This window comes from Triticum urartu, chromosome 2A (assembly GCF_056163025.1).
Source record: "Triticum urartu cultivar PI428250 chromosome 2A, HENAU_Tu73, whole genome shotgun sequence".
Classification (NCBI taxonomy): domain Eukaryota; kingdom Viridiplantae; phylum Streptophyta; class Magnoliopsida; order Poales; family Poaceae; genus Triticum; species Triticum urartu.
In genome coordinates, this window is record NC_141874.1 from 146,576,661 (window position 1) to 146,648,749 (window position 72,089).

Below are 72,089 nucleotides of genomic sequence, written 5' to 3' on the forward strand. Positions count from 1 at the left end.
GATGCTCTTGTCTGGGCCTTCGCTTCAGACAACGACGGTGTGATCGTGGCTGCCGACGAGGGCGGTGTGGTGAACGGCCCTGACGCTGCTGGCGGCGACGCAGACAGCGATGGCGAGTTTAGCGACGCCAGCAACGGTTCGGGTGGTGCTCCTGAGGACGCATTGGGGGATTTATCCGACTGATCATGCATCGTTCCTATTTCCTTACCCTGCATGAATAGAACTCAGGTTTTGGCCTGATGGCTATGAGAGCATTTTGGAGGGGGAGCCCCTCATGTAAAACTTGTGTTCTTCGTACTAGTAGACGTTACATTGCCCATGCGCCCGCGCCAAGTGGTTGGCCTAAGCGACGCGCTGGTCGGCTAGTTTACCTTTGTCCCGTGCGGGCCCTGAGGTAGCCTGTGGGACGCTGTGGTGTCCCGAGTGTTCCCTGATCGAATCTGTAGGATCTGCAGTAAAAAAACCTCCTGAGAGGACGCGGCAGTCTGGGCTGCGCGCAAGCTAGGCCTGACCCGGCTCGCGAGGGGCTCACGAGGGGAGGCAGCTGAGGCGAAGTGGTAACCAAAACGCGAGAAATTGCTCGAACGAGACTAAGCACCCCTTCCCCGAACACATGCAAATCTCAAATTCGAATCCAACTTAAATCCAGCGGGGGAAAGCGACAACCAAAGGGAAAAGCAACGAAAGCAGACAAAAGGCCGCGTCCGGCACCTAATCTAGTCTTGGACGTCTTCTCACCAGCGCGGAGCTAAGTGCTGCCACTAGGGGTGGGAGGGAGCCCCAGGGCCTGAGGCCGGCACCCCTGAGACTTCGGGGCGTGTACAGCCCCACTCATTATTACGTGAGAGTGTCACGGGACGGCGAGCTTCACAGGCACTGGGCCTTCTTCACAGGTACTAGCCTTAATTCATATCGCCAGACGAGGGCCCCACCTTGCGCCACACTCTAGTGCCATCAACAACGACCGGAAACCAGGACGCCGCCGATGGGGTAGAGCGGTCGATAGCGGTTCCCCCGACGACCACGGGTCCTCTGCCAGGGGCAGGCCCTGAGGCACCTCCCCAGCAGAGGGCCTACCTCCTGAGAACACCTTGCTCCGAATGCCGCGGTGGTGATGTCGGATCTCGGCCCCTCTCCTGCAGCCCCCTGCGCCGTCCTCCCGAGGGGTAGGAGACTGTGGGAGCGGGGCAGCTGCTCGCTGTGGCGACCTGCACCTCCTGCGATTCATGATTAACGTATGCCTGCTCCTGAGGAATTAGCGGTACCCGATAATTGTTGCCTCCAGCATGGCCAGTGGGACCGTCCCGGGGCTCCTGGAAGGGCTCAGCTTCTGGCGCCTCGTCCCCCTAGCTTGGGCTGAGGAGTGAGCCTTGTTCGCCCTCGTGAGGGTGTCCTTGGTCCATCATGAGGGGCACGTATTCTTCTAGCGCCGTCATCCCGAAGGCCATGCCGTAGTGCTCCGCGTGCCACGCAGCTCTGCTTGACGCGCCCACCATGGGGTGGTAGCGCGGCTGTCCACTGGGACCGTGGGTCGCGTCGAGTCCTTCTTCTTCACGGACCGGGAGCGGGGGCAGCACCGCCGCCGGTCCGGTGCCGACAGCTTTGCTAGCGTTGGAGTAGCCTTGGAGCCCGCGGACGCACGCGGAGCCCCCGCGCGGGCCGCCCTGGGCTTGAGATGGGAGCTGGGTGAAGAAGGGGTGAGCCCTCGAGGCGGCGAAGCCCAGGAGCTCTGCCACCCGCTCAAGCAGCACGTCGCGGCCGCCCTCCAGCAGCCTGCACTACAGCAGCTCTCGGGCCACCGTGAGCACAGCCCTCGAGTTCGCCTGCTCCCGGCGGGTGTACGGTGTCGTGGTCGCGGCGTGATTGGAGGCCCTTGCTGCCGACCGCGCCTGCCGCGGTGTGACAGCTGTCGAAGCATGTCCGCGTCGCCCGCGGCCCGCAGCGCCCTGCGGACAGCAAGCTGCCTGGGGCATGGGGTCGCCCGAGGCGAGCGGCTCTGCACGGGCGGGCCACGCCGCCCATGGATCTGGGTTCCCCGCCTGGTCGCCGGACATGGTCATGATGACGTGACGGGACACGAAGCGGTAGAAGGTGGATTCCGGCGCACCCCTACCTAGCGTGCCAAATGTCATATTTCGGGTTCCAGCAGACCCTTGAGGTTCGAACACTGGGGTGCGCACGGAGATTTCGCCTTCTACCTACCTGCACCCCTCCGCCTCGCTAAGATCTAAGCTATGGAAAGAACAACACAAGAGACACAGGGTTTATACTGGTTCGGGCCACCGTTGTGGTGTAATACCCTACTCCAGTGTGTGGTGTGGTGGATTGCCTCTTGGGCTGATGATGATGAGCAATACAAGGAAGAACAGCCTCGTGAGGGTCTGTTCTTGGCTGAGGGGATGAACTGCTAGGAGGAGTTCAGTCACCCCTCTCTCTCTCTCTTCTCGATTCTCTCTCTCTCTGATTTCGATTTCGATCCCAGCTTGTTTCTGGGTTGGCCGATTCTCGATCTCCCATCCCCTGGGGGTGGCTAGTCCTATTTATAGGCAAAGGCCCTGGGCCTCTTCCCAAATATTGAGCGGGAAGGGCGCCAACAATTGGCCATTTTAAAGGGGAACATCTGGTACACTTATCCTGACTAAAGTTGGTCCTCGCCTGCCAAAGGCTCTGGTGGTGACGCTGGCTTGGGCTCCACAATGACTTCCTCCCTACTGTTGGACTGGTCTTGGTCTCGTTGCACCGAAACGGGTGCCTTTGCTTGATGCTCTCGCCTGCGCTTGCTCGCTTTGCACCAAAGAGGAAAGAAGGACACTGCGCGGGCTGGCGCCCACCTGGCACCCTTGGTCGTCATGGCTTGCGTCACGGGCACCTCGTGAGGTACCCCGCCTTGATCTCTCCGCCTCCTCGCGAGCCAGCCTGATGAGGCCGTGCCTGAGGAAGCTCCGTGTCGTCCACCCCGCAAGGCTTGGCCCCTCATGAGGGTCTTGGGTCTGTGTTGATGAAGATGGGCCGTGCTGGGCCCCTCTTTGAGCCACGCCGCAGGCCGCAGGCAGGCAAGTCTGGGGACCCCCGTTCCCAGAATGCCGACACCCCTACTTACACTATATTCTATGAATATTTGTATCAAATATTCCTTGAAAAACTGAATTCGAAGATGAATGTTTACTTAGTGCAATGCTTACACTACATTCCCTGAATATTTCAAGCATTCGCTGTACAAACTAAATTCATTGATGAATGTTTACTTAGTGCAACGTTTAAACTGTATTCCTGTACAAATTCTGTTTATTCCTTGACCAACCGAACAACAATGAAGTGGACAGGGATTAGGAGGGATAGGGGACAAACCCCAACAGGGATTAGAGTAACAGAAAGAGGTTTCACTCAAACCCCATGTTGATCAATTCCCTCTTGGGAACAAATCCCAAACAACTGAACAGAGCCTAGGTGGCACATTACATCTCTGAAATTGTAACAAGCCCGAAGCTCCTCTCTCTCAGATGATTTGATCGCAGAGACAGGGGAATGGATCCATCTCTCATACCTGATGGTCCATCCGCTTAATCATCTACCAAATCCCCCTACAACCCATGGTCATGTCCTGAGGTGGCTATGAATAAGGTGACTGGATGAGAGGAGACAGGAAGGAGGATACCTCGGAGGCCAATATCGATGTCGTACACGGTGAGGGAGAAGAAGGGCAACCAGTGGGCAGGTTGGATGGGCAGCCAGAGGAGCAGAGGCCATTAGCACACGACTTGCATCTTTCCTACCACTGCCTTGCTGCTTCTCCCTTCGCTGCCCACAAAGCCAGCGCTGCCCTGTCCGTCGCCGCCTTCCCGTCGCTCCCCAGACCGTCATCGCTTTCCCGCCACTCCCCAGTCCGTCGCCACCTTCCCGCCGCTCCCCTGTCCGTCGCTGCCTTCCCGCCGCTTCCCAGACGGCCAGGCCGTCGCCGCCCCCCCCCCCCCTGCCCAGCCGCCTTCTTTCCTTCCCGCTCGGTGAGAGAAAATTGGATGATTGATTTGTTTCGTAGTAGACCTAGATCGATCCGGACTTGAAGGTGAATATCAATCTGGATCAGAGAAAAAAAATGGTGGACTTCGCGCGATTTGGTTTTGCTCGGACGGTTAGCACATATTTCTGCGCCACGTGTCCCTAAAAAAAATTTTGCACCACATTCATAATGTCTACCGGCGTGACTAATTAATTTTTTTGTGCTGAATTAAATTTCTATTTTTAATTATGTATATTTGCAGTCTTTTAATAGATACAATTTGCAACCAATACATGGAAACATATAAGATGTGTTGCACCACGACAGAGTCACGAGCTGCAATCTGCAACACATATGCTACACCATTTATATGTGTATCTACTATGAATTTTGCAACAAATAGTCAAAATGATGTAAAATATGTGTTGCTTTATAGAGGGTATCCTTGTAGTGTAACAAGAAGGATTTCTGTCGCCGTTGCCGAGGATATCTATGCCAAGCCGAGACATACCAAGTACCCATCATAAACTCTCATCTCTTGCATTACATTATTTTCCATTCGCCTCTTGTTTTCCTCTTCCCCACTTCTAAAACGATTTCCAAAAAGATTTGCCTTTTTTCGCCCTTCTTCCGTTCGATCTTGTGTTACCATGTGCCTTCTTCTTTCTTGCATCTTTGCTTGCTAAGAGTTTATGGATCCTCATCCGCTTGCTAATCTTTTTAAGAGATCCAATTACGGTGAACCAATTGCTAGTGAGTTTTGTGCACTAGATTATCTTTATGAAGTTTTGCTTGAAATTCGTGAATCTGAAAATTGTGATGAAGTACTTTATGAAGTGATTCACAATAGATCTTTGAATAAAAAGCATGATTGCAATGATGTTATTATAAATTATATTTAATGTCAATTGTGCTAATAATATGCAAAACCCTAAGCTTGGGGATGCTAGTTTTGCTATGTCCACTACTTGTTGCAATGATCATGATTGGGGTGATTCTTCTTATGATCTTGAAAATTTATTTAAGCCCCATGATGAATATGAGAATGATAATAGTGTTTGCAATAATATTGAAAGTGGTTTTAGAAGAGTGTCAACTTTAGATCCCACATATCTGGTGAATGTTCAATCTTATGAAATTTTTGATAAAAGTGGGTTTGGAGAGGTCATGACTTTAGCTAATGTTAATCCCACAATTTTGGAAGAGTGTCAACTTTGCATGCATGTGGACCGTGTTGAAAATATTTTATGTGATAGCTATTTTTTTGAATTTTCTTATGACCCCACATGTAATTATTATGACAGAGGAAAATATGATTGTAGAAATTTTCATGTTACTAAATCACCTCTCGTTATCTTGAGATTGCTATTGTTTCTTTCCGCTTCCTTGCATATGCTAGTTTTTGCTTGCTATGATAATTTGTCTGCCTATAAGATGCCTATGCATAGGAAGTATGTTAGATTTAGATGTGTTTGTCACGTGTTTTATGATGCTCTCTTTGTGCTTCAATTCTTGTATTTCATGTGAGCATCATTGAAATCATTATGCCTAGCTAGGAGCGTTAAACGATAGCGCTTGTTCGGAGGCAACCCAATTTTATTTTTGTTTCTTGCTTTTTGTTCCTGTTTAGTAATAAATAATTCATCTAGCTTATGTTTATATGTGGTTTTATGTTTTTAATTAGTGTTTTTTCCAAGTAGAACCTTTGGGAAGACTTGGGGGAAGTCTTTGTGATCTTTCTGTAAAAAACAGAAACTTTAGCGCTCACGAGATTAGCTGCCATTTTTTACTGGAGAGTGCGATTAGGTTGATTCTTTTTGCAGATGATTAACAGACAAATTCCTCACGTCCGCCAATTTATTTCAGAATTTTTGGGGTTTCAGAAGTATTCTAAACCTACATATTACTACAGACTGTTCTGTTTTTGACAGATTCTGTTTTTCGTGTGTTGTTTGCTTATTTTGATGAATCTATGGCTAGTATCGGGGGGTATGAACCATAGAGAAGTTGTAATACAGTAGGTATAACACCAATATAAATAAAGAATGAGTTCATTACAGTACCTTGAAGTGGTGGTTTGTTTCCATCATATAAGTGTCCGATCTACAATTCTAGTTTCCTATTTACTTTCTTTTGCAATCTTTTACTTTATGTTCCATAAAGCAAAAAATACCAAGAATATTACTTTACCGTTTATCCATCTCTATCAGAACTTACTTTGCGAATAACCATGAAGGGATTGACAACCCCTTTGTCGCGTTGGTTGCAAGTTAGTGTTTGTTTGTGCAGGTATTAGGTGGCTTGTCGCGTTGTCTCCTACTGGATTGATACCTTGGTTCTCAAAACTGAGGGAAATACTTATGCTACTTTGTTGCATCACCCTTCCCTCTTCAAGGGAAAAACCAACGCATGCTCAAGAGGTAGCATCAGGCACCCGCCTCTCGTCCTCCTGGCGAGAGGAGGACCATGACCCTATGCCTTCTGGGCTGGGCTGACTACATGGGTCGGCTACATGTAAGTTTCTTTATGTCTTTTGTCTCTTTTGTTCCCGTTTACTTTTATTTTTTAACCAAGGGGTAAAAATGTCCACATGACGTCTCGATGATAGTCAAATCCCTTTGGTCAGACAGAAACAACGTGGAGGGGTATTTTCATAACGCCATCTAACGGAAGAGGGGTATAGTGAGCACTATTTTTATTTAGGCGTAAACATGAGGCCGGCCCAAAGTTAGGGGAAAATGTTAATGTACCAAATATATATGATGGATTTTCTCAAAATTTGCATTCTCAATTTCCCATACAACATTTATTTAATCCAACATACTTTTTTCCTTTGTGCAAAATTGGTTTTCCTTATAGCAGCATGATATGGCTGAAGGAACTGCTCCTGGGAAGAGGAATTATGTCACATGGGGTGATGAGATGGACGCTGCAATGGTTGAGGTACTTGTTCATCATTACAACATGGGTGATCATTCACAAAATGGATGGAAAGCACATGTGTACACTACAGCTATCAAGAATTTGAAGGAGACGTGTAATGGGGATATCGCGAAGGTGAACATATTAGGAAGGTTTAGGACTTTCGACAAGTAATATGAAGTCATTAAAAAGATCCTTTCTCAAAGTAGTTTTGGTTGGGATTGGGTCAATCATAAGCTAACCATTGATAGCGACGATGTGTGGACTAAATATGTGGAGGTAACTTCCATATATTTGCATTGCTTTATTTATTTTTTTCATATGTAACAAAATGGGGCAACAACTTTACTCTTCTTTGTTGCCTAATAAGAAAGAGAAATCATTAGCTTCTTACAAGGCCAAAGTAGTGAAGCATTGGGAAGCCATACTCACCATATATTCAAAAGATCATGCGGATGGAGAAGGTGCTAAGGCTGCTATAGATCTATAAGAACCAATTGAAATCTCTCCAGAAATGATACCAAAGAGACAACGAACAGGTGATGCCTGCTACCTCTTGAGCATCCGTTGGTTTTCCCTTGAAGAGGAAAGGGTGATGCAGCAAAGTAGCGTAAGTATTTCCCTTAGTTCTTGAGAACCAAGGTATCAATCCAGTAGGAGATTACACGCAAGTCCCTCGTACCTGCACAAACAAACAAGAACCTCGCAACCAACGTGATAAAGGGGTTGTCAATCCCATCACGGTCACTTACGAAAGTGAGATCTGATAGATATAATAAGATAAATATTTTTGATATTTTTGTTGTGTAGATTGGAAAATAAAGATTGCAAAATAAATGGCGACAGAAATGGCTAGTTGACGGGAGATTAATATGATGGATAATAGACCCGGGGGCATAGGTTTCACTAGTGGCTTCTCTCAAGATAGCAAATTCTACGCTGGGTGAACAAATTACTATCGAGCAATTGATAGAAAAGCACATAGTTATGAGAATATCTAGGCATGATCATGTATATAGGCATCACGTCCGCGACAACTAGACCAAAACAATTCTGCATCTACTACTATTATTCCACACATCGACAGCTATCCAGCATGCATCTAGAGTATTAAGTTCATAAGAACAGAGCAACGCATTAGGCAAGATGACATGATGTAGAGGGATAAACTCAAGCAATATGATATAATCCTGTAGGATCGGAAGTATGTCTAGAGGGGGCTGATTAGACTACTTGACCAAATAAAAATCTAGCCTTTTCCCAATTTTAAGTCTTGGCAGATTTTAGCAACTTAGCACAAACAAGTAATCAACCTACACATGCAATTCTAAGAGTATAGCAACGGAATGTAAAAAAATTGCATATGAAGGTAAAGGGAGGAGTTTGGAGGGAGCAAATGCAATGTAGACACGGAGATTTTTCGCGTGGTTCCGATAGGTGGTACTATCGTACATCCACGTTGATGGAGACTTCAACCCACGAAGGGTAACGGTTGCACGAGTCCACGGAGGGCTCCACCCATGAAGGGTCCACGAAGAAGCAACCTTGTCTATCCCGCCATGGCCATCGCCCACGAAGGACTTGCCTCACTAGTGTAGATCTTCACGAACTAGGCGATCTCCTTGTCCGTACAAACTCCTTGGTTCAACTCCACAATCTTGACGGAGGCTCCCAAGTGACACCTAACTAATCTAGGAGACACCACTCTCCAAAAGGTAATAGATGGTGTTTTGATGATGAACTCCTTGCTCTTGTGCTTCAAATGATAGTCTCCTCAACACTCAACTCTCTCTCATAGGATTTGATTTGGTAGAAGGATGATTTGAGTGGAAAGCAACTTGAGGAAGGCTAGAGATCAAGATTTATGTGGTTGGATTGGAATGTCTTGACCTCAACACAAGTGTAAGTGGTTCTCTCTCAGAAAATGTATGTTGGAAGTGTAGGCATGTTCTAATGGCTCTCTCCACGAATGAATAGTGGGTGGAGGGGTATATATAGCCTCCACACAAAATCTAACCGTTACACACAAATCACCAAACTCGGTGGGACCGAATCATATAACTCGGTCAGACCGATTTAGTTCAAAATGTGAACATTAGGATTTTCAGTGGGACCGATATGTTAACTCGGTGGGACCGATTCCATTAGGGTTAGGCATAACGTAATCTCGGTGAGACCGATTACACAAACTCAGTGGGATCGATTTTGGTAATAGGTGATAACCCACAAGTATAGGGGATCGCAACAGTTTTCAAGGGTAGAGTATTCAACCCAAATATATTGATTCAACACAAGGGGAGCCAAAGAATATTCTCAAGTATTAGTAGCTGAGTTGTCAATTCAACCACACCTGGAAACTTAATATCTGCAGCAAAGTGTTTAGTAGCAAAGTAATATGATAGTAGTGATAAAGGTAGCAAAAGGTAATACTAGTAAAAGTAATGTTTTTGGTATTTTGTAGTGATGATAGCAATAGAAACGGAAAAGTAAATAAGCGGAGAACAATATATGAACAGCTCATAGGCAATGGATCTGTGATGGAGAATTATGCCGGATGCGGTTCATCATGTAACGGTCATAACCTAGGGTGACACAGAACTAGCTCCAGTTCGTTGATATAATGTAGGCATGTATTCCGAATATAGTCATACGTGCTTATGGAAAAGAACTTGCATGACATCTTTTGTCCTACCCTCCCGTGGCAGCGGGGTCCTTACGGAAACTAAGGGATATTAAGGCCTCCTTTTAATAGAGAACTGGAACAAAGCATTAACACATAGTGACTACATGAACTCCTCAAACTACGGTCATCACCGGTAAGTATCCCGATTATTGTCACTTCGGGGTTAATGGATCATAACACATAATAGGTGACTATATACTTGCAAGATAGGATCAAGAACTCTCATATATTGATGAAAACATAATAGGTTCAGATCTGAAATCATGGCACTCGGGCCCTAGTGACAAGCATTAAGCATAGCAAAGTCATAGCAACATCAATCTCAGAACATAGTGGACACTAGGGATCAAACCCTAACAAAACTAACTCGATTACATGATAGATCCCATCCAACCCATCACCGTCCAGCAAGCCTACGATAGAATTACTCACGCACAGCGGTGAGCATCATGAAATTGGCGATGGAGGATGGCTGATGATGACGATGGTGACGGATTCCCCTCTCCGGAGCCCCGAATGGACTCCAGATCAGCCCTCTCGAGAGGTTTTAGGGCTTGGCGGCGGCTCCGTATCATAAAACGTGATGATTTCTTCTCTCTGATTTTTTTTCTCCCCGAAACTCAATATATGGAGGTGGAGTTGGAGTCGGAGAGGCAACAGGGGGCCCACGAGGTAGGGGCGGAGCACCCTAGGGGGGCAGGCGCGCCCCCCACCCTCGTGGAGAGACGATGGGCCCCCTGGCCTTCATCTTTGGCAGGTATTTTTCTTATTTCCTGAAAAGTGTCTCCGTGAAGTTTCAGGTCATTCCGAGAACGTTTGCTCCTGCACATAAATAACACCATGGTAATTCTGCTGAAAACAGCATCAGTCCGGGTTAGTTCCATTCAAATCATGCAAGTTAGAGTCCAAAACAAGGGCAAAAGTGTTTGGAAAAGTAGATACGTTGGAGACGTATCAACTCCCCCAAGCTTAAACCTTTGCTTGTCCTCAAGCAATTCAGTTGACAAACTGAAAGTGATAAAGAAAAACTTTTACAAACTTTGTTTGCTCTTGTTGTTGTAAATATGTAAAGCCAGCATTCAAGTTTTTAGCAAAGATTGTAACTAACCACATTCACAATAACGCATAGATCTCGAGTTTACTCATATCAACGGCATAATCAACTAGCGAGCAATAATAACAAATCTCGGATGACAACACTTTCTCAAAACAATCATAATATGACATAACAAGATGGTATCTCGCTAGCCCTTTCTGAGACCGCAAAACATAAATGCAGAGCACCTTTAAAGACCAAGGACTGACTAGACATTGTAATTCATGGTAAAAGAGATCTAGTCAAGTCATACTCAATGTAAACTAACAGTAATGAATGCAAATGACAGCGGTGCTCTCCAACTGGTGCTTTTTAATAAGAGGATGATGATTCAGCATAAAATTAAATAGATAGGCCCTTCGCAGAGGGAAGCAGGGATTTGTAGAGGTGCCAGAGCTCGGTTTTGAAACAGAGGTGAGTAATATTTTGAGCGGTATACTTTCATTGTCAACATAACAACCAAGAGATGGCGATATCTTCCATGCTACACACATTATAGGCGGTTCCCAAACAGAATGGTAAAGTTTATACTCCCCCTTCCACCAGCAAGCATCAATCCATGGCTTGCTCGAAACAACGAGTGCCTCCAACTAACAAGAGTCCCAGGGGGAGTTTTGTTTGCAATTATTTTGATTTAGTTTGCATAAAGCATGTGACTGGGCATCCCGGTGACCAGCCATTTATCTCGTGAGTGAGGAGCAGAGTCCACTCCTCTTGAGAATAACCCGCCTAACATGGAAGATACGGACAGCCCTAGTTGATACTTGAGCTATTCGAGCATACAAAACAAGATATTTATTTGAAGATTTAGAGTTTCGCACATAAAAATTTACTTGGAACGGCAGGTAGATACCGTATATAGGTAGGTATAGTGGACTCATGTGGAATAACTTTGGGGTTTAAGGGATTTGGATGCACAAGCAGTATTCCCGCTTAGTACAGGTGAAGGCTAGCAAAAGACTGGGAAGCGACCAACTAGAGAGCGACAACGGTCATGAACATGCATTAAAATTAATCAACACCGAATGCAAGCATGAGTAGGATATAATCCACCATGAACATAAATATCGTGAAGGCTATGTTGATTTTGTTTCAACTACATGCGTGAACATGTGCCAAGTCCAGTCACTTAAATCATTCAGAGGAGGATACCACCCTATCATACCACATCATAACCATTTTAATAGCATGTTGGCACGCAAGGTAAACCACTATAACTCATAGCTAATCAAGCATGGCATAAGAAACTATGATCTCTAGTTGTCACTGCAAACATGTTTATTCATAATAAGCTGAATCAGGAACAATGAACTAATCATATTTACAAAAACAAAAGAGGTTGAGTTCATACCATCTTTTCTCATCTCAATAAGTTCATCATATAATCATCATTATTGCCTTTCACTTGCACGACCGAACGATGTGAATAATAATAGTGCACGTGTATTGGACTAAGCTGGAATCTGCAAGCATTCAATAAACAAGAGAAGACAAGGCAATATGGGCTCTTTTGTCAGATCAACAATAATGCATATAAGAGCCACTTCAATAATTTAATTATGGTCTTCTCCTATTGACCCCCAAAGGAAAGAAAAGAAATAAAACTATTTACACGGGAAAGCTCCCAACAAGCAAAAGAAGAACATGAAATATTTTTGGGTTTTCTTTTTAATTACTACTACAAGCATGGAAATTAAACTGATTAAAAGCTACAACTATTTTTTTTGGTTTTTCTTAAGGTTTATTAAACACACAAGAAGAAAGCATAAAAAGGAAAATAAACTAGCATGGATGATACAATGAAAAAGTATGAGCACCGACATCTAGCAATGAGTGTGTGAACATAATGTAATGCCAGTGGGAAATGCGTACTCCCCCAAGCTTAGGCTTTTGGCCTAAGTTGATCTATGGCCACGGCTGGCCTGGCGGATATCCATAATAGTAGTTGGGGTCATACTGAGAAGAAGAAGAGGAAGACTCCGATTGCCACTGGCTGACAATCATCTCCGGATCCCACTGGTAATTAGACTGTCGTGAAGGATCAATTCGTGGTTCTAGCTCTGGATCCTTAGCTGGTGCAGGGTTCCGGTAGGCGTGAATAGCCTTCAACGGAACAAGGTACGTGCCTACAGACAAATCAAACAAAGAAGGAGCGGGCAGGGTAATAGTCTTAGGATGATGTTTGTTAAAGAACAATTGATATTTAAGTTCTCCTTCCCTTTTCTTAACAATAAAATCATGTGCCACCATGCTTTTATAATCTAGATAAACACGAGGCAGCACTTTTTCTTCCTTCTCAGAATGCCTAATAGGTATGTTAAAATGTGCAGCTAGGCGTGAGGCATAGATGCCTCCAAAGATGGGGCCCTTGGTACGGTTTAGACTTAACCGTTTGGCAATAATGTCGCCCATACTAAAAGTGTTATCACCGTATAAACCTTGGAGCAAAATAATAATATCATGGATACTAAGGTTTCCATAGTTTCCGCGACCAATTAAGCAACGACTAGCAAATAATGCAAAGTAACGTAAAACAGGAAAATGTATGCTAGTGATTCGTGCATTGGAAACCTTCCTTGTTTCCCCTATAGTGATAGTATCAATAAACCCCTCCACATCATCACGATGTGGTTCTTCTGTCTTGCCCTCAAAAGGGACTAAACAAATCCGACAAAAATCATAAAGTGACATCTCCTTATGCTCATCATATAAATGAAACTCCACCGTAGGTGATGAGTTCCTAGAATGAAAATGAAAGTTTTGCACAAAGGTATTCCTGAGTAAGAGATACTGATCGCATTGGTTGTGGAGGAAAGTGGTGAGGCCTGCATTATGAGCCAATTCATGAAAATCTTCATAAATCCCGCCTGCTCTTAAGAAATCCTCGGAAGGCCATTCACACGCCCGAACCTCCGCGGTGCGAGGCAGATTATACTTAGGCTTTGGTGCCTTTTCCTTCGAGCTTTGGCTCGATGAGCCCCTCAAAAGTCTCCTCATCATTTTCTGAAAAATTCTGAAATTTTTAGTAACTTCAAAATAGAAGTAAACCAAACTCAATAATATTGATAGCAACTACTCCTACAAGTGCCTAGAGCCTATATCATGTATCAAAACTACTTGGAACCATATAAATTTGACATGCAAGCTCAAGAACAGGGTCACCTAAGCAGCAAAATTTTGCAATGAATAAAGCACTAGAACAAAAACTAATTGGACCAATGGAGGAGTCACATACCAAGGAACAATCTCCCCAAGCAGTTTTGTGAGAGGTGCTTTGAGCAAGGAGATCGAAAATGGCAGCAAGATGAGCTAGAACTCGTGCTTCAGCTGGATATTCGTGTTTGTGGGAGGAAGATGAAGTGTGTGGGTGCAGGAATAAGTGGAGGAGGGCCACCATGGGCCCACGAGGCAGGGGGCGTGCCCTAGAGGGGTGGTCGTGCCCTCCACCCTCGTGGGCAGGTGGTTGACCCCCCTGGTGTGTTCTCAGTTCCATAAATCCTCAAATATTCTAGAAAATTTATATTTAAATTTCAGGGCATTTGGAAAAAATTTATTTTTGAGGTATTTCTATATTGCACGGATAATCAGATAACAGGCAGAAAAATATTTATTTTCATTTTATTTAATATAAATAACAGAAAGTAAAAGTGGGGTACAGAAGGTTGTGCCTTCTAGTTTCATCCATCTCATGATCATCAAAAGGAATCCACTAACAAGGTTGATCAAGTCTTGTTAACGAACTCATTCCGAATAACATGGAACCAGAGAAATTTCGAATAACACTATGTTACCTCAACGGGGATATGCACATCCCCAATAATAAGAATATCATATCTCTTCTTGACATTAGGAAGAGGAAATTCAAAACCTCCAAATAATCGATGGCATTTCCCAATAGAGTTGATACTATGAACTTGAGGTTGTTTCCTCGAAAAGTGTACCATATGCTCGTTACCATTAACATGAAAAGTGACATTGCCTTTAGTGCAATCAATAACAGCCCCTGTAGTATTCAAAAAGGGTCTTCCAAGAATAATAGACATACTATCGTCCTCGGGAATATCAAGAATAACAAAGTCCATTAAAATAGTAACGTTTGCAACTACAACAGGCACATCCTCACAAATACTGACAGGTATAGCAGTTGATTTATCAGCCATTTGCAAAGATATTTCAGTAGGTTTCAACTTATTCAAATCAAGTCTACGATATAAAGAGAGAGGCATAACACTAATACCGGCTCCAAGATCACATAAAGCAGTATTAACATAGTTTCTTTTAATGGAGCATGGTATAGTTGGTACACCGGGATCTCCAAGTTTCTTTGGTATTCCACCCTTAAAAGTATAATTAGCAAGCATGGTGGAAATTTCAGCTTCTGGTATCTTTCTTTTATTTGTAATAATATCTTTCATGTACTTAGCATAAGGATTGATTTTGAGCATATCAGTTAATCGCATACGCAAAAAGATAGGTCCAATCATTTCAGCAAAGCGCTCAAAATCCTCATCATCCTTTTTCTTGGATGGTTTGGGAGGAAAAGGCATGGGTTTCTGAACCCAAGGTTCTCTTTCTTTACCATGTTTTCTAGCAACAAAGTCTTTTTTATCATAATGTTGATTCTTTGATTGTGGGTTATCAAGATCAACAGCAGGTTCAATTTCTATATCATTATCATTACTAGGTTGGAAATCATCATGAGCATTATCATTAACATTATTACTAGTTTCAGGTTCATTACCAGATTGAGTTTCAGCATCAGAAATAGAAATATCATTTGGATTCTCAGGTGTTTCAACAATAGGATCACTAGAAGCATGCAAAGTCCTATCATTTTTCTTTTTCTTCTTTTTAGAAGAACTAGGTACATCTATGTTATTTCTCTGAGAATCTTGCTCAATTCTCTTAGGATGGCCTTCAGGATACAAAGGTTCCTGAGTCATTCTACTAGTTCTAGTAGCCACTCTAACAGCATTATCATTATTCTTATTGTTCATTTCATTGAGCAAATCATTTTGAGCTTTAAGTACTTGTTCTACTTGAATGGTAACCATAGAAGCATGTTTATTAATAAGTTTAAGTTCACCTTTAACATTAGCCATATAATCACCCAAGTGTTCAAGCATATTTGAATTGTTTTCAATTGTCTACCAAAATAAGCATTACAGTCTTCTTGCTTAGCCATAAATTTATCAAACTCATCTAAGCATGGGCTAGCAAACTTAGTAAATGGGATTAAAGCTTTATCATATCTATAGAGAGAATTTACCTTTACTACCTGTGTCGGGTTATCAAGACCATGAGTTTCTTAAATAGGTAAAGGATTAAGATTATATGTTTCTTCAACAGGTGGTAAATTAAGACCATGTATTTCTTCAATAAGAGGTAAATTCATAACATCTTCAGCTTGAATACCTTTTTCTTTCATAGATTTCTCTGCCTCTTGCATATCTTCAGGACTGAGAAATAGAATACCCCTCTTCTTCGGAATTGGTTTAGGAATAGGCTCAGGAATTGGCTCCGGAGGTTTCCAATTATTTTCATTTGTCAACATATTATTCAATAGAATTTCAGCTTCATTCAGTGTTCTTTCCCTGAAAACAGAACCAGCACAACTATACAGGTAATCTCTGGAGGCATCAGTTAGTCCATTATAAAAGGTATCAAGTATTTCATTTTTCTTAAGAGGATGATCAGGCAAAGCATTAAGTAATTGGAGAAGCCTCCCCCAAGCTTGTGGGAGACTCTCTTCTTCAATTTGCACAAAATTATATATATCCCTTAAAGCAGCTTGTTTCTTATGAGCAGGGAAATATTTAGCAGAGAAGTAATAAATCATATCATGGGGACTACGCACACAACAAGGATCAAGAGAATTAAACCATATCTTAGCATCACACTTTAATGAGAACGGAAATATTTTAAGGATATAAAAGTAACGAGTTCTCTCATCTTTAGTGAACAGGGTGGCTATATCATTTAATTTAGTAAGATGTGCCACAACAGTTTCACATTCAAAACCATGAAAAGGATCAGATTCAACCAGAGTAATTATATCAGGATCAACAGAGAATTCATAATCCTTATCAGTAACAAAGATAGGTGAAGTAGCAAAAGCAGGGTCAGGTTTCATTCTAGCATTTAGATATTGCTTACTCCATTTACCTAATAATCTTTTGAGTTCATTTCTATTTTGGCAAGCTAAAATAGCTAAAGAAGCTTCTTGATCAAAGACATAACCCTTAGGAATAACAAGTGATTCTTCATCATCACTTTCATCAGTATCATCAGATTCAATATTTTCAATTTCTCTAGCCCTAGCAAGTTGCTCATCAAGAAAATCACTAAGTGGCATAGTAGTATCAGGCATAGAGGTAGTTTCATCATAAGTATCATGCATAGCAGAAGTGGCATCATCAATAACATGCGACATATCAGAACGAATAGCAGAAGCAGGTGTAGGTGTCGCAAACTTACTCATAATAGAAGGTGAATCAAGTGCAGAGCTAGATGGCAGTTCCTTACCTACCCTCGTAGTTGAGGGGTAGATCTTGGTTTTTGGATCTCTCAAGTTCTTCATAATGATAAGCAGATATATATCCCAAGTGACTCAAAGAATAGAGCTATGCTCCCCGGCAACGGCGCCAGAAAATAGTCTTGATAACCCACAAGTATAGGGGATCGCAACAGTTTTCGAGGGTAGGGTATTCAACCCAAATTTATTGATCCGACACAAGGGGAGCCAAAGAATATTCTCAAGTATTAGCAGCTGAGTTGTCAATTCAACCACACCTGGAAACTTAATATCTGCAGCAAAGTGTTTAGTAGCAAAGTAATATGATAGTAGTGATAACGGTAGCAAAAGGTAACAGTAGTAAAAGTAATGTTTTTGGTATTTTGTAGTGATGATAGCAATAGCAACGGAAAAGTAAATAAGCGGAGAACAATATATGAAAAGCTCGTAGGCAATGGATCGGTGATGGAGAATTATGCCGGATGCGGTTCATCATGTAACAGTCATAACCTAGGGTGACACAGAACTAGCTCCAATTTGTTGATATAATGTAGGCATGTATTCCGAATATAGTCATATGTGCTTATGGAAAAGAACTTGCATGACATCTTTTGTCCTACCCTCCCGTGGCAGCAGGGTCCTTACGGAAACTAAGGGATATTAAGGCCTCCTTTTAATAGAGAACCGGAACAAAGCATTAACACATAGTGAATACATGAACTCCTCAAACTACGGTCATCACCGGTAAGTATCCCGATTATTGTCACTTCAGGGTTAACGGATCATAACACATAATAGGTGACTATAGACTTGCAAGATAGGATCAAGAACTCTCATATATTGATGAAAACATAATAGGTTCAGATCTGAAATCATGGCACTCCGGCCCTAGTGACAAGCATTAAGCATAGCAAAGTCATAGCAACATCAATCTTAGAACATAGTGGACACTAGGGATCAAACCCTAACAAAACTAACTCGATTACATGATAGATCCCATCCAACCCATCACCGTCCAGCAAGCCTATGATGGAATTACTCACGCACGACGATGAGCATCATGAAATTGGTGATGGAGGATGGTTGATGATGACGATGGCGACGGATTCCCCTCTCCGGAGCCCCGAACGGACTCCAGGTCAGCCCTCCCAAGAGGTTTTAGGGCTTGGTGGTGGCTCCGTATCGTAAAACGCGATGATTTCTTCTCTCTGATTTTTTTCTCCCCAAAACTCAATATATGGAGGTGGAGTTGGAGTCGGAGAGGCAACAGGGGGCCCACGAGGTAGGGGGGCGTGCCCCCACCCTCGTGGAGAGACGGTGGGCCCCTGGCCTTCATCTTTGGCAGGTATTTTTCTTATTTTCTGAAAAGTGGCTCCGTGAAGTTTATGGTCATTCCAAGAACGTTTGCTCCTGCACATAAATAACACCATGGTAATTCTGCTGAAAACAGCGTCAGTCCGGGTTAGTTCCATTCAAATCATGCAAGTTAGAGTCCAAAACAAGGGCAAAAGTGTTTGGAAAAGTCGATACGTTGGAGACGTATCAATAGGCAAATAGAGAGTTGGTCAGGCAAACTCGGTGGGACCGATTCGCTCATCTTGGCTAGACCGAAATGTTACGAAGGGGAAACAGAGAGTTTGCATTGCAATATCAGTGGGACCGGTCGCTCATCTCGGTTGGATTGAAACGTTATGAAGGGAAACAGAGAGTTTGCAATCCCATCTCGGTGACACCGAGATCCCTATCGGTGAGACCGAAGTTACTAGGGTTTCTGGCAGTAGCTATGTCAAGTGAACTCGGTGGCGCCGTATAGAAGATTTCGGTGGGGCCGAGTTTGACTTTTGGTTTGGGACATATGTGGATATGAGAAAGTAGTTGAGTGTTTTTGGAGCATATCACTAAGCATTTTGAGCAAGCAACTCATTAAGCGACACCTCACCCCCTTTTAATAGTATTGGCTTTTCCTATGGACTCAATGTGATCTTGGATCACTAAAAGTAAAATGTAGAGTCTTGTGCTTTGAGCTTGAGCCAATCTTTTGTCCTTAGCATTTTGAGGGGTCCACTTTCTAATCCATGCCATGCCAATTGTTGAGCTTTTCCTGAAATATTTATCTTCAAGTAGCATTAGCTCAATGAGCTATATGTTGTTAGGAATTACCAAAACCACCCAGGGATAGTTGCACTTTCAATCTCCCCCTTTTTGGTAATTGATGACAACATATAGATCAAAGCTTCGACAAATGATTATAAGATTGAAAAACATCGTCGCTTTGAGAAGTATGTGATAAGCAAGAGATCCCCCTAAATTTGTGCATTATTTAAAATTTGATTTTGAATGCAAATGCACAATCGATTAGGATCATGGGTTACTCTTCCATGTCACATACATCTTGGTGGAGCGCTCAAAATGATATAAATTAGAAGCATGCACTCACCACCTAGCAAGTGAATGATCATATATGGAATATAAAGGATAGCATCATTCAACCAAACATTAATGTAGCATATGATAAACCACATGATCACATAAGTATCTCACAAGGACATAAGGACATAAAGTATCTCACACAAGCACACAAAAAGTTCAACCAAAAGCAAGAGAGATAAAAAGCAGACACTCTCTCTTGAAGCCTATGATCTATACATATTTCTCCCCCTTTGGCAAGAAGTTACCAAAAATTTTGAAAAAGCATAGTGCTCTACGTCTCTCAGGCTTGGTCTTCGGGAGGTGGTGTAGATAGAACTCCGAGGACGAAGGCTTCCAATGATGTAGTTGGAGCTGATGGAGTGGGTGCTGGAGGTGGCACTGGAGCTGTAGCTGCTGGTGCTGACACTAAAGCTCTGGCATCTGAGCCTGGCACTCCAGCAGACCTTGGACCTTGTGGCACACGCTGAAAAGCATCAGTGGTTGCTTTTCCTCTCCTCCCCTCTGCTTCCTCCTGAAGCTGCTCAATTGCAGTTTGAATCTCAGTCACCTTTAGATCAAGATCATAGAATTTTGTTTCCACAATCCTCTCCAGGCTCTCCTGATTCTGAGTCAGGGTGGCCAAGCCCTTCTCAATCCTTAGTGTAGCTTGAATCAGATAGCCTAACTGGTCTTGCTTGCTCTTCAGGAAGACTCGAGATGCCTCTTCAACACTTGGCATCTGGGCAGCTTTCTCAGCCTTTTCCTTGGCTCTCTTCTCCTATACTTGAGCTGATGACGGTTCCTCCTCATTCATCACAACAGTGTTGTATTCAAATTCAGGATATAGAGGTAGATGCTCCCAGTCCAGCAAATAAGTCCCTGTGCCCATCTTAGAGTTGAGGATCCCCTGAATATGTGGAGCATATCCACAACTGCTCTTTTGATCAGCAACAGTCCTCTTGATCCTCCTCTTCTTCTGAATATCTCATAATGGAGGATCTACCTAGTACTCTGGCAGTGGTCTTCTTGACCCTTTCTTTTCTCTTCTTTCCTTCTCCAGCAGCTTCTCCAGTTGGCTTGGAGGTTTCAGGAGTTGAGGCTCTAACTTTTAAGGTTGGCACCCTCTTGGCAGGGGCCTTCTTGTGCAAGCCAGGCTTAGTTGATGCAACTGTGTCATACTCCTTCTTCAGCACCTTCTTCTTGGAGCTGACTTCCTCCTCAACAGCCACATAATCCTCATCTTCGGAATCTGAGGTCTTCTTCTTCCTTGTTCTGGTGGCTGCCTTGGGCAAGTTGCTTGGTGTGCTCCTGCTTCCCTCATCAGAAGTGCTAGAGGGACTAGTGCCCTCACTCAATTGTACCTGTTACTCTGACTTGTTCTGGCTGTCGCTCTGGTCAGATATTTCTGCAAACTTACTAACAGCAGACCCTATGAATAGATATGGATGAGGTAGAGTGGATGAGCATCACAAAGTGCAGAGTTTTTGCAAAAAGAATGACTTAAAAACTTAGTTTTACTTCTTCACCGAAAGCATTTCGGAGCTACCGATTTGTAAACTCGGTGATACCGAAGCAGCTTTTGGAACCTAAACTAGTGAACTCGGTCAGACCGAGTCACAGTTTGGTGGCACCGAGACTGCTAGGGTTTCACAAAGAATCGAACTTGGTCACACCAATTTGCAGTTTTCGGTCAAACCAAAAGTGCAACTGCAATGGCCTAAGCCAAATCGGTGAGACCAATTTCTACAATTCGGTCGGTCCAAGATGAGTCCGGCGGAGCCTAACCCTAAATTTTCAAATCAAACCTAACCTAAGGGATGTTTTCAGTGGATTGATTGACTGTATACGTGGTCATGATCATGGCAAAGTAATGTGCTACGAATCAGAGTTAAAGGAATAGCATAAAAGATCGAACTCATACCCTAATTCAGCGGAGTTCGCTACGGCGGCAATAGAGGGGCAGAAATCCGTTGACGACGACAGAAACCAGCGGCGGGAGGTCGCTGGCGGCAAGAGAACAATCCGGAGACCCAAGGCGGCAGAGCAGGACACGCGCGGGCTGAGAGGTTTTAAAGGAATTTCCAAAATCTCACCCGTGGGTATATATATCCCGACCCTGTCGGTGTGACCGAGTGGAACAACTCGGTGGCACCAAGATGTAGAATCACAAGCGGTTGGTGCAACTCGGTGTGGCCGAGAAGTTCTAATCGGTTGCACCGAGATTGAAAACCTAGATCAACTTAGTGATCTCGGTGTGATCGAAATGGATGACTCGGTCATACCGAAATGCACAAAGAGGTTTTGGAAGTTTAAGTCCATGACGAATCAGGGACTCCAAGTGCTTCTCACACAGAGTGGTTCGAATCTGACTTGATCAAACTTTGTGATGTAGCATGAATAGAGTTTGAGACGAGAAAAGCATAGATAGCTAGAGGGAGTTCTTAGGCATTCTTGTCCATCCATTTGGCAAAAGAGAAAAAGACAAACAATCAAAGCAACAAATGGATGTCCTCGAATGAGTAAAATATGCAACCAACATGCTCACACAATAAGATGGCAAGTGAAATATGTGACAAAGCACGCACAATCACTCTAGCATCTATCAAGCAATTTGGCGATTACTAGGTCATCTATATATGAGTATATTGACTTAGGAGTCAAATGAGAACATTTGATTGTAGGTCATACTCATCGTTTAAGCACAAGTGGGGTTACCACTTTTACATAAAGCATTGGTGTGTTCACACCATTAGAGTTGCTTTAGCTCAATTGATTAGAGTAAAGCTCCCCCGAGATGTGATATCCCCCCTAAGAGGGATGAACTAACCTTGGGTTTTGTCGATGATGACTTCATGTAGGTGTTGAAGATGTAGATGCTCAATGTTGATGTAGATCTTTTGGAGCAATCCTTTGGAGTGATTTGCACTTTCAATACCTACATGGGTTAGTCCCACAAGGAACAAACAAGGATATCCATAGACATAGAGTGATGTTCACATAGGATGATGTCCATGAATGCATTAGGTTACCTTGTCCCTTGTCTTACCAACAAGAGGGTTTGTGACTCCTTGAACTAGTGCAAGATATGGAAGTTGTTTGCACTTGTCCTCGCCAAAATGATATGAGTGAGGTATGTTGGCGGAGTCACCCTCAAGAACTCTCTAGTTCTTCTTCTTCGGGATCCACACCATCTTGATGGGAATCCTTGGAATTGTAGTCGTACTTGATGAAGTAGAACTTGATGTAGTCTTGGGAACCCACTTTACCAAGGCTTTGGGAGCTTCCTCAAATGCATCAATCTCCTCTTGAAGCTTGTCCTTGCATTTTTGCTTGTGGTCTTGTGGTGGAAGATCATCTTGAGCTTGTGTTCCTTGGAAAGAAGTAGGATCATACTTCTCTTGTTGAGGAACAAATTTCGTCTTGGGGTATTGATCTTCTTCCCACTCAACTCCATTGGCATTGAACTTTCGTTCAAAACCAAACCTTGATTCTTCCGGTGTCTTCCTTGCTTGCGTACAATTTCCTCAAATTGCTTACTTCCGGCAAGGCTCTTGTAAACACCTTTCTCTATAATTCCCTTCAATAAGCTATTTTCTTGCTCATGTGTAACTTGGCCAAGAGAATCATTAGTGGAATCAAGAGAACTACTAGAAGCAACATCATTGGGTTTAGCATGATTATTGTTACTACTAGAAGAAGAATCTTTCTTACTCTTGTTGCTAGATTTAACTTGTGGCATGTAAATAGACAAGAGTAAACGCTTGGCAATGTAAGAAGAACTTTTCTTGCGAAGATCATCATTGATCGCTTTTAAGAACCCATGCTCTTGCTCAAGGTTGAGCTTTTCGAAGCGTAACTTCTCATGAGTCTTTAAAAGTTCTCGATGATTTTCCAAGGTAGTTTCATGAGCTAACTTAAGAGGGTTTAGCTCTTTAGTTAGACGCTCAATCTCCTTCTTATCAACATCATTCGTTTTGTCTTGATTAGCATGATTAATTGCAAGTTCATCATAGTTTTCATCACTAGAATTGTCAACAAGTAAATCATCATCACCTAGCAAGTCATCTTCATCACTATTGAAATCAACATACTCGGGGTGTGATACCTTTGGGCCTTTAGCCATGAAGCATCTTCCAATTCCTTCATTTGGTGACTCAAATATGTCGTAGGAGTTGGTTGACACAAGTGCTATACCGGCAACACCTTCATCTTGAGTATATTCGGAGTCGGAGTGATAACTTCTCTCGGAGTGACCGTCGGAGTCGGAGCCGGATACCCATTCACCAATGTGAGCTTGATGTCTTCGTTTTGTGTAGCCCCTTGATGATTTGCCCTTCCTTTCCGAATCCTTACTTCTCTGTGATGTTCTTCATTCATAACGGTCATCTCTACTCCTTCTCTCTCTTGGTGGTGATTCTTCTCTCCTACTCCTTCTTTTGGGAGAATCTTCTCTTCTTTTGTAGGGAGTCGTACATTCATTGGAATAGTGTCCGGATCTTCCACAATTATAGCAATTGCGCTCGTGACTAGAAGATCTTTTGTCATTATAGGATCTTGACTTAGAACTTATTTCCTTGCTTCTATTCTTGTAGAACTTGTTGAACGTCTTCACCATTAGACTCAATTCTTCATTGAAGTTTTGTTTCTCACTTGATGATGTGGGAGCATCACATGAGGCTTTGTAAGCACCACTTGACTTGTTGTGAAGCTCTTCCTTATCCTTGAGTGACATCTCATGAGCAACAATCCTTCCAATGACTTCCATTAGCTTGAGATCTTTGTAATTGGGCATCATTTGGATCAATGTGCACATGGTATCATATTTTCCATCCAAGGCTCTTAGGATCTTCTTGATGATGAATCTATCGGTCATCTCTTCACTTCCTAAGCCGGCAATCTCATTTGTGATGAGAGCAAGCCTAGAGTACATCTCGGCGACACCTTCGCCATCCTTCATTTTGAACTTGTCAAGTTGACTTTTAAGCACATCCAATTTGGATTCCTTGACGGAGTCGGTACCTTCGTGCATATCAATCAAAGTATCCCAAATTTCCTTTGCATTCTCAAGATGGTTGATTTTGTTGAATTCTTCAGGGCACAATCGGTTGAAGAGAATATCACAAGCTTGAGCATTGTATTGCAGCATCTTCAACTCTTCTGCGCTAGCCTCATAGTTCGGTTCTCTCCCATCAAATAATTCACCTTGCAAGCCAATACACAAAATAGCCCAAACAGCGGGGTTATGTCCAAGAATATGCATTTTCATCTTATGCTTCCAACTAGCAAAATTAGTACCATCAAAGTAAGGACCTCTACGGTGCTAATTTCCCTCACTAGACGCCATACTCTCCTAGGTTGTGAAACCAAGGCTATGATCACCAAAGCTATGGAAATAAAGGCAAATGGAGACCAAAGCTCTGATACCACTTGTAGGATCGAAAGTATGTCTAGAGGGGGGTGATTAGACTACTTGACCAAATAAAAATCTAGCATTTTCCCAATTTTAAGTCTTGGCAGATTTTAGCAACTTAGCACAAACAAGTAATCAACCTACACATGCAATTCTAAGAGTATAGCAGTGGAATGTAAAACAATTGCATATGAAGGTAAAGGGAGGAGTTTGGAGGGAGCAAACGCAATGTAGGCATGGAGATTTTTGGCATGGTTCCGATAGGTGGTGCTATCGTACATCCATGTTGATGGAGACTTCAACCCACGAAGGGTAACGGTTGCGCGAGTCCACGGAGGGCTCCACCCACGAAGGGTCCATGAATAAGCAACCTTGTCTATCCCACCATGGCCATCGCCCACGAAGGACTTGCCTCACTAGGGTAGATCTTCACGAAGTAGGCAATCTCCTTGCCCGTACAAACTCCTTGGTTCAACTCCACAATCTTGACGGAGGCTCCCAAGTGACACCTAACCAATCTAGGAGACACCACTCTCCAAAAGGTAATAGATGGTGTGTTGATGATAAACTCCTTGCTCTTGTGCTTCAAATGATAGTCTCCTCAACACTCAACTCTCTCTCATAGGATTTGATTTGGTAGAAGGATGATTTGAGTGGAAAGCAACTTGAGGAAGGCTAGAGATCAAGATTTATGTGGTTGGATTGGAATGTCTTGACCTCAACACAAGTGTAAGTGGTTCTCTCTCAGAAAATGTATGTTGGAAGTGTAGGCATGTTCTGATGGCTCTCTCCACAAATGAAGAGTGGGTGGAGGGGTATATATAGCCTCCACGCAAAATCTAACCATTACACACAAATCACCAAACTCGGTGGGACCGAATCATATAACTCGGTCAGACCGATTTAGTTCAAAATGTGAATGTTAGGATTTTCAGTGGGACCGATATGTCAACTCGGTGGGACCGATTCCATTAGGGTTAGGGCATAATGTAATCTCGGTGAGACCGATTACACAAACTCGGTGGAACCGATTTTGGTAATAGGAAAATAGAGAGTTGGTCAGGCAAACACGGTGGGACCGATTCGCTCATCTCGGTTAGACCGAAACGTTACGAAGGGGAAACAGAGAGTTTGCATTGCAGTCTCGGTGGGACTGATCGCTCATCTCGGTTGGACCAAAACGTTACGAAGGGAAACAAAGAGATTGCAATCCCATCTCGGTGAGACCGAGATCCCTATCGGTGAGACTGAAGTGACTAGGGTTTCTGGCAGTAGCTATGTCAAGTGAACTCGATGGCCCCGGATAGAAGATTTCGGTGGGGCCGAGTTTGACTTTTGGTTTGGGACATATGTGGATATGAGAAAGTAGTTGATGGTTTTTGGAGCATATCACTAAGCATTTTGAGCAAGCAACTCATTACGCAACACCTCACCCCCTTTTAATAGTATTGGCTTTTCCTATGGACTTAATGTGATCTTGGATCACTAAAAGTAAAATGTAGAGTCTTGTGCTTTGAGCTTGAGCCAATCTTTTATCCTTAGAATTTTGAGGGGCCCACTTTCTAATCCATGCCATGCCAATCATTGAGCTTTTCCTGAAATATTTATCTTCAAGTAGCAATAGCTCAATGAGTTATATGTTGTTAGGAATTACCAAAACCACCCAGGGATAGTTTCACTTTCAAAACCCCATCTTTTTATCCTCGATGGCAACAGTACAATACGTGCCTTGCTGCCCCTGCTGTCACTGGGAAAGGACACCGCAAGATTGAACCCAAAGCTAAGCACTTCTCCCATTGCAAGAAAGATCAATCTAGTAGGCCAAACCAAACTGATAATTCGAAGAGACTTGCAAAGATATTAAATCATGCATAAAAGAATTCAGATAAGAATCAAATATTGTTCATAGATAATCTTGATCATAAACCCACAATTCATCGGATCTCGACAAACATAGCGCAAAAATAATTACATCGAATAGATCTCCAAGAGAATCGAGGAGAACTTTGTATTGAGATCCAAAGAGAGAGAAGAAGCCATCTAGCTAATAACTATAGACCCGAAGGTCTGTGGTAAACTACTGACACATCATCGGAGAGGCTATGGTGTTGATGTAGAAGCCCTCCGTGATCGATTCCCCCTCCGGCGGAGCGCCGGAAAAGGCCCCAAGATGGGATCTCACGGGTACATAAGGTTACGGCGGTGGAAATAGGGTTTCGTGGTGCTCCTAGATGTTTTCAGGGTATATGGGTATATATAGGAGGAAGAAGTAGGTCGGTGGAGCTACGAGGGGCCCACGAGGGTGGGTGGCGCGCCCACCCCCCTAGGCGCACCCTCCTGCCTCGTGGCCTCCTCGCTTCTTTCTTGACATCCACTCCAAGTCTCCTGGATCACATTTGTTCCAAAAATAACTCTCCCAAAGGTTTTGTTCCATTTGGTATTCCTTTTCTACGAAACACTGAAATAGGCAAAAAAAACAGCAATTTGCACTGGGCCTTCAGTTAGTACGTTAGTCCCAAAAATAATATAAAAAGGTATATTAAAGCCCAGTAATCATCCAAAACAGATAATATAATAGCATGGAACAATCAAAAATTATAGATACGTTGGAGACGTATCAAGCATCCCCAAGCTTCATTCCTTCTCGTCCTCGAGTAGGTAAATGATAAAAACAGAATTTTTGATGTGGAATGCTACCTAGAATAATTCTCAATGTAATTTTCTTTATTGTGGCATGAATGTTCAGATCTGAAAGATTCAAGACAAAAGTTTAATATTGACATAAAAATAATAATATTTCAAACATACTAACAAAGCAATCGTGCCTTCTCAAAATAACATGGCCAAAGAAAGGTATCCCTACAAAATCATATAGTCTGGCTATGCTCTATCTTCATCACACAAAGTATTTAATCATGCACAACCCCGATGACAAGCCAAGCAATTGTTTCATACTTTTGACGTTCTCAAACTTTTTCAATCTTCACGCAATACATGAGCGTGAGCCATGGATATAGCACTATAGGTGGAATAGAATGGTGGTTGTGGAGAAGACAAAAAAGGAGAAGATAGTCTCACATCAACTAGGCGTATCAGCAGGCTATGGAGATGCCCATCAATAGATATCAATGTGAGTGAGTATGGATTGCCATGCAACAGATGCACTAGAGCTATAAGTGTATGAAAACTCAACAAAAGAAACTAAGTGGGTGTGCATCCAACTCGCTTGCTCACGAAGACCTAGGGCATTTTGAGGAAGCCCATCATTGGAATATACAAGCCAAGTTCTATAATGTAAAATTCCCACTAGTATATGAAAGTGACAACATAGGAGACTCCCTATCATGAATATCATGGTGCTACTTTGAAGCACAAGTGTGGTAAAAGGATAGTAACATTGTACATTCTCTCTTTTTCATTTTTTTCTCTTTTTTTATTTGGGCCTTTTCTCTTTTTTTATGGCCTCTTTTTTCTCTCTTTTTTTATTTTTCATCTAGAGTCTCATCCCGGCTTGTGGGGGAATCATAGTCTCCATCATCCTTTCCTCACTTGGGACAATGCTCTAATAATGATGATCATCACACTTTTATTTACTTACTCAAAATTACAACTTGATACTAGAACAAAATATGACTATATGTGAATGCCTCCGGCGGTGTACCGGGATATGCAATGAATCAAGAGTGGCATGTATGAAAGAATTATAAAGGTGGCTTTGCCACAAATACGATGTCAACTACATGATCATGCAAAGCAATATGACAATGATGAAATGTGTCATAACAAACGGAATGGTGGTAAGTTGCATGGCAATATATCTTAGAATGGCTATGGAAATGCCATAATAGTTAGGTATGGTGGCTGTTTTGAGGAAGGTATATGGTGGGTGTATGGTACCGGCAAAAGTTGTGCGGTACTAGAGAGGCTAGCAATGGTGGAAGGGTGAGAGTGCGTATAATCCATGGACTCAACATTAGTCATAAAGAACTCACATACTTATTGCAAAAATTTATTAGTTATCGAAACAAAGTACTACGCGCATGCTCCTAGGGGGATAGATTGGTAGGAAAAGACCATCGCTCGTCCCCGACTGCCACTCATAAGGAAGACAATCAATAAATAAATCATGCTCCGACTTCATCACATAACGGTTCACCATACGTGCATGCTACGGGAATCACAAACTTTAACACAAGTATCTTTCAAATTCACAACTACTCAACTAGCATGACTCTAATATCACCATCTTCATATCTCAAAACAATCATCAAGTATCAAACTTCTCATAGTATTCAATGCACTTTTTATGATAGTTTTTATTATACCCATCTTGGATGCATATCATATTAGGACTAATTTTATAACCAAAGCAAATTACCATGCTGTTCTATAAGACTCTCAAAATAATATAAGTGAAGCATGAGATATCAATAATTTCTATAAATTAAAACCACCACCGTGCTCTTAAAAACGTATAAGTGAAGCACTAGAGCAAAATTATCTAGCTAAAAAGATATAAGTGAAGCACATAGAGTATTCTAATAAATTCCGATTCATGTGTGTCTCTCCAAAAGGTGTGTACAGAAAGGATGATTGTGGTAAGCTAAAAAGCAAAGACTCAAATCATACAAGACGCTCCAAGCAAAACACATATCATGTGGTGAATAAAAATATAGCATCAAGTAAAGTTACCGATGGACGGAGACGAAAGAGGGGATGCCTTACGGGGCATCCCCAAGCTTATGCTTTTGGTTGTCCTTTAATTTTACCTTGAGGTGCCTTGGGAATCCCCAATCTTAGGCTCTTGCCACTCCTTGTTCCAAAATCCATCAAATCTTTACCCAAAACTTGAAAACTTCACAACACAAAACTCAACAGAAAATCTCATGAGCTCCGTTAGTATAAGAAAACAAACCACCACTTCAAGGTACTGTAATGAACTCATTCTTTATTTATATTGGTGTTATACCTACTGTATTCCAACTTCTCTATGGTTCATACCCCCCGATACTAGCCATAGATTCATCAAAATAAGCAAACAACACACGAAAAAACAGAATCTATCAAAAACAGAACAGTCTGTAGTAATATGTAGGTTTAGAATACTTCTGAAACCCAAAAAAATCTGAAATAAATTGGTGGACGTGAGGAATTTGTCTGTTAATCATCTCCAAAAAGAATCAACCTAATCACACTCTCCAGTAAAAAATGGCAGCTAATCTCGTGAGCGCTAAAGTTTCTGTTTTTTACAGCAAGATCACAAAGACTTCCCCCAAGTCTTCCCAAAGGTTCTACTTGGCACAAACACTAATTAAAAACATAAAACCACATCTAAACATAATCTAGATGAATTATTTATTACTAAAAAGGAACAAAAAGCAAGAAACAAAAATAAAATTGGGTTGCCTCCCAACAAGCGCTATCATTTAACGCCCCTAGCTAGGCATAATGATTTCAATGATGCTCACATGAAATACAAGAATTGAAGCACAAAGAGAGCATCCTAAAACACGTGACAAACACATCTAAGTATAACATACTTCCTATGCATAGGCATCTTATAGGCAGACAAATTATCATAGCAAGCAAAAACTAGCATATGCAAGGAAGCGGAAAGAAACAGTAGCAATCTCAAGATAACGAGAGGTGATTTAGTAACATGAAAATTTCTACAATCATATTTTCCTCTCTCATAATAATTACATGTGGGGTCATAAGAAAATTCAAAAAAATAGATATCACATAAAATATTTTCAACACGATCCACATGCATGCAAAGTTGACACTCTTCCAAAATAGTGGGATTAACATTAACTAAAGTCATGGCCTCTCCAAACCCACTTTTATCGAAAATTGCATAAGATTGAACATTCTCCAAATACGTGGGATCTAAATTTGACACTCTTCCAAACCCACTTTCAATATTGCAAACATTATTATCAATCTTATATTCATCATGGGGCTTAAATAAATTTTCAAGATCATAAGAAGAATCACCCCAATCATGATCATTGCAACAAGTAGAGGACATAGCAAAACTAGCATCCCCAAGCTTAGGGTTTTGCATATTATTAGCACAATTTACATCAATAGAATTTATAATAAAATCATTGCAATCATGCTTTTTATTCAAAGATCTATCGTGAATCACTTTATAAAGCACTTCATCACAATTTTCAGATTCACGGATTTCAAGCAAAACTCCATAAAGATAATCTAGTGCACTCAACTCACTAGGAATTGGTTCATCATAATTGGATCTCTTAAAAAGATTAGCAAGAGGATGAGGATCCATAACAACAGATATTTAGCAAGCGAAGATGCAAGCTAATAGAAGGCACATGGTAACTTGAGCAAACAAAAGGACGAACAGAAGAGGGCGAATAAAACGGCAAAGGTGAAGTGGGGGAGAGGAAAACGAGAGGCAAATGGCAAATAATGTAATGCGAGGGATAAGAGTTTGTGATGGGTACTTGGTATGTCTTGACTTGTGCGTAGTTCTTCCCGGCAACGGCGCCAGAAATGGTACTTGCTGGGAGATCAAATCTTGACTTGACTTGGTGCAACCTCCCCGGCAACGGCGCCAGAAATCCTTCTTGCTACCTCTTGAGCATGCGTTGGTTTTTCCTTGAAGAGGAAAGGGTGGTGCAACAAAGTAGCGTACGTATTTCCCTCAGTTTTTGAGAACCAAGGTATCAATCCAGTAGGAGATTACTCGCAAGTCCCTCGTACCTGCACAAACAAACAAGAACCTTGCAACCAACGCGATAAAGGGGTTGTCAATCCCTTCACGGTCACTTACGAAAGTGAGATCTGATAGAGATAATAAGATAAATATTTTTGGTATTTTTGTTGTGTAGATTGGAAAATAAAGATTGCAAAATAAACGGCGACGGAAATGGCTAGTTGACGGGAGATTAATATGATGGAGAATAGACCCGGGGGCCATAGGTTTCACTAGTGGCTTCTCTCAAGATAGCAAATTCTACGGTGGGTGAACAAATGACTGTCGAGCAATTGATAGAAAAGTGCATAGTTATGAGAATATCTAGGCATGATCATGCATATAGGCATCACGTCCGTGACAAGTAGACCGAAACGATTCTGCATCTACTACCATTACTCCAAACATCGACCGCTATCCAGCATGCATCTAGAGTATTAAGTTCATAAGAATAGAGTAAGGCATTAGGCAAGATGACATGATGTAGAGGTATAAACTCAAACAATATGATATAAACCCCATCTTTTATCCTCAATGGAAACAATACAATGCGTGCCTTGTTGCCCCTGCTGTCATTGGGAAAGGACACCGCAAGATTGAACCCAAAGCTAAGCACTTCTCCCATTGCAAGAAAGATCAATCTAGTAGGCCAAACCAAACTGATAATTCAAAGTGACTTGCAAAGATATTAAATCATGCATAAAAGAATTCAGAGAAGAATCAAATATTGTTCATAGATAATCTTGATCATAAACCCACAATTCATCGGATCTCGACAAACACACCGCAAAAAGAATTACATCGAATAGATCTCCAAGAGAACCGAGGAGAACTTTGTATTGAGATCCAAAGAGAGAGAAGAAGCCATCTAGCTAATAACTATGGACCCGAAGGTCTGTGGTAAACTACTGACACATCATTGGAGAGGCTATGGTGTTGATGTAGAAGCCCTCCGTGATCGATTCCCCCTCCGGTGGAGTGCCGGAAAGGCCCCAAGATTGGATCTCACGGGTACAGAAGGTTGCGGCGGTGGAAATAGGGTTTCGTGGTGCTCCTAGATGTTTTCGGGGTATATGCGTATATATAGGAGGAAGAAGTAGGTCGGTGGAGCTGTGAGGGGCCCACGAGGGTGGGGGGCGCGCCCTCCTGCCTTGTGGCCTCCTCACTTCTTTCTTGATGTCCACTCCAAGTCTCCTGGATCACGTTTGTTCCAAAAATAACTCTCCCGAAGGTTTTATTCCGTTTGGTATTCCTTTGTGCGAAACACTAAAATAGGCGAAAAAACATTGATTTGCACTGGGCCTTCGGTTAGTACGTTAGTCCCAAAAATAATATAAAAAGGTATATTAAAGCGCATTAAACATCCAAAACAGATAATATAATAGCATGGAACAATCAAAAATTATAGATACATTGGAGACGTATCAATGCCATATGTGCATGGTTGGAGAAATGAGGACTAATTTTAAGGATGCTTTGAAGACAACTGAACCACTTCCATTGCCAAAGGTTACTACTCCTTTTGAAATACTTGCTGCACTTGAGTTGATACCAAAGTTGGCAGAAGCAGACATGTTGTGCTCTTATGGAAAGTTGATTCTTAATGAGCGCTTGTTTGAAGCTCTAATGGAGCTGCCCATGCACATGAGGAAGGCTTAGCTGCTATTATTGGCTTGAAGTTATGCAAGTTATGCTTTCCTGTTTGTCTTGTTAAACTTGTCCCTATCTGAACTATTTGGTTTGTTACATTTGAAACCATGTAATGTTCAACTTCAAATTATTTAAACAATTGTGTTGTTACATTTAGAACTATGCACCGTTGAGAATTTGGGACACCTATTTAGACTATATGTATTGCACTTTGTTGGTGTGAAATTATTATTTTTTTCAATATTATATGATGTCATCCTTGATTTCTAGAACAACTGATGATTTTTTACTACATAATCATCAAATTATAGTCATACAACTACTGTTTTAATGCATATACTAATGCTACTATGCAATTTCGTAGTTGTATATCCAAATAAAATTCTGTATTGAAACCTCATGACAATTCCGTGAGCCAATTCAATAAACATCCAAACAACTGAATTCATATTCATGTCCATTACAGTTTCCTGGTTGATTTGGAACTGAAACCAACACACTACAAAGGCCTCCAATACAGACATCCAAACATAGCATAAACAGTGTTGAGAATGATGAGGCAAACCACTACTATTACCGCCTACTCTCACATTGTTTCTATGACAACAACGATGGTGTCGTCTATGGGCAAGGGCAACCATCATGTAAATTCATTCCAGCGAAGTTATATGGCCCCACTAAAACAAGTTTCGACCAAAGCCAAAGCTTCACTCATCAAAAGCAAGAGGAGCAACCCAAGTTCTTGAAAGCAAATATAGGTAGCCCAAAATAAGTAAAGGTGAGAATGATGAGTCTAATGCAGATCATGGACAGGATGTAGAGTCGGTCGCACGGAAAGGCCGAGGTGAAAGAGCATGGTGCGACCATAGAAAATGGCAAACCCACTTGTTAACCTTCTGTCATCCAAGCAACTAGCCCAATCTGCATCTGAGAAGGCACTAACAAGTGTGGAAGATGACTGTCTGAATGTGAGACCTGTGGTTAGTGTGTTATTTATATATGTCGGTGTCAAAACTGGCGGATCTCGGGTAGGGGGTCCCGAACTGTGCGTCTAGGCGGATGGTGACAGGAGACAACGGACACGATGTTTTTACCCAGGTTCGGGCCCTCTCGATGGAGGTAAAACCCTACTCCTGCTTGATTAATATTGATGATATGGGTAGTACAAGAGTAGATATACCACAAGATCAAGGAGGCTAAACCCTAGAAGCTAGCCTATGGTATGATTGTTGTCCCTACGGACTAAAACCCTCCGGTTTATATAGACACCGGAGAGGGCTAGGGTTACACAGAGTCAGTTACAATGGTAGGAGATCTACATATCCGTATCACCAAGCTTGCCTTCCATGCCAAGGAAAGTCCCTTCCAGACACGGGACGAAGTCTTCAATCTTGTATTTGTTGGGGAACGTAGTAATTTCAAAAAAATTCCTACGCACACGCAAGATCATGGTGATGCATAGCAACAAGAGGGGAGAGTGTGATCTACGTACCCTTGTAGACCGACAGCGGAAGCGTTAGCACAACGCGGTTGATGTAGTCGTAAGTCTTCACGGCCCGACCGATCAAGCACCGAAACTACGGCACCTCTTTGTTCTAGCACACGTTCAGCTCGATGACGATCCCCGGACTCCGATCTAGCAAAGTGTCGGGGAAGAGTTCCATCAGCACAACGGCGTGGTGACGATCTTGATGTACTACCGTCACAGGGCTTAGCCTAAGCACCGCTACAATATTATCGAGTACTATGGTGGAAGGGGGCACCGCACACGGTTAAGAATATGATCACACGGATCAACTTGTGTGTCTAGGGGTGCCCCTTGCCCCCGTATATAAAGGATCAAAGGGGGGGTGCGGCCGGCCAGGAGGAGGCGCGCTAGGAGGAGTCCTGCTCCTTCAGGGAGTAGGATTCCCCCCCCCTTTCCTAGTTGGAATAGGATTCGGGAGGGGGAAAGAGGAGAGAGAGAAGGAAGGGGGGCGCCGGCCCCCTCTCCTTGTCCTATTCGGACTAGGGGGGAGGGGCGCGCGGCCCAGCCCTGGCCACCTCTCCTCTCTTCCACTAAAGCCCACTAAGGCCCATATACCTCCCGGGGGGTTCCGGTAACCTCCCGGTACTCCGGTAAAATCCCGATTTCACCCGGAACACTTCCGATATCCAAATATAGGCTTCCAATATATCAATCTTTATGTCTCGACCATTTCGAGACTCCTCGTCATGTCCGTGATCACATCCGGGACTCTGAACAAACTTCGGTACATCAAAATGCATAAACTCATAATATAACTGTCATCGAAACCTTAAGCGTGCGGACCCTACGGGTTCGAGAACAATGTAGACATGACCGAGACATGTCTCCGGTCAATAACCAATAGCGGAACCTGGATGCTCATATTGGCTCCGACATATTCTACGAAGATCTTTTATCGGTCAGACCGCATAACAACATACGTTGTTCCCTTTGTCATCGGTATGTTACTTGCCCGAGATTCGATCGTCGGTATCTCAATACCTAGTTCAATCTCGTTACCGGCAAGTCTCTTTACTCATTCTGTAATACATCATCTCACAACTAACTCATTAGTTGCACTGCTTGCAAGGCTTATGTGATGTGCATTACCGAGAGGGCCCAGAGATACCTCTCCGACAATCGGAGTGACAAATCCTAATCTCGAAATACGCCAACCCAACATGTACCTTTGGAGACACCTGTAGAGCACCTTTATAATCACCCAGTTACATTGTGACCTTTGGTAGCACACAAAGTGTTCCTCCGGCAAACGGGAGTTGCATAATCTCATAGTCATAGGAACATGTATAAGTCATGAAGAAAGCAATAGCAACATACTAAACAATCGGGTGCTAAGCTAATGGAATGGGTCATGTCAATCAGATCATTCACCTAATGATGTGATCCCATTAATCAAATAACAACTCTTTGTCCATGGTTAGGAAACATAACCATCTTTGATTAACGAGCTAGTCAAGTAGAGGCATACTAGTGACACTCTGTTTGTCTATGTATTCACACATGTATTACGTTTCCGGTTAATACAATTCTAGCATGAATAATAAACATTTATCATGATATAAGGAAATAAATAATAACTTTATTATTGCCTCTAGGGCATATTTCCTTCAGTCTCCCACTTGCACTAGAGTCAATAATCTAGATTACACAGTAATGATTCTAACACCCATGGAGCCTTGGTGCTGATCATGTTTTGCTCGTGGAAGAGGCTTAGTCAACGGGTCTGCTACATTCAGATCCGTATGTATCTTGCAAATCTCTATGTCTCCCACCTGGACTAGATCCCGGATGGAATTGAAGCATCTCTTGATGTGCTTGGTTCTCTTGTGAAATCTAGATTCCTTTGCCAAGGCAATTGCACCAGTATTGTCACAAAAGATTTTCATTAGACCCGATGCACTAGGTATGACACCTAGATCGGATATGAACTCCTTCATCCAGACTCCTTCATTTGCTGCTTCCGAAGCAGCTATGTATTCCGCTTCACACGTAGATCCCGCCACGACGCTTTGTTTAGAACTGCACCAACTGACAGCTCCACCGTTTAATGTAAACACGTATCTGGTTTGCGATTTAGAATCGTCCGGATCAGTGTCAAAGCTCGCATCGACGTAACCATTTATGATTAGCTCTTTGTCACCTCCATAAACAAGAAACATATCCTTAGTCCTTTTCAGGTATTTCAGGATGTTCTTGACCGCTGTCCAGTGATCCACTCCTGGATTACTTTGGTACCTCCCTGCTAGACTTATAGCAAGGCACACATCAGGTCTGGTACACAGCATTGCATACATGATAGAGCCTATGGCTGAAGCATAGGGAACATCTTTCATTTTCTCTCTATCTTCTGCAGTGGTCGGGCATTGAGTCTGACTCAACTTCACACCTTGTAACACAGGCAAGAACCCTTTCTTTGCTTGATCCATTTTGAACTTCTTCAAAACTTTGTCAAGGTATGTGCTTTATGAAAGTCCAATTAAGCGTCTTGATCTATCTCTATAGATCTTAATGCCTAATATGTAAGCAGCTTCACCGAGGTCTTTCATTGAAAAACTCTTATTCAAGTATCCCTTTATGCTATCCAGAAATTATATATCATTTCCAATTAGTAATATGTCATCCACATATAATATCAGAAATGCTACAGAGCTCCCACTCACTTTCTTGTAAATACAGGCTTCTCCAAAAGTCTGTATAAAACCAAATGCTTTGATCACACTATCAAAGCGTTTATTCCAACTCCAAGAGGCTTGCACCAGTCCATAAATGGATCGCTGGAGCTTGCACACTTTGTTAGCTCCCTTTGGATCGACAAAACCTTCTGGTTGCATCATATACAACTCTTCTTCCAGAAATCCATTCAGGAATGCAGTTTTGACATCCATTTGCCAAATTTCATAATCATAAAATGCGGCAATTGCTAAGATGATTCGGACAGACTTAAGCATCGCTACGGGTGAGAAGGTCTCATCGTAGTCAATCCCTTGAACTTGCCAAAAACCTTTTGCGACAAGTCGAGCTTTGTAGACAGTAATATTACCGTCAGCGTCAGTCTTCTTCTTGAAGATCCATTTATTCTCAATTGCTTGCCGATCAGTGGGCAAGTCAACCAAAGTCCATACTTTGTTCTCGTACATGGATCCCATCTCAGATTTCATGGCTTCAAGCCATTTTGCGGAATCTGGGCTCACCATCGCTTCTTCATAGTTTGTAGGTTCATCATGATCTAGTAGCATGACTTCCAAAACAGGATTACCGTACCACTCTGGCGCGGATCTCATTCTGGTTGATCTACGAGGTTCAGTAGTATCTTGTTCTGAAGTTTCATGATCATTATCATTAGCTTCCTCACTAATTGGTGTAGGTGTCACAGAAACAGGTTTCTGTGATGTACTACTTTCCAATAAGGGAGTAGGTACAGTTACCTCGTCAAGTTCTACTTTCCTACCACTAACTTCTTTTGAGAGAAACTCCTTCTCCAGAAAGTTTCTGAATTTAGCAACAAAAGTCTTGCCTTCGAATCTGTGATAGAAGGTGTATCCAATAGTTTCCTTTGGATATCCTATGAAGACACATTTCTCCGATTTTGGTTCGAGCTTATCAGGTTGAAGCTTTTTCACATAAGCATCGCAGCCCCAAACTTTCAGAAACGACAACTTTGGTTTCTTGCCAAACCACAGTTCATAAGGCGTCGTCTCAACGGATTTTGATGGTGCCCTATTTAACGTGAATGCGGCTGTCTCTAGAGCGTATCCCCAAAACGATAGCGGTAAATCAGTAAGAGACATCATAGATCGCACCATATCTAGTAAAGTACAATTACGACATTCGGACACACCATTACGCTGTGGTGTTCCGGGGGGCGTGAGTTGCGAAACTATTCCACATTGTTTCAAATGTACACCAAACTCGTAACTCAAATATTCTCCTCCACGATCAGATCGTAGGAATTTTATTTTGTTGTTACGATGATTTTCAACTTCATTCTGAAATTCTTTAAACTTCTCAAACGTTTCAGACTTGTGTTTCATTAAGTAGATATACCCATATCTGCTTAAGTCATCAGTGAAGGTGAGAAAATAACGGTATCCGCCACAAGCCTCAACATTCATCGGACCACATACATCTGTATGTATGATTTCCAACAAATCTGTTGCTCTCTCCATAGTACTGGAGAACGGTGTTTTTGTCATCTTACCCATAAGGCACGGTTCGCAAGTACCAAGTGATTCATAATCAAGTGGTTCCAAAAGCCCATCAGTATGGAGTTTCTTCATGCGCTTTATACCGATATGACCTAAACGGCAGTGCCACAAATAAGTTGCACTATCATTATCAACTCTGCATCTTTTGGTTTCAACACTATGAATATGTGTGTCACTACTATTGAGATTTAATAAGAATAGACCACTCTTTAAGGGTGCATGACCATAAAAGATATTACTCATGTAAATAGAACAACCATTATTCTCTGATTTAAATGAATAACCGCCTCGCATCAAACAAGATCTAGATATAATGTTCATGCTTAACGCTGGCACCAAATAACAATTATTTAGGTCTAATACTAATCCCGAAGGTAGATGTAGAGGTAGTGTGCCGACTGCGATCACATCGACTTTGGAACCATTTCCCATGCGCATCGTCACCTCGTCCTTAGCCAATCTTCACTTAATCCGTAGTCCCTGTTTCGAGTTGCAAATATTAGCAATAGAACCAGTATCAAATACCCAGGTGCTACTGCGAGCATTAGTAAGGTACACATCAATAACATGTATATCACATATACCTTTGTTCACCTTGCCATCCTTCTTATCCGCCAAATACTTGGGGCAGTTCCGCTTCCAGTGACCAGTCTGCTTGCAGTAGAAGCACTCAGTTCCAGGCTTAGGTCCAGGTTTGGGTTTCTTCTCTTGAGTAGCAACTTGCTTGCTGTTCTTTTTGAAGTTCCCCTTCTTCTTCCCTTTGCCCTTTTTCTTGAAACTAGTGGTCTTGTTGACCATCAACACTTGATGCTCCTTCTTGATTTCTACCTCCGCAGCTTTCAGCATTGTGAAGAGCTCGGGAATAGTCTTATTCATCCCTTGCATATTATAGTTCATCACGAAGCTCTTGTAGCTTGGTGGCAGTGATTGGAGAATTCTGTCAATGATGCAATCATCTGGAAGATTAACTCCCAATTGAATCAAGTGATTATTATACCCAGACATTTTGAGTATATGTTCACTGACAGAACTGTTCTCCTCCATCTTGCAGCTATAGAACTTATTGGAGACTTCATATCTCTCAATCCGGGCATTTGCTTGAAATATTAACTTCAACTCCTGGAATATCTCATATGCTCCATGACGTTCAAAACGTCGTTGAAGTCCCGATTCTAAGCCGTAAAGCACGGCACACTGAACTATCGAGTAGTCATCAGCTTTGCTCTGCCAGACGTTCATAACATCTGGTGTTGCTCCAGCAGCAGGCTTGGCACCCAGCGGTGCTTCCAGGATGTAATTCTTCTGTGCAGCAATGAGGATAATCCTCAAGTTACGGACCCAGTCCGTGTAATTGCTACCATCATCTTTCAACTTAGCTTTCTCAAGGAACGCATTAAAATTCAACGGAACAACAGCACAGGCCATCTATCTACAATCAAACGTAAATAAGCAAGATACTATCAGGTACTAAGTTCATGATAAATTTAGGTTCAATTAATCATATTACTTAAAGAACTCCCACTTAGATAGACATCCCTCTAATCCTCTAAGTGATTACGTGATCCAAATCAACTAAACCATGTCCGATCATCACGTGAGATGGAGTAATTTCATTGGTGAACATCACTATGTTGATCATATCTATTATATGATTCACGCTCGACCTTTCGGTCTCCGTGTTCCGAGGCCATATCTGTATATGCTTGGCTCGTCAAGTATAACCTGAGTATTCTGCGTGTGCAACTGTTTTGCACCCGTTGTATTTGAACGTAGAGCCTATCACACCCGATCATCACGTGGTGTCTCAGCACGAAGAACTTTCGTAATGGTGCATACACAGGGAGAACACTTCTTGATAATTAGTGAGAGATCATCTTATAATGCTACCGTCAATCAAAGCAATATAAGATGCATAAAAGATAAACATCACATGCAATCAATATAAGTGATATGATATGGCCATCATCATCTTGTGCTTGTGATCTCCATCTTCGGAGCACCGTCGTGATCACCATCGTCACCGGCGCGACACCTTGATCTCCATCGTAGTATCGTTGTCGTCTCGCCAATCTTATGCTTCCACGACTATCGCTAGCGCTTAGTGATAAAGTAAAGCATTACAGCGTGATTGCATTGCATACAATAAAGCGACAACCATATGGCTCCTGCCAGTTGCCGATAATTCGGTTACAAAACATGATCATCTCATACAATAAAATTTAGCATCATGTCTTGACCATATCACATCACAACATGCCCTGCAAAAACAAGTTAGACGTCCTCTACTTTGTTGTTGCAAGTTTTACGTGGCTGCTACGGGCTTAAGCAAGAACCAATCTTACCTACGCATCAAAACCACAACGATAGTTTGTCAAGTTGGTACTGTTTTAACCTTCGCAAGGACCGGGCGTAGCCACACTTGGTTCAACTAAAGTTGGAGAAACTGTCACCCGCTAGCCACCTTTGTGCAAAGCACGTCGGGAGAACCGGTCTCGTGTAAGCGTACGCGTAATGTCGGTCCGGGCCGCTTCGTCCAAAAATACCGCCGAACCAAAGTATGACATGCTGGTAAGTAGTATGACTTATATCGCCCACAACTCACTTGTGTTCTACTCGTGCATATAACATCAACACATAAAACCTAGGCTCGGATGCCACTGTTGGGGAACGTAGTAATTTCAAAAAAATTCCTACGCACACGCAAGATCATGGTGATGCATAGCAATGAGAGGGGAGAGTGTGGTCTACGTACCCTTGTAGACCGACAACGGAAGCGTTAGCACAACGCGGTTGATGTAGTCGTACGTCTTCACGGCCCGACCGATCAAGCACCGAAACTACGGCACCTCCGAGTTCTAGCACACGTTCAGCTCGATGACGATCCCCGGACTCCAATCCAGCAAAGTGTCAGGGAAGAGTTCCGTCAGCACGACGGCGTGGTGACGATCTTGATGTACTACCGTCGCAGGGCTTCGCCTAAGCACCGCTACAATATTATAGAGTACTATGGTGGAAGGGGGCACCGCACACGGTTAAGAATATGATCACACGGATCAACTTGTGTGTCTAGGGGTGCCCCTTGCCCCCGTATATAAAGGATCAAAGGGGGGTGCGGCCGGCCAGGAGGAGGCGCGCTAGGAGGAGTCCTACTCCTTCCGGGAGTAGGATTCCCCCCCTTTCCTAGTTGGAATAGGATTCGGGAGGGGGAAAGAGGAGAGAGAGAAGGAAGGGGGCGCCGGCCCCCTCTCCTTGTCCTATTCGGACTAGGGGGAGGGGCGCGCGGCCCAGCCCTGGCCACCTCTCCTCTCTTCCACTAAAGCCCACTAAGGCCCATATACCTCCCGGGGGGTTCCGGTAACCTCCCGGTACTCCGGTAAAATCCCGATTTCACCCGGAACACTTCCGATATCCAAATATAGGCTTCCAATATATCAATCTTTATGTCTCGACCATTTCGAGACTCCTCGTCATGTCCGTGATCACATCCGAGACTCCGAACAAACTTCGGTACATCAAAATGCATAAACTCATAATATAACTGTCATCGAAACCTTAAGCGTGCGGACCCTACGGGTTCGAGAACAATGTAGACATGACCGAGACATGTCTCTGGTCAATAACCAATAGCGGAACCTGGATGCTCATATTGGCTCCGACATATTCTACGAAGATCTTTTATCGGTCAGACCGCATAACAACATACGTTGTTCCCTTTGTCATCGGTATGTTACTTGCCCGAGATTCGATCGTCGGTATCTCAATACCTAGTTCAATCTCGTTACCAGCAAGTCTCTTTACTCGTTCCGTAATATATCATCTCACAACTAACTCATTAGTTGCACTGCTTGCAAGGCTTATGTGATGTGCATTACCGAGAGGGCCCAGAGATACCTCTCCGACAATCGGAGTGACAAATCCTAATCTCGAAATACGCCAACCCAACATGTACCTTTGGAGACACCTGTAGAGCACCTTTATAATCACCCGGTTACATTGTGACGTTTGGTAGCACACAAAGTGTTCCTCCGGCAAACGGGAGTTGCATAATCTCATAGTCATAGGAACATGTATAAGTCATGAAGAAAGCAATAGCAACATACTAAACGATCGGGTGCTAAGCTAATGGAATGGGTCATGTCAATCAGATCATTCACCTAATGATGTGATCCCATTAATCAAATAACAACTCTTTGTCCATGGTTAGGAAACATAACCATCTTTGATTAACGAGCTAGTCAAGTAGAGGCATACTAGTGACACTCTGTTTGTCTATGTATTCACACATGTATTACGTTTCCGGTTAATACAATTCTAGCATGAATAATAAACATTTATCATGATATAAGGAAATAAACAATAACTTTATTATTGCCTCTAGGGCATATTTCCTTCAGTCTCCCACTTGCACTAGAGAATAATCTAGATTACACAGTAATGATTCTAACACCCATGGAGCCTTGGTGCTGATCATGTTTTTCTCGTGGAAGAGGCTTAGTCAACGGGTCTGCTACATTCAGATCCGTATGTATCTTGCAAATCTCTATGTCTCCCACCTGGACTAGATCCCGGATGGAATTGAAGCATCTCTTGATGTGCTTGGTTCTCTTGTGAAATCTAGATTCCTTTGCCAAGGCAATTGCACCAGTATTGTCACAAAAGATTTTCATTGGACCCGATGCACTAGGTATGACACCTAGATCGGATATGAACTCCTTCATCCAGACTCCTTCATTTGCTGCTTCCGAAGCAGCTATGTATTCCGCTTCACACGTAGATCCCGCCACGACGCTTTGTTTAGAACTGCACCAACTGACAGCTCCACCATTTAATGTAAACACGTATCTGGTTTGCGATTTAGAATCGTCCGGATCAGTGTCAAAGCTCGCATCGACGTAACCATTTACGATTAGCTCTTTGTCACCTCCATAAACGAGAAACATATCCTTAGTCCTTTTCAGGTATTTCAGGATGTTCTTGACCGCTGTCCAGTGATCCACTCCTGGATTACTTTGGTACCTCCCTGCTAGACTTATAGCAAGGCACACATCAGGTCTGGTACACAGCATTGCATACATGATAGAGCCTATGGCTGAAGCATAGGGAACATCTTTCATTTTCTCTCTATCTTCTGCAGTGGTCGGGCATTGAGTCTGACTCAACTTCACACCTTGTAACACAGGCAAGAACCCTTTCTTTGCTTGATCCATTTTGAACTTCTTCAAAACTTTGTCAAGGTATGTGCTTTATGAAAGTCCAATTAAGCGTCTTGATCTATCTCTATAGATCTTAATGCCTAATATGTAAGCAGCTTCACCGAGGTCTTTCATTGAAAAACTCTTATTCAAGTATCCCTTTATGCTATCCAGAAATTATATATCATTTCCAATTAGTAATATGTCATCCACATATAATATCAGAAATGCTACAGAGCTCCCACTCACTTTCTTGTAAATACAGGCTTCTCCAAAAGTCTGTATAAAACCAAATGCTTTGATCACACTATCAAAGCGTTTATTCCAACTCCAAGAGGCTTGCACCAGTCCATAAATGGATCGCTGGAGCTTGCACACTTTGTTAGCTCCCTTTGGATCGACAAAACCTTCTGGTTGCATCATATACAACTCTTCTTCCAGAAATCCATTCAGGAATGCAGTTTTGACATCCATTTGCCAAATTTCATAATCATAAAATGCGGCAATTTCTAAGATGATTCGGACAGACTTAAGCATCGCTACGGGTGAGAAGGTCTCATCGTAGTCAATCCCTTGAACTTGCCAAAAACCTTTTGCGACAAGTCGAGCTTTGTAGACAGTAATATTACCGTCAGCGTCAGTCTTCTTCTTGAAGATCCATTTATTCTCAATTGCTTGCCGATCAGTGGGCAAGTCAACCAAAGTCCATACTTTGTTCTCGTACATGGATCCCATCTCAGATTTCATGGCTTCAAGCCATTTTGCGGAATCTGGGCTCACCATCGCTTCTTCATAGTTTGTAGGTTCATCATGATCTAGTAGCATGACTTCCAGAACAGGATTACCGTACCACTCTGGCGCGGATCTCATTCTGGTTGATCTACGAGGTTCAGTAGTATCTTGTTCTGAAGTTTCATGATCATTATCATTAGCTTCCTCACTAATTGGTGTAGGTGTCGCAGAAACAGGTTTCTGTGATGTACTACTTTCCAATAAGGGATTAGGTACAGTTACCTCGTCAAGTTCTACTTTCCTACCACTGACTTCTTTCGAGAGAAACTCCTTCTCTAGAAAGTTTCTGAATTTAGCAACAAAAGTCTTGCCTTCGGATCTGTGATAGAAGGTGTATCCAATAGTTTCCTTTGGATATCCTATGAAGACACATTTCTCTGATTTTGGTTCGAGCTTATCAGGTTGAAGCTTTTTCACATAAGCATCGCAGCCCCAAACTTTCAGAAATGACAACTTTGGTTTCTTGCCAAACCACAGTTCATAAGGTGTCGTCTCAACGGATTTTGATGGTGCCCTATTTAACGTGAATGCGGCTGTCTCTACAAAGGTAGTGTCCGGTTCTGCAAAATAAGTTTCCACATATTGCCATAGAGAGAATAATATTTACACAAATCTAATCTGCTGTCGTATTCCGTAGCGTGACATCACACCACGGCCAAGTCTTTATTCGAATCGTTTTACTGTCCCACCTCAGCGTGTTTAGCGAGGCGGTTTCCTTGGCACGTCTTGTCAAAGTAGAGATCGTGTCCCCTTATTCCGGGATTCTCATCAATACGGGCGTGGGTAACCCAACCGCGCCATTGATTACGGCGCTTGGGAGATAAGCGAGTTTTACCAGGCTGGTGGGGATGCATAGTCGCGTCTGCCCATATAAGGGGATTAGGATCCACCTTTTCATCCACGCCTTCTTCCTCCTTTGCCTATCCATTTCCGCGCACTCGAGCTCCAGCGCCCAAGTCCGCACACCCCACCTCAACCTTCTCCAGCCATGTCCGGAGCGGGAGGCAAGTGGATGGTCTCCTCCGTCACGGAGGGACACATCAAAAAACTGAGGAAGGCCGGATACTTGTCTAACGACATTGCACACCGGCTTCCCGAAGAGGGGCAGCTCATCCCCACCCCTAGGTCCCATGAGAGGGTGGTGTTCCTCCCCCATTTCCTCCGCGGACTGGGCTTCCCTCTCCACCCATTTGTCCGGGGGCTCATGTTCTACTATGGCCTAGATTTCCACGATCTGGCCCCGAACTTTGTCCTCAACATGTTGGTGTTTATCGTCGTGTGCGAGGTTTTCCTCTGCATCCGCCCCCATTTCGGCCTATGGCTCAAGACTTTCAATGTCAAGCCGAAGGTGGTGCACGGCACCCAGGCGGAGTGCGAAGGCGCCATGGTGGGCAAGATGCCCAACGTCCTATGGCTCGAGGGCTCCTTCGTGGAGACCCTAAAGGGGTGGCAATCGGGGTGGTTTTACATCACCGAGCCGCGCGACCCTGAATGGGTCGCAGCCCCCGAGTTCCGATCTGGACCCCCTACGCGGCTCACCTCCTGGAAAGAGACAGGCCTGTCGCGGGGTAAAAAAAGGAGAGCTGACCAGACTCCAAACATGCGTCCAAACCCTGGTGGACAAGAAGCTCAAACTTGTCAATGTAGTCCAGGTTATGCTCATCCGCCGGATCCTCCCGTGTCAACAACGGGCTTTCAACCTGTGGGAGTTCGACCCGGCGCAGCACCGGACTCTAAGCAGGCTCTTCGACACAATGTACGAAGATGCCTGGAAGGTGCTTTTCAAGGGCGCCGAGGCCCCCGCATCTGCTACCGAGGATCGCGGATTCAGCATGCAGCGTCACGCTAATGTGGTAAGCTATTTTTACCTTTTACAGGGTATTAGTTTTTCATAGTTTTACTCCATGCGGGATCTAAGCTCCCTTACCTTTGACAGGATTGGCAGGAGACGTCCGGACAGATCAACTGTCCGGCTCCTTTGCCCGAAGGCCCAGCGGACGCTCGCTTGGCGAAGCTGCTGGTTCCGGCACCCTATGTGGTGCCGGAGAAGAAGGCCAAGAAGATGGCCATGGGGACTCGAAAGAGTGCCCGGCGCCTGGAGGTGTCGGATTTATCATCCGATGACTCCAAGGCGCGCTCCTCCCGTGAAGACGAGGAGGAGGAAGAAGAGACCTCTCCCCCTCCAGCGGGGGGAGGGAAGAAAAGGAAGGCCGCCCCAACTGGGGAGGCCGAAGGGTCCAAGAAGGGGAAGACCCTTCCTCCGGACTGCTCCACCAACGCCGACGACGGCGAAGAGGAGTGGCCGCACAGGGCCAAGCTCCTAGCGAGATCATAAGTATTCGGATACCAGACCAATTCATAGTGTTCCTTTCTTGCACAGCTCCTCCTTACGCCGAATATGACTATGCAGTCCGCCCAAGGCCGGGCTCGACGAGTCGTCGAGCGGCTCCCTGGATTCGTCGGACGTGAATTCACTTCCGCCCGCTACATCCCCCACCCTACGGACGACGCCGAGGTGCTGTCCCAACAGGTTTCAAGCCAGGAGGAGGTGGTCCTGGAGGCGCCGCAAGGCGACCTCCCGGACTCCAGGCGCAAAGGGGATAGAACCCCCAAGGGCTCCAAGTCCGGCCTTGAGCTGGACACCGCGCCGGAACCTTCAACGGTTCCGGACTCCGGTAGGAAGCCTCCTTCCAAGAGGAGCAAGCCTACCGAGCCGACGACCTCCGTCCAACCGGAGGCACCGGACAATTTGCTGGAGGTGCTTAACGGCGCCTCCATCGACGAGGAGCACCGCACTATTATGAGTGCGGTGATCCAGAAGGTTCAGTCCACCAAGAGCGGACTGACTGAAGCCTGTGCCAGCCTTCTAACAGGCTTTAAGGTAAGTAAAGAATATGTAAAAATATTACCGCATAGACAGTAGCCCCCGATGCTTTGTTCTGTGTTCGGAAATAAAAGCCGAATAGAGGATCTAATAACATTCGCAGGAGTCTAACATAATCAAGTCAATATGCGTATGTAGGCTTCGTTGCTGGCCTCCGCCGCACTGACTGTGGAGGTGGATACGCTGAAGCAAAACCTCAGCGGTCCGAGAACAAGCTCGGCCATGCCAAGAGGCAACTCGAGGAGAAGGAAGGTAAGTAATACCTTGCGCAAGTATATAGAGAAGATGTGGTTGCAAAAAATGACAGGATCAACGTGCTATTATAGGGGCCACGACCGAGGTGGAAACCCTTAAGAAAGCGTTGTCCGAGGCCGAAAACAGAGCGGCCGCGGAGCGCACAGAGAGAGGGAAGCAGGAGGCGCGGGTGGAGGAGGTGCAGAAAGAGCTCCAGGCTCTCGTGAAAAAACACGAGAGTTTGGAGCTTGACTCAAAGACGCAAGCGTCCGAGCTTGCGGTAGCCCTCGAAAGTGCGAAGTCTGCCAAGGCCGAAGCCCAGAAAGCCCTCCAAGAAATTGAAGCGAGGAAGAAGATAGCGGCGGGTAAGGCATTCATTATGCAAAGCAAGCACGTGAAAGTGAATTACTTGTTACTTACCCGAGTCCGGAGCTCGCTAGGAGCATTCGCAGATTTGCCCCGCAGTGCGTCTGATGCCACCGCCTACTACTGATCCGAGGAGGGGGGATCGACGGAGAAGGTGTTCTGGTCTCAGTATGCTGAGGCTGGACACCTGGTGCCTTTGAGCGACCAGCTGAAGCAAATGGTCGAGCTCCACAAGGTGGCCGAACAGGCCATAAAGGGCCTCATAGTTCGGCTTTGGCCTGGAGAGGCTCTGCCTGGGAGCTACTTCGGGCTGGTGAGGCGGCTGGTGGATGCCTGTCCACGGCTTGAAGTAATCAAGCACTCCGTCTGGATCGAAGGTGCCCGTAGGGCGCTTGCCCGTGCTAAAGTGCACTGGGGTAAGATGGATGCGGAGAAGCTGGTGAAGGACGGGCCGCCGCCGGGCAAGGAGCATCGCGTCCCGGAAGCGTATTATGGGGGCATCCTGAAGGGTGCCCGCCTTATAGCGGATGAATGCTCCAAAGATGTAATTTTTGAGTAAACTCACATTTGTGATCATGTACGCTGAAAACTTGTTTGTATGCGCTAAGCAACGCTTTTGAATTTAAAATATTACCTTCTGTGCGGCCGTTTATCAAATTTGAGAGATGGCGAGTCGTCGGCTTCTGCCCCATGCCACGAGTGCTGGGGTGTTCGGGATAAACATGAGCGCTCTTTTTCCCATTCTTGGGTCCTTCGAGGGAGGCGCTCAACACAACGAACAAGGCAATCAGACTATAATGCTTGAACACTCTCACTTAGCCATAGAATTCTATAATTTTAAATTTCGGCGAAGCCCCTAGTGCTCAGAAGACCGAGTTCGGGGCGCTATCCACGCCTAGGCCGGAAAAAGCCGACTCCTCGCTCTAAGCGGCATAAGTCTTTAGGGACTCAAAAACCTCTCGAACAGCGACCAGCTCTCGCCTCATCATGCCGGTCAGTTTTAGCTTTCTCTACTGAGGTGCTTAGCCCAGCTCAACTGGGGCACAATCGCAGTAGTTCTCCTAGTGCTACCTTAGCCGATATAATGGAACGTAAGGTACCAAAACATAGGAGCCGGGCAAACCCAACTATTGACCCAAGACATGATTCGGAGCCGATGCATATAATGCTATAAGTTCGGGGTGCCACACTTGTGAAAGTGTTCGGACTTCTCACAACGTATTGTGGGGTACTTAAGCCCCTGGCGTATTGGCCGTACCAAAGTGTACGGGTGCAACATGTCATTAATGAACATATATTCGTAAAAAAGAGTAATGCAATAATAGACGGAAGCTATGCATTATTTATTTAAAAAAGCCGCGATCAAAGCAGAACGATACAAATAGTGCAATAAGCAAAAGATGGGACTATTTAACATGTCCTTTCCAGGGGCGAGCTGCAGAATGGTATGTGAGACAGGTATACTGCTTGTTATAGAGACCACCTTAGATTCCATAGTGTGGCGTAGCTTTCTGCTTCCCTGGTTGTATCGTTTGTGCGGCAATTGTACTGCCGGACAGGCCTTCCAAAGAATGGAGTCCTGAAAATAAGAGAAAATTAAGAAATCGGCAGCCCTTAGTGCGTTTTAAGCCGCGTTGCGGACGTGCCGTGATGGTGCCCCTCCCCCTGTGCCCATGGTATTTCCAGAGCGAAGTTATGTGCGCGCAACACTGGTTTCGCAAGTTCGCGAGGGCTGGGGTTGGGGACGCATTGCTACCCTTGCTTGGAACGTGCCAGGCGGTCTTGTTGTAGGTTACTCCGGGCGCGCTTGACGGTGTCCAGACGTTTAATGGCCGTACTGGAGAATTGCCTTGAGAGGCTGTTTTGTACTTCCGCCGCGATAGCCGCCGTATGCTCCTCCGTTCGGAGAGAGCGTTTGGTGTTTCCATTGACCGTGATGACTCCTCGAGGGCCTGGCATCTTGAGCTTGAGGTATGCGTAGTGCGGCACCGCAATGAACTTGGCAAATGCGGTTCGCCCGAGCAGTGCGTGATAGCCACTGCGGAACGGGACTATGTCGAAGATTAACTCCTCGCTTCGGAAATTATCTGGAGATCCGAAGACCACTTCAAGTGTAACTGAGCCTGTACAGTTGGCCTCTACACCTGGTATGACGCCTTTAAAGGTCGTTTTAGTGGGTTTAATCTTCGAGGGATCGATGCCCATTTTCCGCACTGTATCCTGGTAAAGCAGGTTCAGGCTGTTGCCGCCGTCCATAAGGACTCTAGTGAGGTGAAATCCATCAATAATTGGGTCTAGAACCAATGCGGCGAATCCGCCATGACGGATGCTAGTGGGGTGGTCCCTTCGATCAAAAGTGATCGGGCAGGAAGACCATGGGTTGAACTTTGGGGTGACTGGCTCCATCGCGTATACGTCCCTTAGCGCACGCTTTCGCTCCCTCTTGGGGACGTGGGTTGCGTATATCATGTTCACCGTCCGCACTTGTGGGGGAAAACCCTTCTGTCCACTGTTGTTCGGCGGTCGGGGCTCCTCCTCGTCATCGCTATGCAGCCCCTTGTCTCTGCTTTCGGCATTTAACTTGCCTGCCTGCTTGAACACCCAACAATCCCTGTTGGTGTGATTGGCCGGTTTTTTGGGGGTGCCATGTATCTGGCATGAGCGGTCGAGTATTCGGTCCAAACTGGACGGGCCCGGAGTGTTTCTTTTGAATGGCTTTTTCCGCTGACTGGGTTTAGAGCCTCTGAATCCGGCATTAACTGCCATATCCTCAGTATTGTCGCCGTTAGTGCGGCGCTTTTGCTTGTTGTGGCGCGACCTGCCACTGCTGTCCTTGGTATCCGAATTACCAGGGCTCTTGGTCATGTTATTGATGCGAGCTAGCTAGGTGTCTTCTCCCGCGCAAAAGCGGGTCATAAGTGTCGTGAGGGCTGCCATAGATTTTGGCTTTTCCTGTCCTAGGTGCCGTGCAAGCCACTCGTCACGAATGTTATGCTTGAAGGCTGCTAGGGTCTCTGCGTCCGGACAGTCGACGGTTTGATTTTTCTTGGTTAGGAACCGTGTCCAAAATTGTCTGGCCGATTCCTCTGGCTGCTGAATTATGTGGCTTAGGTCATCGGCGTCTGGTGGTCGCATATAAGTGCCCTGGAAATTGTCGAGGAATGCGGTTTCCAGGTCCTCCCAACAACCAATCGATTCTGCTGGCAAGCTGTTAAGCCAATGCCGAGCTGGTCCTTTAAGCTTGAGTGGGAGGTATTTGATGGCGTGTAGGTCATTACCGCGTGCCATGTGGATATGAAGGAGATAGTCCTTGATCCATACCACAGGATCTGTTGTGCCATCATATGATTCGATGTTCACGGGTTTGAAACCCTTGGGGATTTGATGATCCATTACTTCATCTGTGAAGCATAGTGGGTGTGCGGCGCCTCTGTATTGGGCTATATCACGACGCAACTCAAACGAGCTTTGTCTACTGTGTTCGGCCCGGCCGGATTTACTGTATCCGGAGTGACGATTACCGTCTCGTGCCGTGGGGCGCCCACGCGATCCATAGATCGATCTTGTTTGCCTTGCCTTGTCCTCCAATATATCTCGCAGGTCTGGCGCATTTTCCCATGCCTTGGTATTTTTTGAGCGGCGTCGGGGTGCGGCTTGAGTGGAGGGCCGAGAGGCCTCTCTGTCGCGGCCACGGGGTGGCCGGTCGGCCGCATCATGCGCTGGTGATGTAGGTTTAGGTGCTTCCTCCTCTAATCGGGGTAGCAACCTGCGCTTTGGGTAGCTCTTGGAGGAGCGTTCGAGTTCATACTCTTCGGCCGCAAGGACTTCAGTCCATCTGTCGGCTAGCAAATCTTGATCAGCTCTAAGTTGTTGCTATTTTTTCTTGAGGCTGCTCGCCATGGCCATAAGCCTGCGTTTGAAACGCTCTTGTTCGACGGGATCTTCCAGCACGACAAATTCGTCGTCGTCGAGGCTTGCCTTGTCTTCGGAGGGAGGCATATAATTATCGTCCTCGACCTCTCTGTTTGCCGCTCTCTCATGAGGGCTGGCTTCTCCATCCTCCTGTGCTGAATCTTGCTGGAGGTGGTTGTCTTCGGCACTATCCGGGGTGTTATTATCTCCCTGCCGGAATCACCGTTTATGCTTTGGCGGGATTTAGAGTGGCGCCGCTGACGCCGGCGCTTAGGCTGCTTCTTGGAGGGGTCATCCTCCGTTGTTCCATCGTCATTGCCTTCTTTTGGGGTGTCCACCATGTATATATCATACGACGAGGTGGCTTTCCAGTGCCCTATAGGCGCTGGTTCTTGATCGTCTCCTGCATCGGCGTCCATACCGTCGATGTCTTCGGAGTCGAAGTCGAGCATGTCGGTTAAATCATCGACAGTGGCTACGAAGTGGGTGGTGGGTGGGCTTTGAATTTCTTCATCATCCGCATCCCAACCTTGCTGACCATAGTCCGGCCAGGGCTCTCCTGATAAAGAGAGAGACTTTAGTGAATTCAGAATATCGCCGAAGGGCGAGTGCTGAAAGATGTCCGTGGCGGTGAACTCCATGATCGGTGCCCAATCGGGTTCGATCGGTAGGGGCGCGGAGGGCTCGGAGTCTGGAGAGGAGTCCGGCTCCTTGGAGTCATGGGCTTCGCAGAGAATAGGGCTGGTGTTCGGCTCGATCGCCGTAGAGATTGCAGTCCCCAAGGCGGTGTCCAACCACCCATCCTCGATTGGCGCAGTTGGCTCCGAATTAAGGGTCGGAGCTGATGCGGGTGCGGCCTCCAGGGCACTATTCGGCGGCAGAGCTAGATCGTGCCCATCGTGACAGTGCGGCGCGCTCGGCTGCGGCTCGAATCCGTCGAAGATCAAGTCTCCGCGGAGGTCGTCCGTGTACCTCAAACTTCCAAATCTGACCTGATGGCCAGGGGCGTAGCTTTCGATCTGCTCCAGATGGCCAAGCGAATTGGCCCGCAGTGCAAAGCCGCCAAATACGAAGATCTGTCCGGGGAGAAAAGTCTCACCCTGGATCGCATCGTCGTTGATGATCGGAGGGGCCATCGGGCCTAAAAGTGACGACACAGAGGAACTCTCAATGAAAGCACCAATGTCGGTGTCAAAACCGGCGGATCTCGGGTAGGGGGTCCCGAACTGTGCGTCTAGGCGGATGGTAACAGGAGACAAGGGACACGATGTTTTTACCCAGGTTCGGGCCCTCTCGATGGAGGTAAAACCCTACTCCTGCTTGATTAATATTGATGATATGGGTAGTACAAGAGTTGATCTACCACGAGATCAAGGAGGCTAAACCCTAGAAGCTAGCCTATGGTATGATTGTTGTCCCTACGGACTAAAACCCTCCGGTTTATATAGACACCGGAGAGGGCTAGGGTTACACAGAGTCGGTTACAATGGTAGGAGATCTACATATCCGTATCGCCAAGCTTGCCTTCCACGCCAAGGAAAGTCCCTTCCGGACACGGGACGAAGTCTTCAATCTTGTATCTTCATAGTCCAGGAGTCCGGTCGAAGGTATAGTCCGGCTATCCGGACACCCCCTAATCCAGGACTCCCTCAATATACCTCAAGATCTATTTGGCTGCAGTCCAATGAGTTGTGGTAGATGCATGAATAAATTGACACACTTTATTAATTGCAAAGGAGATGTCAGGTCGAGTCAGAGTCAAGTACTGAAGGACACCAACTAAACTCCTGTAACCAGTGATGTCCTCTTGATCCAAAGGTTCTCCTTCTTTTAGAGATAAAGTCTCTGAGCTGGATAAAGGTGTTGGTGAAGGTTTGCATTTCCCCATGCCAATTCTGTTCGGCAGTTCAGTTGCATATTTTGTTTGAGATAGATGAATATCATTACTGAACTTATTAACCTCAATGCCTAAAAAGAAATGCAACTCTCCCAAATACTTGTGAGTAAACTCAGACCCAGATCCTTAAACAAGGCTGACACTGCTCCATTAGGTAAACTAGTAGCAATGATGTCATCGGCATATATAAGAACAAATATGAATGTTCGATGGATTCACCGACGATTGGAATCACCGAGAGGAGAGTAAGAGCATGTGCAGTCGGACTTGGTAAATCCGGCCCCTCAAACGCCCGCAGACGCGACCGAGCACTCCTCAAAAATGCAACCCACATACAGACACCTCAATTACCATATCTCAATTTCATACAAACTCATGCAGCTACGTCGACGCACACGCATTGTCCGGCTACTCCATCACACTACACTAAACATGCCATTGTACTACCAAAATTTGGTATGTTTGGCTATGGTGGAGTTCATCCACGGCTACCCTTGCCCTTTTCGGCACCCTTGCCGTCCTTCTCGCAGAAGTGCCAATCGAAGACGTAGTACGGATTGAGCCGGATCTGCTCGTCGCCGTCGTTGTCCTCCTTTTCCTCGTTTGGTGCCAGTCCGGCCATTACACGGACCGCCCGATTCTGCTCTCGGGCGAGGGCGCGCGTGTTCCTCCATTGTCGTTTCTTCACAATGCGGGCGCAGATAGCTTCCTTCTCCGCGGCCGCCCGCGCAGCCGCATCGGCCGCCTCCGCCGCCGCCATTTCCACCACGATACGGGCCTCGACGGACCTTATCCTCTCCTTCCCACGGCGGGCCACCCATACCCGGTGGGACTCATAGTCTGCCCGACCAGTGATAGGGAAGGAGAGGTGTTCCGGCTGCCGGGACCGCGAGGATCTAGCACCAGAGACCCGAGCGCCCGGTGAGCCGACACTATGGCGTCGCGGCGGAAGGATCCGTCCGTCGGTTGGGCACTGTCCTCCCGAGAGTGGCGGAGTGCAATGCAGACTGCCATTGCCTCCTCTAACCCACACGGGAGGACACTCCAGTCGATGGATCCGGACTGGTCGGAGCCCGATCCGCTGCCCGCCATGCCGGAGACGGCGTCGATGACGAGTTTGGATGGCGGAGGGAAAGGGAGTGAAGTGGCTAGGATTTGCTCCGGCGAGAGAATAAGGACAAATATAAGTGGGGTTGGGTGGGCCAGCATGGGTCGGGTCCGACGTGGCGGGCGTGCCCGGGCGCCCCCATATCCGTCCCAGGTGCTGGTTAGCCAAGGCGTTTGAAGCCCGTTTGAGGCGTCCATCTAGGTCAAAAAAACATGATCGGTCAGTGACCGGACGGCCCGTCCGGACGTATAAGGCGGGTTTGAGAGGTCTCGCTGTAGATGCTCTAAGCGTAGTAAAACATGAGAAAAAGTCAAATGTTGATTTAACCAATTCAAAACACTGAAATTAGACATCTCATGGGCTGGTTCTTCGGCCCTGGCCGAAAGCTTCGACGGACCTGGGCCACAAACAGTAGACAGTCCACTACTCCACACCCCCACACCACATCCAGTCGACGACACCATGACCCGCCGCCGCCGCCGCCGCCGTGCACGCCCCGCCTCGCCACCGGCGGCGCTGGAAGACGACGACCTCCTACGGAAGATTTTCCTCCTCCTCCCACCTCAGCCCTCCACCCTTCCCCGCCTCTCCGTCGTCTGCAAGCAGTGGCGCGACGTCGTCACCGACCCCCAGTTCCTCCGCGGCTTCCGCGACCAACACCGGAAACCTCCCCTCCTCGGCCTCGTCATGGGCCACACCGGGTCCCCCTACTTCAGGTCCGATCTCGACCCTCCAGACCACATCCCGCACGAGCGCTTCTTCCCTCGAGACATCCGCAGCATGAACATGGACATATTCGACTGCCGCCATGGGCGCGTCGTCTTCTTCGCCCAACGGCTGGGCGAGGTCGTGCTGTTTGACCCCGCCACGGGAGGCCGCCGTTGTGTGGTCGTTCCACCAGTGTTTCACGGAAAGGAGATTGGCGTCTTCAACGCCGCTGTGATTTGTGTTTCCGGCGACGAAGGCCACGTGCACGGCGATTGCCACACCAGCCCATTTCAGGTGGTCTTGATAGGTATCCACGATGACAATAAACGAGCATTTGCCTCGGTCTACTCATCGGAGACCGGAACATGGGGCGAGCTCATCTCAACAGCAGCAATTCGGTATATGTGTGAGCTGAACCGTCCCAGTACCCTTGTAGGGGATTCTGTTTATTGGGTGTTTGATGGCAATGAGGATGGCATACTCAAGTTTGATTTAGATAGGCATAGCCTAGTTAATATCGAGATGCCGGATTTCATGTATTATAACTGCTCGAGCAGCTTTAAGATCATGTCGACAGATGATGGCAGTTTTGGCCTTGCTGCCTTGGAATACCAAAAATTCGAAATGTGGGAGAGGGAAGTCGATTGTGATGGTGTTGCTGGATGGGTGCTGCAGAAGACCTTCGAACTGAACACGATCCTTGGTCTAGGGCCTATGGGAGGATGTGATAATCTCATGTTGGGGTACGATGAAGATGATCGTGCGATTTATGTAAAGACAGATATCGGTGTCTGCATCATTCAGCTTGAGACAATGCAGTTCAGAAATCTTGGCAAAGATAATTTCACGACCACCGCCTATTATCCGTACAAAAGTTTCTATACTGCAGGTATTTCGCTCTTCACATTTCCAGAAAACAGAAACATGGAAATAGCCAAATTATTTGCACTTGGTTGCTGGAATAACTTCATTGTCACGAAGTGTTTGTAACTGATTAACTATACTATGTTGTGGCACTTAAATATTCTCATCTTCAGAGAGAGGAAGCAGTTTTAACTAATTTATTGTATGACATTGTATATAGATCCATCACAGAATCTGGCAAAATCGTTAAAATCAAAAGCTTATTGCTTTCTTTCTATACAGACATTATACGATGGTTATGTCACATCTTTTGAGGATGGGCTGCACATGGCAGCTGGAAATTTGCGAGATGCAAACTAAAATTAAGTTTAAACTCTGACAGTGTGCTATTATAGGTAAGCAATTTAGTGGTTGTTTGGCCCATTTCGAAGCACAAATCTAGTAATATTATTCATTCATTTTTTTCCGTGATATAATGTTCATCTCTAGAAATCTTTCTATTAATCATACATCTCATATAGCCATTTTCTGCATATTTCCTATCTTGTTGCATTAGGCTGAAGATTATAAGTTCTTGGTTACTGACTAGTTAGTGTGTGTGTGTGCCGAGAAAATGTTAAAACGTTAGGTTAAGCGATGAAACAATGTTCTTGCAACATTTTCACTTTTGGATGTTCAATTCCCCTTTGCTGCTTTTAGTTCTTACAGTTATTCTGTTAAAAGCAGTAGTTTTTCCCACAATATCACACCAACGACCATTTATCATTTGTCTCTGCAATAAACTCATCTGTCACCTACTCACACTAACACTCAAGACAAGAATATGAGGTGTGAGTTCATCTTCTTTGCTTGTTTTCTCAGTCTCATGGTCTTCCCTCTTGTCCCCCTTTTTTCCATTTTCCCAGTCTAATGATATCATTTCTCTGTGCTAGTGAGTGACTTGGCAGTATGCGAGAGGACTGGTGACCTCTTTGCACCTCTTGCAAATGATTACCTCCTTGCTTCATGGGGTGTAGGAGCAGTAGGAGGTAATGAAGCAGCTACCTCGAGTGAAACCTTACCGGATGGAGGTAACGTACATGTATCTTGGAATTTATGGGTCTGTAATCCTTTATACATCGGAGATTTGGACTTTGGTAGGTCGATTAGTAACTGAATTGTGGGTTGCTGTTAGCAACGTCGTTAATTTGAAATATGATTTCACCTGCTGCTCTGCTAGTTACTGATTTGTTATTACCTCATTCCTGTCAAACTTTTTACAATAAAAATAAAATAAAATAACAGGTTTGTGTGTGCCAATTTCATTACTAAGTTTCGAAGCGGGGATTTGGAATGCAGGGATATTGTGGGTTGGTCTGACTTGGGGTTTGACTCTTTCATTCTCTTCTCGCCCTGCAGGTACGGTCGGCATGTCAAAGCACATAGATCAAGGAAAGGATGCAGATCCTGTGCCTAGCCGCGCACTAAAACAAACACGAATTGACGTGATATTCAAGAAGGAGACCGAGACAAGATCAAAGCTTAGCAAAGCTTGGGCAAAATGGTTTCGGAGCAATGGTGTTCCTGGAAATAAAGCAGACTGCCCACTCTTTCGTAGTGCCTTGAAGCTAACACAGCAGCTAGGTACCCGGTTCATTGCTCCTACAGGCAACGAAATAGACGGTGCAAATCTGGATGCCAGTGATGAAGAACTTCCGTAGGTATATAGAAGGTGAACCGCTTGACAACGTGGGAAAGCTAACTACTTTATATCATGTTTGTACAAACGGCTCGTGACTATGAACTGGTGATCCATGCTTTTGTAAGTTGGTTGTAGGGCTAGTTGAGTACTGCTTCATGAAGTGTACCGAATCCTCTTGACCCTTGTTCCTCATGAGTATGCGAGCTATTTTCCTTACTAAGTTGACTAGAGTTTTAATAAGATCCTTGTCTATTATGCTATGAGTGTCCTCTCCTCTTCCTCTAAAGGATGCAGTATAGGATGCCTGCATTGTTAGAAACTTGTGGTGTTGGTGGTCAGGTCATAGCTAAGTATTCCGTAGTTGACAGCTAGTAATGCAACATGGTTTATCAATTTTGTTTGATTGTTTTGCATCATTTTTTAACCACCCTACTTTTGATGTTAGAAAACTTCTTCCTGTTCCCCAACTACACATGACAATCTTCAATTTTCGGTGACCAACCCAATGGCGGTTTACTGCAAAAATCAAGCGGCATGACAAATCGACAAGAGATCGATGGCTGATGAGAGCGAAGATCGTTCCCTAGACAGAGCTCCATGATTAGCACATTTCCAGGCCGTGCAAGAAGCTTGAGCTTTTCTGTGAAGAGTACACCCCAAGCCTGGCCGGTGTGATATATTGCCCACTAACCAATCAACCTTTCCAATAATCACACCCTTGAATCCACAATTCCACACAGTGGAATCTACCTTTGCTTGCGCTACTCCGCCGTCTCTTCCAACATATCGCGCGGAGTCATTAGCGCCTTTCGACGCCTCTATCAGGCTAGAAAGTCAAGTTGTTTAGCCACACTTTATGGCCGTTTTTAAGTTGGTGGTTGCCTGCTCACCCGGTCAAAAAACCGCCCATCTGGAGCCCCTATCTTTCAGAATCCTCTCATGGCTAATCTTAGCAACACTGCACTGGCTGCCGGAGCAGTCAGGCAGATCTGGATCCGTGTATGCTGAGTGCTAAACAAAGGTTGGTTGAGAGTTGAGACTTGGGTGGTTGCAAGGCATGCAGCAGAGAAGCCGAGGGCCTCTGCTGAAGTGTGTAGGTTATGGTTCACACATCAGAGGAGCCACAATTAGAAGACGTTGGCTGCACACCTGACCTGACCTCCCATGGTCGGTCATGCCCTATTTTCATGGAGTATCTTCTGAATTGTTCTCTGTAATAATAACCGTAAGGAAGTCGCTGCCATGACATCTTTGTAGCGTTAGATACTAATACATGCTATGCATATCTTTCTCACAAGTTGGAGTGTGACCTGATCCTTTGGCTATAGGTGCAGTGCAACTGTGCAGGTGCCTGCGACAGCTCATCCATTGGCTCATTCCTTTCTAGGCCTTTGCCTTGTGGCCTTGTGGCGCCTGCTATTCCAAGGATGGAGTTCAAGACCTGATCAAGGGCTGTGCTGTTTGGCTTCAAGTCAATTTGGAACTGCCAATTGTGTGATCTTGGTATTATTTTTTTCCCTGCTGGTGCAAAGCAGGCAGAAATGGAGGCTGGGGGATTTGGCTAATGCAGGTTGCTGGCGGTTCACTAGAGAAATAGGGTCTGCATGTAACTCTATATCTAACTTAAGATTCCTCTAATAATTAGAAAGCTTGCACCCGAGGAGTTTGCTTATGGCTGACGGTATGAGCTCCATGTCCATATTATGGAACCCACCTATCCCTATTCGGCTACTTCCGTTACTTAAAACGTGAATACAAAGACGAACAACCAGGGGGTGGGGTGACGGGAAATGCAGAGGCGAGTTGGGTCCTCATCAGAAAACCCGCTACGGACCACCGAAGACCTGTTGACAGTAGTATAAACAAGCTATAGGGCACATCAACTGGAGTAGTAGTATATCTTCAGAGAGTTCACTTGTTAATTTATCAGTTCACAAGCCGATTGGCTTCCAATCCGATAGATAATCGTGGTCAGTCCAGGACATCATCCTTCCAATTCTGGCACCATAAAGAAACAAAGGAACGCTGCATCGAGAGCTCCACCAAGTAGAGCAGGACGGATGAAGCAGCACAGGATTGTGGTCCTGTCTGATTGGCACGCAATGCATTTTCTCTTGATTAAAAGAGGGTGCAAATCACATGAATGAAGCAACATTCTTCTTCTTAGCCATCAAGCATGCATCAATCACAACGTTTTCGCTCGCCTTTTCGCAACCAACCTTCGACCGATCACCATTTTTCTTTCTCTTAACAAGGGAAGAGATAGCGGCCGTCGCGCACACCGACAGTTTACTGAAAATTCATCCCAGAAATGAAAAGATGTATATGTTACATAGCCTGTTATTCGAACGCCAGCCATACCGGACCTACAAAAACAAAAGCATAGTTCTTCTAAGGCACACTTGAGTAGTACAAGTAGTAGTTTACTCAGCCGAAGCAAGGGATATGCCACTGCATTTGCCCAGCAACACGGTGGATGGATGTGACCCGAAGAAGTATGTCCAAGCAGGGCTCAAACAAGAGAAGAATCAAAGAACCCCAACCTGAGACGACGGCCTGCAGCGCAGGCGGCAGCTAGCCAGTTCTCAGCTTCGTACTAATGCTTGGATTTTATTTTTTGCAGGAGAGGCGATGGGCACATCAAGCTTGCCTCGCAGAGAGACTAACCTCTAGCTGGTAAACAAACCAGTTCAGCAAAGGCAGGCGAGAAAGGGACACGAACAACACAACGTTTGCGTGAGCTGTCTGCGCCCGCCTGCCTGCCCTCTCTCTCTCTAGAGAGAGAGAGAGAGAGAAAGCGAGGGCGAAGATGGCATGATTAGCACTAATCTTTAACTATTTTGGCCGCTGCAGGCTTGCAAAAGCAACAGCAGGACAGTGGCTCGGCTAAGCTAGCTAGAACGAAGGGAGAGTGAGAAGCAAGGCTCGTCCTGCATCGATACCACATGCCACCACGCACACATGCATGCTTGCTCCTCATAAACATTTGTTGCTCCACTGTGCTAGCCAATCATTTCACCAGTACAGTGTGTTTTAGCTTATGAGCTTCCATCGCTCTGAAGAACTGCATTCTTTCATGCACACTGCATTGTTGAGGCCGGCTGGGGTCCAGTGCAATGCTCTTGCATTGTTGGGAAAACTTGCTTGATGGCTTAGCTTCTCCTGGCTGGCTGATTGTCACCCTGTCAGTCAGTGGAACGGCTGAGTGCTGCTGCTGTACTAAGCAGGCAGCGACTGAAGCAAAGCGGTTGGTTGGTTGCTTGGTTGCTGGAGATCTCAGTCAGTCGGTCGGTCAGGTCAGTGCAGCAAAAGTAGGAGCTGGGCAAAGGTTAGCATTGACCCAGGAATTCACGGGGGTTCAGTACTTCAGTTACCACCACCACCACATGGGCAGCAATTAGCAAAGCTTAACAGCAAGGCTAAAAATAACACTGCATGCGTATGACCAAATCTCCATCCATCCAGAAAAGAAATAGAAGGAAGGAAATAAACTATGACGACCCGATGATAATAATAAAATAAAAGGAATAGCATTTGAGTTCATCTTTGTTGGCCACTAACTCGCAGGCCGGCTTATTAATCCTGTCCATCCGGAGATGAAATCAAAAAAGGAATGCAGCGAAAACAAAAAAAAGAAATGTATTCTTTCTTTCTTTCTTTCTTTTTTCCTAATCAAGAACCTGAATGCCGAGATCGATGGCTTCTCTGAACTCTGAACTCTTCTTCTTGGGTTTCTTTCTTGGAAGATTCTCTCTCTACCTTCGAGCTTGGAGCTGGAGCTAGCGTCGCTTGGAAAGAATGACGGAAACGAATCGAATCAATCTGTACACATCCCCCATTGATGGCCTCGGTTTGCGGATCGAGCTTTTGCTTCTGGCTGGCTCTCGCTGCGGCGGGTCGGGCGCTCGGGCTCAGGCCTCCTCCGACGGAGCCGGCGGGAAGTTGAGGTCCAGCGACCCCGCCGCCGCCACCGGGTACCCCTGCTCCTGCTCCTCGTTCACGCTCACGCTCGCGCTGCCGTAGAGCTCGCCGTCCGAGGAGAAGGCGGCGTCGGCGATTATGTGGGACCGCTTGTGCCCGCCCAGCGCCTGCCCCGACCCGAACACCCTGAAGCAGACCGGGCACTCGAACTTCTCCGCCTCGCCGGCGGTTGGCTTCTTGCTGCTGCCGGCGCCAATGCCGATGGCCACCGAGTCCGGCGAGGCCGACGGGGACAGGGTGCCGAACGAGGTGTAGGTGTCCACGCTCGGCTCCGGCGCGGGGGCGGCGGCGGGCGCGGCCTTGGGGGCGCTGCAGCTGGTGTTGATCCGCTTGTGGCTCGCGCGGTGCCCGCCCAGCGCCTGGTAGGAGCTGAACACCCTGCCGCACCCCGGGCACTCGTAGCGGGTGCGCTTCGCCGGCGGCGGCGCCGCCTCGCCCCGCTGCTTCGGCGAGGCGGAGTTGAGCGCGTAATGGCTGGTCCTTCGCTTCTTGCTCTTGGCCACGCTCTTGGTCTTAGCGTCGCCGTACTGGAACAGAGCCGAGTCGTCGTCGGAGTTGTAGCCGTAGCCGTTCCTCGGGAGGTGCGCCTGCTTCGGCGCCGGCGAACCCCGCATGCCACCGGTGGTGTCGCGCGAGAGCATCAGGAGGCAGAGCGCGACGTCCTCCTGCTCCTTCTCGAACGCGCTCAGCATCGGCGGCGGCGGCGCGGGGGCCGGCGCCGCCACGCGCATGGACCTGCGCCTCCGCCTGGGCGGCGCGGCCATCCCAGCCACCGGCGCCGGCACCAGCGGTTCCATCGGCGCCGGCTCCATCTCCTCTTCCTCCTCCTCCTCCTCCTCCTCCTTCTCCGCCTCCGCCTCCGCCTCCGCCTCCGCGGCGAAGGAGTACTCCTCCTCTCCAAGCAGGTCCACGTCGTCGTCGGCCTCGTCGTACTCATCGTGATCCCTGGCGGCGCCGGGCGCATGGCTCTTCATGTGGCCGAACAGCGATCGCCACGACGAGAACAGCTTGCCGCACTCCCGGCAGGCCCTCTGCGCGCCTCCGTCGCCGCCCTGGTCCTCCTCCTCGTCGGCGAAGTCGGACAGCCGGCGCGTCTTCTTGGGGTTCTCCCGGAGCCCGTAGCCGACGGCGCCATTGGCGCTGGTGCGGCCGCCGTTGGCGGAGGAGCGCCTGATCAGCTCGTCGTCGGCCTCCGGAAGCGCCTCGCCGAGCGAGATGTGGGAGCGCATGTGGCCGCCCAGCGAGCGGCCGCACGAGAAGCCCTTCCCGCACACTTTGCACCTGTGGTGGTGGTGGTGATGGTGGTGGTGCATCCCCGCAGCAGCAAGCTCCCCCACGGCGTCCATGATCGACCGGCCAAGAAGCAGCGATGCGGTGTCGATCGGATCGATCAGGAGGAGAGTGGGGAGGGGGAGGGGCCGCCTGGGGGAGGATCTGAGGCGGCGGGCGCGACCATTGGGGATCTGGGGGGAGAGCGAATGAAGCTTGGGAGAGCTGAAGGAGTAGAGGGGAGGAAAGGTAGGGTGGTGTGGTTAAGCGGAAGGCGAAGCTAGCGGAGGTCGTGATCGATCGGAGGTTTTGTTGGAGCGATGGGTGCGGTTGAGGGGGAGGAGGAGAAATCCATGCATGGAAGCAAACTTCTTTTCTTTTTTCTTTTAAACAAAACAAACAAACTGACACCCCCCAACCCCATACCCACACCCACCCAGAGAGAGAGCCGTCGTGGAGGCCGCCACGTGGACTTGATGACCTGTCGAGTCCAGATGTGCCGGTCAAACATTTCTTTTTGATATAGCTCACTATTCATGCCGAATATTTGTTTCAATTCATGACTCTATATATGAATATTTGTTTCAAAGATTTTCTTGCTTAGTAGCAGCACCAGCGATTAATAGGTTTCGTTTTATTCTGAACTAGTCGTTGCCGATTGTAATCCCGTGAATCTGTAATAAATACCCTACTTTTCATTGCAAAAAAAAATTCATTTTATTCGGATAGCCTACACAATTCTTCGGGCTGGAAGGAACAGAGCAAATTGACATTGTGAAGTGTTGATGGTCAATCTGAAAGGAAAAAAGACGTAGATGGTCTCACTTGCACATAAAGTGGTGTTGCAAAGATGAAATTATAGCGATGCGTATAGCTTGTAAATGTTTTTTTAGGGGAAGCTTGTAAATGTTTTGTTATGTAATGCATTGCTATATCTACAACCATCATCACATAATGATTTGAGCTCGAGCGAGTTTCTTTAGCAAGGAGAAATGAAGACCGCCACAAGGACTTCGACGACGAATCAAGCTAGCCAGGAAAAATACAAATGGTGTTAATTTACTGGCTTTACCCAGCGAGTAATAGCAGTGAGGTTCCTTCTTCTTTTGGTGTGTAATAACTGCTATAAGCAACGTGTAGACATCCTGTCACAACAAAATGAGCATTGGTTGCAAGGATTTTCCATTACAACTAGTAGCACCAACAATTAAGTCTTGTCATTGAACAGAACATCTCTGTTCCTGGCAGCACGCCCGGACGGGAGACTGAGCTGGCTGTCATGGCAAGCGGGCAGGAATAGAATTTGCTCCTGGGGTATGCATGAGCTCTACACCAACTGCGCCAATCCTTACCACAAAGACCGATGAAGTGCACGCTAGAAACAAGAATAGAGAGGCTGGGCTAAAAGCGAAGAGAGACAAGGATTGCGTAAATGGAGGGAGAGACCTCCATCTCGAGAAAACGTGGTGCATGTACTGTAGGAGATGAGTTAGGTTTAGAGAGTGAGCATGTAGAAGGGGAAAGATGAAAAAACAAAAGAAAGAGAGAGGGGGACAAAGAAGGGAAGGAAGAAGACAAAGGAGACGAGGGAAAGAAGGAAGCTACCGACCCTGGGCAGCCATGTGTTGGAAATATGAGCAATTCACCATATGATTTTATTAACAAAAATAGTAGATTAAACATAACTATCATAGCAGAGATAAGATAAGTCATGCAATTCGACAGAGAGTATGCAAATGGCATATGAAATAGTGAATATGAATAGAACATATCTAGAATAGAAGCTATAACAAGAAACTTCAAACAGAAAGAACACGAAGACATACTGAGCTGCAACAAAGGTGTTGGGGTTGACGTCCTTGCCGGCCATGTCGTCGAAGAGGTTGTCGACGTCGGGGAAGAAGTCATTGTTTGGGAAGTGGTCATCGGCGTCCGTGGCTTCCGTGATGAAGAAGTCAGTAGTCACGCATAGCTCTCCCCAAAAACCCTATCACCTTTCTCCCGTACAGGACTCAAAGTGGAGGGGTTTCGGAGGCCTGTTGTCCGGACATGCAGTGCACGCCGCAAGCCGATACGGGGAAGGACCTAGCAGTAGCTCAGAGTTTGGAACTCGGTGGCGAGAGGAAGATGATGTTCTGGTGTGTCTCTCTGGAGAGGAGTGACCTCTCTTTTATAGGCATAGGAGGAGGCGAACGGGCGGCGATGGGAGGTGAAACAAAGAGAGGGAGACAAAGCGAACAACCAGCAGCCAAACGGATGCACCGTTCGCATTCAATCTTCACTATAGCAAAAACTTTTCAGCTTCCGTGTGACCTTTCTATACCAATCGTGCGCAACAAAAACTTAGACAATGGCTTGGCTCATTCCCTCAACCCGTAGCGCGTCGTGACGAGGCGTGGCGTGGCAAGGCAGGCGGTAGAGGAGCGCACGCGAATGTCTCTCTTATTCTCATGCTCATACATGTGGGGAAACATCCTCCCTTATAAGGAGGTCCAACTCCTACCATACTAGTAATGTGGGGGTAAACTTTAGTCCCACCTCTTGCCTTGCACGAATGGGCTAAATGGGCCTCTATGATTTATTAGAAATTCTGAAATGGCTATTGTGCTGGCCTGAATTAAAAAGACCAAATTCCAGCAATCCCCCACCAGATCCCAAAGGCACACAAAATTTTTCTTTGGTTTCAAAATATTGTTTTATATACGGTACTGTTGAGGGAGTCCTGGACTAAGGGGTCCTCGGGCGTCCGACCTATTGATATGGGCCGGACTGATGGGCCGTGAAGATACGAAGACCGAAGACTTTACCCGTGTCCGGATGGGACTCTCCTTGGCGTGGAAGGCAAGCTTGGCGACCAAATATGAATATTCCTTTCTCTGTAACCGACCTTGTGTAAACCCTAGGTCCCTCCTGTGTCTATATAAACCAGAGGGCTAGGTCCGTAGATAGATCTCATAATCATAGCCAGGCTAGACTTTTAGGGTTTAGCCATTACGATCTCGTGGTAGATCAACTCTTGTAATACTCATATTCATCAAGATCAATCAAGCAGGAAGTAGGGTATTACCTCCATAGAGAGGGCCCGAACCTGGATAAACATTGTGTCCCTTGTCTCCTGTTACCATCAATCCTAGACGCACAATTCGGGACCCTAATACGTCTCCAACGTATCTATAATTTTTGATTGTTCCATGCTATATTATATTCTGTTTTGGACATTATTGGGCTTTATTATACACTTCTATATTATTTTTGGGACTAACCTATTAACCGGAGGCCCAGCCCAGAATTGCTATTTTTTGCCTATTTTAGGGTTTCGCAGAAAAAGAATATCAAACAGAGTCCAAACGGAATGAAACTTTCGGGAACATGATTTTCGGAATGAACATGATACAGAGGACTTGGACCCTACGTCAAGCAATAAATGAGGAAGGCACGAGGTAGGGGGGCACGCCTCCCCCCCAGGCGCGCCCTCCACCCTCGTGGGCCCCCTATTGCTCCATGTAGCGACCAGACCTCAAACGGTCCAATCTCTGTGCTCAGGCGTCATTCCTGGATCAGTCATGCTGACACCACACAGTACTTGAAGGATTTATAACAGAGTAGCAATCACACACTTATTACATCGAGTATCTCCAAAGGGAACTTATTACAATAAATATGGCATAAGGCCATCTAATAACGATAACAGCGGAAGGCTTGAAAGATAAGTGAGTCCATCAACTCCAACGGCATCACTGAGTATAGAACCACGACCTAAAAGGCACCTTACTCGTCGTCTGAAAAGTCTACAACATGAACGTTGCAACCCAAAACGGGTCAGCACATGGAATATGTTGGCAAGGTAACACATAGAGAGCAATAAAAGAATAATGCTATGCTATATGCATATTTGGCTGGTGGAAAGCTCTATGGTTACAGTTTTTCGTAAAGCCAATTTTTCCCTACTGCAAAGGAATAAATTTTATTTAACTATCATGGTAGTTGTTAAACATTGAGAATGGTTGACAGCATTCTCAAACCCAATTAAGCATCATCATTAAAAACCCAACAAATTAATTAGAGTAGTATGATGAGATTCACATGATAATCCAAATACCAGATACTCAAGTTGTCCATAACCGGGGACACGGCTAATCATGATTAGTTTATACACTCTGCAGAGGTTTGTGCACTTTTCCCCACAAGACTCGATCTCCTCCGTTGGGATTCTCGCACTACATGGTGTTTGAGAAACGGATGACCGAGACATAGTCTTTCAGAAGTGCTAGCACCTTACGATGGGTAGATCGTACCACCTACATCCCCTACATCTGCTAGTCTACCACTGTAAGAGTTTGCACGACTTAGTCAACTATGCTAGAGCCCATAGTAGCTTGTGGATGCACACGGAAGTTTCTAGCATGAATAATCTCATGATCCCTTTGAGCCTGGGTGGCGGTCCAAAGAAAAACAGGCAATCGCTGAAATACCCAGGTGCCTCAGTCCACCCAGATGTATATTTAAGTTGCCACCTTAGATAAACCATTAATTTAACATTCACATCTGTCACGGATTTCACTCACCCAATCCACGTCTACTAGCATAGCATGGCATAAGAAGCAAACGTAGAAGTAACTCCCAAAGGTTTGATAGTAAACAGGTAATAGGTACTACCTCATCTACTTCCCAGAACCCACAATTTAATTAGATCCTAAACATGCAATGTGTGAGGATTGATCTAATGCAATAAAACTGGGTAATAGGAAGTATGATCAAAGTGTCACTTGCCTTGCTGATGATCCGCAAAACCTAGCGATTCGAAGTAGCAAGCGGCGCACTCCGGGTACTCTATCGCAAACAAACAAGCATACAATAAGCACTCAACTAATGCACAGGTAAAACTCAAATAAGAGATCTAACCAAAAAGTTCAACTTAAGAACTCCGGTTGGCAAAAGAATGCAAATCGAACGAAGCAACGAAAGACAAACGGCAAAAGAAAAAGGCTTCATTTACTATTATGGATCTAGGGCAATTTTTACTAAGGCAAAAACTTGTTTGAGTTGGTTAAATGGAAAGAGGGTTTCGAGACGAAACTCCAGGCGCTTGAATCGCCTGATTCCGATAAATGAGCGAAAAGATAAACTAAAACGAACATCAGATCAGAAATCGCGATAAGGAAATCACGGATTTAATCCGAGAAAAAGAAAAATGACGAACGGGTTAACGAACGAAAGTTCGTTAACTGGAACTAAACGAAGAATGCGTTCGTTAAAACGAACGGACGAGCGAACGCTCGCTAAATAAATAAACCGGAGAAAAACCGATCTATTTAAAAAACGAACACTAGGGTTTTCTAAAAAAACCAAAACGACTTTTCTCAGAAAACCGGGGCGGCGGCTACCTTGTCTCGGGGCTCCGGCGGCGGCGGGTGGTGCGGGGCGGCGGCTCCGACGCGGCGGCTGCGGCGCGGCGGCGGCGGCGCTGGCGGCGGCGGGTGTGGGGCTGCAGGGGGGCGGCGGCGGGGTTATAAGGGGGGAGGCGGCGACTTGGGGAAGGGGTCGGCCTCGGGAGGCGGGTCCTCCCTGGACTCGGCGATGGCGGCGGTCGGGACTCCTGTCCCGACCCGGCGGGAGGCGGCGACGGCTGGCTGGGCCCTTGGCCCAGTCGGGCGCGGGGTCTTATTTTTTTAAACAATTTCGCTGCGACTAATAAAAAAATTCTAGAAAAATAAACAAAATTCTAAAAATGCCAAAACAAATTTTCACCGTCTAAATAAAATATTTAGAACAGGATGAACATTTTCTTGGCCCTAAATGCAATTTTTGAAAACGTGCAATTTTTCTTAAATTCAAATAAAATAGCAAATAAAACCAAAATAAAATCTTATTTGATTTTTTTATTAAATCCCCAATATTTCTTTATTTTGGAAAAGTCATTTTATTCCCTCTATAATTTTCATAATAGAAATAATTGAAGATAAAATAAATAAAATCAAATGATCCTCTTTTCAAAATTTGAGACAACTCAAATATGAAATTAACGAAATCCCCAACTCTCTCCGAGGGTCCTTGAGTTGCGTGAAATTTCTAGGATCAACTAAAATGCAATAAATATGATATGCAATGATGATCTATTGTATAACATTCCAAATTGAAAATTTGGGATGTTACACTCCACCGACGTACTCCTTCCTCCTATATATACCTACGTACCCCCAAACTACCAGATATGGAGCCAAAACCCTAATTCCACCACCGTAACTTTCTGTATCTATGAGATCCCATCTTGGGGCCTTTTTCGGAGCTCCGTCGGAGGGGGCATTGATCACGGAGGGCTTCTACATCAACACCATAGCCCCTCCAATGAAGTGTGAGTAGTTTACTTCAGACCTACGGGTCCATAGTTATTAGCTAGATGGCTTCTTCTCTCTTTTTGGATCTCAATACAAAGTTCTCCCCCCTCTCTTATGGAGATCTATTCGATGGAATCTTCTTTTGCGGTGTGTTTGTTGAGACCGATGAATTGTGGGTTTATGGTCAAGTTTATCTATGAACAATATTTGAATCTTCTCTGAATTCTTCTATGTATGATTGGTTATGTTTGCAAGTCTCTTTGAATTATCAGTTTGGTTTGGCCTACTAGATTGTGAAGGAAATATGCCCTAGAGGCAATAATAAAGTTATTATTTATTTCCTTATATCATGATAAATGTTTATTATTCATGCTAGAATTGTATTAACCGGAAACATAATACATGTGTGAATACATAGACAAACAAAGTGTCACTAGTATGCCTCTACTTGACTAGCTCATTAATCAAAGATGGTTATGTTTCCTAACCATAAACAAGGAGTTGTTATTTGATTAACGGGATCACATCATTAAGTGAATGACCTGATTGACATGACCCATTCCATTAGCTTAGCACCCGATCGTTTAGTATGCTGCTATTGCTTTCTTCATGACTTATACATGTTCCTATAACTATGAGATTATGCAACTCCCGTTTACCGGAGGAACACTTTGGGTGCTACCAAACGTCACAACGTAACTGGGTGATTATAAAGGAGTACTACAGGTGTCTCCAATGGTACATGTTGGGTTGGCGTATTTCAAGATTAGGTTTTGTCACTCCGATTGTCGGAGAGGTATCTCTGGGCCCTCTCGGTAATGCACATCACATAAGCCTTGCAAGCATTACAACTAATAAGTTAGTTGTGAGATGATGTATTACGAAACGAGTAAAGAGACTTGCCGGTAACGAGATTGAACTAGGTATTGGATACCGACGATCGAATCTCGGGCAAGTAACATACCGATGACAAAGGGAACAACGTATGTTGTTATGCGGTCTGACCGATAAAGATCTTCGTAGAATATGTAGGAGCCAATATGGGCATCCAGGTCCCACTATTGGTTATTGACCGGAGATTTGTCTCAGTCATGTCTACATTGTTCTCGAACCATAGGGTTCGCACGCTTAACGTTACGATGACAGTTATTATGAGTTTATGCATTTTGATGTACCGAAGTTAGTTCGGAGTCCCGGATATGATCACGGACATGACGAGGAGTCTCGAAATGGTTGAGACATAAATATTGATATATTGGATGACTATATTCGGACACCGGAAGGGTTCCGGGGAAGTTTCGGATAAAACCGGAGCACCGCGGGGTTACCGAAACCCCCCGGGGGGGTTAATGGGCCTTATGGGCCTAATGTGGAGAAGAGGAAGGGGCTGCCAGGGCAGGCCGCGCGCCCCCTCTCCCCCTAGTCCGAATTGGACAAGGAGGGAGGGGCGGCGCCCCCCTTTCCTTCTCTCCATCCACCTCTCCTAGTTGGACAAGGAACGGGAGGGGAGTCCTACTCCCGGTAGGAGTAGGACTCCTCCTGCGCGCCTCCTCTAGGCCGACCGCACCCCCCCTTGGATCCTTTATATACGGAGGCAGGGGGGCACCCTAGAACACACAAGTTGATCTTCATGATCGTTCCTTAGCCGTGTGCGGTGCCCCCTTCCACCATATTCCACCTCGGTCATATCGTAGTAGTGCTTAGGCGAAGCCCTGCGTCGGTAGAACA

At 45.4% G+C, this 72,089-nt stretch overlaps 2 protein-coding genes and 1 pseudogene across 2 annotated transcripts; 2 read left to right on the forward strand and 1 right to left on the reverse strand.

The window, feature by feature from the left end:
• The first annotated feature begins 6,919 nt into the window (after positions 1-6,919).
• On the forward strand, positions 6,920-33,432 carry LOC147984321 (uncharacterized; annotated as a pseudogene).
• A 22,465-nt stretch (positions 33,433-55,897) lies between these two features.
• Positions 55,898-59,036, forward strand: LOC125536367 (uncharacterized). Its single transcript, XM_048699567.2, has 3 exons — positions 55,898-57,120; positions 58,028-58,165; positions 58,494-59,036. The coding sequence occupies exons 1-3, from the start codon at positions 55,986-55,988 to the stop codon at positions 58,793-58,795; spliced, it is 1,575 nt and encodes a 524-aa protein (XP_048555524.2). The 5' UTR covers positions 55,898-55,985; the 3' UTR covers positions 58,796-59,036.
• Positions 59,037-62,259: 3,223 nt separating this feature from the next.
• Positions 62,260-64,365, reverse strand: LOC125541277 (uncharacterized). Its single transcript, XM_048704731.2, has one exon. The coding sequence runs from the start codon at positions 64,101-64,103 to the stop codon at positions 62,688-62,690; it is 1,416 nt and encodes a 471-aa protein (XP_048560688.2). The 5' UTR covers positions 64,104-64,365; the 3' UTR covers positions 62,260-62,687.
• Positions 64,366-72,089: the final 7,724 nt, after the last annotated feature.

What these genes read in the sequence shown, in the direction of transcription:
- LOC125536367 (XM_048699567.2), top strand. Translation starts at nt 55,986, where the DNA reads ATGACCCGCCGCCGCCGCCGCCGCCGTGCACGCCCCGCCTCGCCACCG. An exon ending in CAAAAGTTTCTATACTGCAG is followed by an intron (nt 57,121 to 58,027) that starts GTATTTCGCTCT and finishes TCTCTGTGCTAG; the next exon opens with TGAGTGACTTGGCAGTATGC. An exon ending in TGAAACCTTACCGGATGGAG is followed by an intron (nt 58,166 to 58,493) that starts GTAACGTACATG and finishes CTCGCCCTGCAG; the next exon opens with GTACGGTCGGCATGTCAAAG.
- LOC125541277 (XM_048704731.2), bottom strand. Translation starts at nt 64,103, where the DNA reads ATGGACGCCGTGGGGGAGCTTGCTGCTGCGGGGATGCACCACCACCAT.